At 39.2% G+C, this 71,888-nt stretch overlaps 2 protein-coding genes across 4 annotated transcripts; one reads left to right on the top strand and one right to left on the bottom strand.

Moving 5' to 3' along the window:
* The first annotated feature begins 5,066 nt into the window (after positions 1 to 5,066).
* On the top strand, positions 5,067 to 7,635 carry LOC103715322 (leucine-rich repeat protein 1-like). Its single transcript, XM_008802907.4, has 7 exons — positions 5,067 to 5,199; positions 5,994 to 6,126; positions 6,231 to 6,302; positions 6,401 to 6,544; positions 6,871 to 6,951; positions 7,210 to 7,262; positions 7,375 to 7,635. The coding sequence occupies exons 1-7, from the start codon at positions 5,085 to 5,087 to the stop codon at positions 7,419 to 7,421; spliced, it is 645 nt and encodes a 214-aa protein (XP_008801129.2). The 5' UTR covers positions 5,067 to 5,084; the 3' UTR covers positions 7,422 to 7,635.
* Positions 7,636 to 31,749: 24,114 nt separating this feature from the next.
* Positions 31,750 to 44,595, bottom strand: LOC103715320. Of its 3 annotated transcripts, XM_026807777.2 has the most exons (8): positions 44,407 to 44,595; positions 42,181 to 43,348; positions 41,561 to 42,102; positions 41,196 to 41,447; positions 38,369 to 38,449; positions 33,028 to 33,163; positions 32,456 to 32,925; positions 31,750 to 31,987 (listed from the first exon to the last, which is right to left on the bottom strand). In XM_026807777.2, the coding sequence occupies exons 2-8, from the start codon at positions 42,842 to 42,844 to the stop codon at positions 31,931 to 31,933; spliced, it is 2,202 nt and encodes a 733-aa protein (XP_026663578.2). In that variant the 5' UTR covers positions 42,845 to 43,348; positions 44,407 to 44,595; the 3' UTR covers positions 31,750 to 31,930. The 3 variants fall into 3 exon arrangements, with proteins under 3 accessions (XP_026663578.2, XP_008801127.2, XP_026663577.2); XM_008802905.4 differs by having other exon boundaries at positions 41,561 to 43,348; XM_026807776.2 differs by having other exon boundaries at positions 41,561 to 43,348; positions 44,472 to 44,494.
* Between the last annotated feature and the right edge of the window lie 27,293 nt (positions 44,596 to 71,888).

Here is a 71,888-nt window from a genome sequence, read left to right on the forward strand (position 1 = left end):
TTTTTACTTGATTTATAGTTTTCCACTTCTGGCCTAGACAAACCATTCATAGATGATGATACATGATGGAAAATGGTATAATGCATAGTCTAAAACATGTGGATATTTGATCATTTATAGCATCAAGTACCAAACCGAATTGGCCCGTGCATCAACATGCTACTCCCTGGCATATGAGCTAGGCATATATGATTGCTGATAATGAGACCGTGGTAGTATCTATTGAGGTAGCTGCCTCCCCGCCCTTGAAACAGGGGCAAGCTACACCATAAATAGGTTGAACCACTATCCTTCATCCATTGCCACTGGAGAACATTCGATTCTAATAGAAGGAACCTATGTTGGAATGACTCCACCGACATTCCTGCTTAGAGTGATCTACCGATCAGAGTGGCTAAAGCCCATCCCGGGCTTAGATACTGGCCTAATATTGACTGAAGCATCATTGATGGCCTATTTGATCTTATGCACTCCTATATTTGCCTGCAAGGTCCCTTCCTCATGATCTCAATTTGTAGATTTGGGGGACTACATGGAGAAAATTTCGGCCTCATCCTTTGGGTGGGTTGAAAAATGAAATTAAGTTTCTTGAGGATCTCAACATCCTCGTACCATGAAACTTGATAAGCTACTTCACTCAATAAAGTTGTGGGATCAACTAATTTCACCATGGTATACACTGAAATATGTTTTAGTGCACAATATTAGCTTTCGATAGCGAAAGCAAGTCTATTGACCTATTCTAATATCAAAGCCAAAGATGCCATATATTGTTCTAATAGCGGCCCTAGAATAGCAGCCACTTTCTCTACAAATGTTGCTTTGATCTTCTTCCACAAGATTTAATGATAGCTACGTAGTTGTCCCACTAAAACCAGTGTAATGATGGCTACACAAGTTCCCATCATAAGCAATGTGATCATGACTATGCATTGTCTCACAGGAAGCAATATGATGATGATTATGTGGTGTCTGACCAGGCGTGTCACAAAAGAATTGTTGCCTCCTTTTTTGTCCTATCTGGGTGTGCACCAAGAAACTCGGGATATCATAGAACTCGGTTAGCAAAGAAAGATGTTGATTCTTAACGGCAATTTGGTTAGAGTGTATGGGCATGCCACTGATACTGGATCAGCTAGCAAAATGATGGTAGGAATCGAATGGAGGATAGAAAGTAGTGTGGGTCCATATTTCTTAACCTTCAAGGACTTTCGCCATTGTCATACCTCCATCGGAATGTGGATGGATTGGATAGGAATGTTTCACTAGGCAATGGTAGAAGGATGTAGTGTTGGGCTGCGCTAGAGATATGGTTCTGGGCTACAATAAAAATCTAAGTTATGCCTATTTATAGGATAAAAACTACTAGTAGAATAAAACTAATATAAGATAAAAAAATATGTTAGATTAATTGTCAAATGGTCATGATACAGAATATAGTTCTAATACTTATACTAAAACAAAATAACTGCAACATAACTGTTGGTTCTTGCAACTGCCCATGTTGTCACGATCCTCAATGGTTTAGCGGTTTGATCTCATGATCCCATGTGTAATGTAACTGCAAACTAGATCACAATCTATGTCCTTCGGCATGCAGCTCGTACCAGTGTATCACAATTAATCATGGCTGAACTTCAATTCTTCAGCCTATCTATCCATATTATGGCCGAAATTTATCTCTTCGACCTATATTTCCATACTTAGCCAAACTCTGCCCAATCCAGCAAGGGTCAAATGACTTCTATTTGCTCTATTTTCATTAAACCTAATCCACATAGTGCTTATTTTCGATTGCTAGCTAGATTATTGATATGGGTGTAAACAAACTGTAATAAATTTTATCAAGTGAGGAGGTATAAGACAAAGGAGGAGGATTTGGTCATAGTATTGATAAGCAAGCCAAAGGCTTAGGAGTTGTTCGTGATCAACCACAATAAATAGAAATAGATTGAGCGACTAAAATGGTCTTAGAGACATTCCCAAGTGCAAAAATTCTATTACAGGCCAAAATTAAAGAGATGATTAATATAAGTTATGACCAATAAATATGATTCTTGGTCTGATAATTGGTGCAGAGCAACCATGAAGATGAATGTGCATAGTTGAGGATAACTGGTGTCAATTTTCAAAACCATCAAGAGTGGAGGCCAAATGTGGTGGTAATCATCCGAATGTCCAGTTTAATATCTATTAACATGAATAAGTAGAAATGGTACTTTTTATAGATCTTTGGACAATTAGATCAATATATTTTATCTTACCTTAGTTTATCATAGTTCTATCTTAAAAATAAATACAACTTAACCTATCACTACTATATAGCTCATCGCTACATCTCTATCCCTATCTAAATCCATCTTCTTCGAACAGTCGTATAATGGTAGTGAAAGTCCTTAAGGTCAATGCACCTAAATCCATATTGATATATATCCTCCCTTCAATCACCATTAGCTTTCTAGCTGATCTGATGCTGGTGGGATATATATGCATAACTACCCTCGTCATTTAATTTGTTGCCCCTATCTTTTAGCACACTCGGATGGGACTTTGCCAACGAGTCCCATGGCACGTCTGGATGGGACAGAAAGAGTGCCAACAAAAATAAAATTAATATTAGATCAATTATGACTATTATTATTATGATAATAAAAAATACTGATTTTAAGAGGAGTCTATTATATGAGATACTAGGATTATTAAAATTGAAAAATTATGAAAAGATTCACCACAAATACCAATCTCTCTCTAAGTATGAAGTATAAGGGTGTATAAGCTTGGATCATGTTAGGATGGGTCCAGTAAAGCACACATTTAGTTAGAGTGATATATAGATGTAAATAATTTTGTTAATAAAATTTTATTTATATTTTATTATTTTGGAGAAGAACAATTCATTTGCATTTTAAATAGGGTGGTATTATTTTGAATATTATACTAAAAGAGTAAGGTGCAGTAGGTTAATTTATCGTACTGTGAACATTGTAGTGGTTACAAAAGTCAACCATTTCGTTATACTAGTTATAATGTACACGCTGATGTACATGATTTCTAGGTAACTTAATTACAATGTTAATCCTTAAGAACCTGAAAATAATTAGTATTTTTTAAATATTTTTATTAAATTGGATTTCTCTCAAAGTCCATCAACATTAGGAAAGCCCTTTTTAGAGGTTTAGTATTTCTTTTCAAGACCTTTAAAAGAAATCTAATTATGGCTAGGGATTGTGACACGCTAATCCTTTTTGTTATTAGGACAAATTACTACTAGAAATCTAAGAATACATATAGCACCTGGATTTTTGGTTATCAGGATAGAATAGTCCTTATAACTCAACTAATGATTGATTTGGTGTGCTTTTCATCTATTTAGCGATGATTATACTCTCTGATTTTTTATTACTAAAATATACACTATTTAAAGAAACGAAGAGAGGTGAACAGATCGTCCATCTAAATAATGTTGATCCAATAATAGGAAAAACTAAAGCGTGATCATTGTTACTTTAATAGTTGCAATCAATCAAATCAATAATTAGTTAAATGACAGGGACTATTTTATCCTAATAATCAAAAAATAGGTGCATCATTAATTTTTACATAAGAAGGGGACCATTTTGAGATTGGGTTGAAGAAAGAGGACTAACATGTCAAAATCTCATATGGTTGGCATATGAATCCTCTTTTTCCAACCCAATCTCAAAAGTTAAATATTTAATTTAGAAATTTTTAATTTCAAGAGATATTTGATAAGAGTTATTTTCGAAATTGAAAATTAAGAAATTAAGCTACTTTCATATAATTAAGGTAAGGATAGTAAGCTTTCTTATAACCAAGGCTATTTAGCTGTTATCTTATCATTCTTTTGATATTTCCATCATTTCTTATCATATATTTATAGGAACTAGTATTTTAAAATTTACTTTTTTTGATAGATGGTAAAGAATAATTTGTTATTGAACAAACAATGGCATGATCACATAGCATCACTATTTTCCGGTATTGGCCAATATCTTTTCTATTTAATAGCAAAAAATGAGTATTCCAATAGAAGAATAACCCATGCATGATGAATTTTTTTATGACGCTTGTCAATTAATCTAAGTTAGCTCATGAAAATATGTTCTAAGACACACCCATTCAGCACAGTCTATTCTTGGTAGATTGTTGGGCTTAGCTACAAGAACTGAAGAACCAATTTCCCGTGGTAGATGAGTCATTATTCAAGACAAAGGCTGGACCAATATAATCTTCCACTTCTTCCAAATTGGTTCTTCCAGAAGTCATGTTGGTTTTGTTTGGTGGAATTCGATATCACCAAGGAATTCTCTGTCTTACTTGTCTCTACCTTAAGGCTATAATCTTTGACCAAATCAATAAATGTTATAAAATGTTCATAAGAGATTAGTATAATGATCTAGTGTTGACAAGAAGCATCTTGACACATGCAAGCCTAGAGCTGCGCACACAATCAAGGCAGCAGAAAATCTGGTTATATACTACAGTTGTAGATTAGAATGTTATGGTCGTTCAAGCCGTAAGAAGCAAGCTGTGGTCCCTATTCCATGCACTGCCAGGCACATGGACTTGGGTATGGAAGGGAGCTAACTACACTTACACTCAATCACATAATTAAGGAAGGGATTGGGAATGCTCAAGCCCAAAACCTCCTCTCCAAGCCAAATCAGCCCTGCGCGATAAAGCTATCTTTGGTAGAATTTTGAATCGAAGGCCTGGGTTAAGCATTCCTGGATTGAATTTCACCTACCACCGGAAATACCCCTCGATGACTTCTTCAATTGTGATGCACTGGAATGATTTTCAGAGGGCATTTCAAGAATTGTGGTTTATGGTTTGTGGCTAGTCAAGTCTCTAAATCATAGGAGTTTTCTATATTTTTTGGTCTTAGCACTTCCTTCTACTTTATCTTTCCAATTCAGCATTCGACTAGTCTACCCAAGACCACAAACTTTGACTGGTCAATAATTTACGGCTTTGATTCAGTCAGCGCACTTCAGGCTGAGTATAAATCCTTGCTTCTCTGCATCAACTATGCATACGTGCAGAGAAATAGAGTGAGAGAGATGGAGAGGGGGGCTTCTCTCTTCTCTGTAACTTCGAAGCCAATGGGAAACCAGGCCATGGTCTATCTTCTTCTAGGGCTTGCTATTCTAGCAGTAGCAGATTGCAATTTAGAAGGTACTTTATATTTTAATGTTCAACGCTTTCTTTTTCAAGCTACCGTACTCTCTAACTTGGAATTCTCCAAAGCCAAACTTGTTTCATAGTTGAAAACTAATCACCTCTGTTTAATCCTTGTTCTAGTTAAGGGATATTTTTGGAAATTTTGTCAGATTTTATATTGCACCAGCAAGCCATAGATTTAATGATCTGTTCGAGTCTATGCATACAAATCATTGACCCAAAACCATCAGATAGAACTGAAATAGTTATAATCATCCATCCTCAAAAATGTTGCTAGGATTTTGTGGCATATGTAACAAATCATTGAATCCTTTACTGATAAACATTGGACGATGACATACGCATGAAATTGGTGATGGATTCAACTTCAACCATAAAGTTCATGCATGAACTATATAAATCACCAAGTAAATTGGATTGTCAAGTAAGTTGGTAAGTTCTAATCCTGTCAGGTTTGGAGGTAACCCAGACTTCAAATGTGAGCAGAACAATCCAGTTCTGGCTCCAAAGATGGACCAGATTCCCCAACAAAGTTGGATTTCCCCACTTGTATCAAAACCATGTTAGATTTCCCAATTAAACCCTACCTCTTATAGTTCAAACATAAGTTAGCTATAGTCAGAAATTTTCAGAAACAATTTTAGACCTGAGCCTGGTGAAATGGGTACATTCATCTTCAAATTTTTGACTTGAAACTAATCTAGATCACTGTTTTGTCAAACTTGCTCCCCTAGATAACTAATATGGTTAATCTTGTACTTAATCCTCCTCTTCCTCTTATCGTGCAGTTGATATACTCCACAGTCAAAGATTGGCTTGGGATGACCCAAATAATGTTCTTCAGAGCTGGGATCCTACTTTGGTTAATCCATGCACATGGTTCCATGTAACTTGCAACAACGACAACTCGGTCATAAGGGTGTATGTGCCTCAAACCCTAAGCCCAAATGGCAACTTCAATAGTTTTTTAAGTTTTTGAGTTGTTAATTTTGATTTCTTTTTAATTATAAGACAATTTTTAACAGGGATCTGGGGGAGGCAGGGCTGGCTGGGCCTCTTATTCCACAGCTGGGAATGTTGGCAAACCTTCAATACCTGTAAGATTTTTTTTTCCAAAATTTTTTTTCTCATATTGTAATACAATGGCAATTATATCCTTGAAAAAGGAGCTAATAAGAGATGAATGGCTTTGTAGGGAGCTCCATGGAAACAGAATAAATGGATCAATACCAAAGGCGTTGGGAAAACTGAGGAGCCTAGTGAGCTTGGATCTCCAACAGAATTTACTATCTGGTCCCATACCATCTTCTCTTGGCAACATTAAGTCGCTGAGATTTGTGTATGTTTTTGTACTTTTTCTTTCTCTTATCTCCTTCGATATGCAGATGTGATCTAAATTTCATCAGTTAGTAGGATTGCATGATTATGTGAAATATCTTCATTTATATGAAAGTAGTGAAGGTATTCTGAGGCATGCTAAGGCTGCTTTTGGACTGAGGTCTTCTGGAAGCTAAAATATAGACTCGACTGGTTGCTTATAAGAGAAAAAGTACCCATAAAATTGGATCTTATTCCTTCATTTCCTTCATTCCGTGGTTAATTATTTTTTTTTATACTAACTATATTTATAGTTATATTGAAGAGAACTATGAATATTTGTTGCAGGAGATTGAATCGAAACAGGCTTACAGGTGAGATACCAATTGAGATGCTTAATCTTATCCGGACTGGCAACTTGAGCGTCATGTGAGTACCAGAGCCTCCTTTCTCTTCTGGATTCCAGACTGCTGGAGGCTGTGGAGGATTTAACAAAACTAATGATAAAATCTAATAAAACCAAATGACTCAGTAAATCGTTTCTTCTAATTTAAAAAAGAAAAAAGAAAAAAATTCATCTTCCCTGACTGTGTGGAGAGAGCTATATGAGAAGCATGGAAATAATTGCTGGACTGTGTAGTCAAGCAATTCATTTTATTAACAATTCTTCCCTTTTTTATTTTGTAGGAATGTTTCTGATAACTATTTGGATGGCACACTTAGAAGATCCGAGCAGACAGGTATAGAAGGAGTACCCTTTTGGCAAGCCTGTAACTCATTTAGATTCCGAATTGCTCTCAACATCTTCAATTCAGTTCTGTGTTAATCTTGGTGTGTGCTGTTTCCTTGAAGGATTTACAATTACCACGATCATGCAAGACCAGAAGGCATCCAAGTGACTCAACGGCAGCTCCACTGATTGCAGCAGAACGACAAAATTTTCTTATATGTTAGCATTCATGGATGATGAAACTGTACTACTAGCTGAAGGGAAAGCATATGCAATCCCTTGCTCGTTGGCCACCATTATATCTGGACGTTCTGTTCTCCCTCTAAGAGTGCTCTCAACTCCTACTTGTCTTCTGTTAAATGTTCTCTCTTTTAAATGATAGTGTTGATCCTCTGATGGGCCGCTAAGCATAGCCACTCACCCAGTGCAGGGGAGGCTGGTGAGCAAAGGATGGTGATCATTGGCATCTCTGAATTGCCTCGTAACCAAGGATTTCAAATTTCTAAGGAGTTGAGATATCACTAGTCCTAATATAAGAAACAGCAAATATATAGTAGTGCAATTAAAGTGATGCATTCATTACTCGTAATCATGATTCCCATACCGTTGTGTACCATATATACTATACCATACTAGTACTAAACCAATATAGAAAATTAAAAATATACCAAATGTCGATATATCGAATCGGTCCCTGTACTGAATGTACCAATCTAGTAATAAAATGATACCAGTACGAGATAAATGGTTGTTACAAATAATGGTTTGCCTTGTCAGAAGGGACTCCTCCAGACCGCTGGCAAGCTAAGAAAACTACAACATCACACTAGATCTAAAGATTAAAGCCACAACGACGCGCATGCCTGTAGCACATCTGTTACATATTTTGGCCGCATTAAGAAGCAGCCCCAGATGACCATGTGGCAAACATGGTCAAGGAGGAGACTCTCCTAGAGGCCATGGATAGCTAATGTAGGTCAAGGACTAGAGGAAAAACTCTAATGGAGTGGAAATGGCACCGGAAGAAGGAGCTAGGGTTTTTGAAATAAAGAAAACGGTGAACAGGAGACGATTCGGCTAAGTTAAAAAGCCATCGACCCATCCTCGAGACGACTCGAGATTAAGTCGACTCGGGTTTTACTCGAGTTGACTCGAGCCCTGTCTCGCCTAAAGATATTCAATTTTTCTTGGGTCAAATTCAGTTCTAAAAATAGTCTAGATGATATCAAATGAAAAGAATTGTCAAATATAAGCTTAAATCAGTTGAATTTCAAGATAAGAAGAGAAAATTAATAGGAGTTAGGGAATTCTATAGGAAAGGATCCAACACTCCTAAATCTCTTCTAAGCTTACAAAACCTATCCTTACTCAAGGGGTTTGTAAAAATATCAGCTAGTTGTTTATTAGTACAAACATACTCAAGCATTACATCATCATTCAATATATGATCTCTTATGAAATGATGTCTTATCTCAATATGCTTAGTTCTTGAGTGTTGTATAGGATTTTTAGTTAAGTTTATGGCACCATTATTATCACATATTATGAGTATTTCAGATTGCTTAATGCCCTAATCTTCTAGTTGCAGTTTGTCCATAGAATTTGTGCACAGCAACTTCTGGCGGCAATATATTCGGATTCAACCGTAAATAATACAACTAAATTTTGCTTCTTACTAAACCATAAAATTAAGTTTTCTCCTAGAAATTGACATGTACCACTGGTGCTTTTTTAATCTAATTTGCATTCCGCAAAATTAGCATCAGTATATCCTATTAAGTTTATGTTTGAATCTTTTGAGTACCATAAGCCTATAATTTTTGTTCCAACTAAATATTTAAAAATTCTTTTAACAGCAAGTAAATGTGATTCCTTAGGATTAGACAGATACCTAGTACACATGCAGACACTAAATATGATATCAAGTCTACTAGCAGTAAGATAAAGAAGTGATCCAATCATACCTCTATAAAGCTTTTGATCAACATTCTTATCTAATTCGTCTTTATCTAATTTGCATGAGGAGCTCATAGGTGTGGCAATTGATTTGTTGATCTCCAACCCAAACTTCTTAAGCATCTCCTTGATGTACTTTGTTTGGTTAATGAAGATCCCTTCCTTTAGTTGTTTGATTTCAAGTCCAAGAAAGAAGTTTAGTTCATTCATCATACTCTTTTCAAATTCTCCTAGCATTAGCTCAGCAAACCCTTGACAAAGATTATTGTTAGTAACACCAAATATGATGTTATCTACATAGATTTGTACTATTAATAAGTCTTTATCTTTTCTTTTTAGAAATAGTGTTGTATCTACATGTCCTCTAGTAAAATCATTTCCTAAAAAAAATTTACTAAGTCTTTCATACCAAGCCCTTGGGGCTTGCTTTAAACCATAAAGTGCTTTGTTTAATCTGAAGACATAATCAGGATATGTATGACTTTCAAAATCTGGAAGTTGTTCTACATATACCTCCTCAGTTATATATCCATTTAAAAATATACTTTTAACATCCATTTGGTATAATTTGAAATCCATAAAGCATGCAAATACAAGTAATAGTCTAATAGCTTCTAGTCTAGCTACAGGTGCAAAAGTTTTATCAAATCAATTCCTTCTTCTTGGTTATATCCTTTTGCAACAAGCCTAGCCTTGTTTCTTACAACTATTCCATTTTCATCCAATTTATTCCTATATACCCATTTTGTTCCTATTATTGATTTGTTTTTAGGTCTTTCAATTAAGTCCCAAACATTATTTCTTGCAAATTGATTTAATTCCTCTTGCATGGCATTCATCCAATTTACATCGTGTTCAGCTTTTTCTATAGTTTTAGGTTCAACTTGTGAAACAAAAGCTAAGTAATTACTTAAATTTTTAAGAGACACTCTTGTTCTTACTTGTTGAAATGGATCACCAATGCTTAACTCTTTAGGGTGACTATGTGCTTAACTCTTCTATAATTATCTTTTTCAATTCCGTTTTCTAAAATGCTTACTTTATCTTCAGGATCTTTCTTTAGGGTGACTATGTGCTTAACTCTTCTATAGTTATCTTTTCAATTATGTTTTCTAAAATATACTTTTAACATCCATTTGGTATAATTTGAAATTCATAAAGCATGCAAATACAAGTAATAGTCTAATAGCTTCTAGTCTAGCTACAGGTGCAAAAGTTTCATCAAATCAATTCCTTCTTCTTGGTTATATCCTTTTGCAACAAGCCTAGCCTTGTTTCTTACAACTATTTCATTTTCATCCAATTTATTCCTATATACCCATTTTGTTCCTATTATTGATTTGTTTTTAGGTCTTTCAATTAAGTCCCAAATATTATTTCTTGCAAATTGATTTAATTCCTCTTGCATGGCATTCATCCAATTTACATCGTTTTCAGCTTTTTCTATAGTTTTAGGTTCAACTTGTAAAACAAAAGCTAAGTAATTACTTAAATTTCTAAGAGACACTCTTGTTCTTACTTGTTGAAATGGATCACCAATGCTTAACTCTTTAGGGTGACTATGTGTTTAACTCTTCTATAGTTATCTTTTCAATTCCGTTTTCTAAAATGCTTACTTTATCTTCAGGATCTTTCTTTCTTGAGGAATGACTAAAAGTTTCATCAAATACAACATGAATGGATTCTTCAACAACAAGTGTTCTTTTGTTGAAGACCCTAAATGTTTTGCTAGTTAAGGAGTATCCTAAGAAAATTCTTTCATCTGATTTTGCATCAAATTTTTCTAGGTTGTCTTTACCATTATTATGTATGAAACACCTACATCCAAATTCATGAAAATAACTAATATTTGGTTTTCTATCTTTCCAAAATTCATAAGGTGTTTTCTTTAAGATTGATCTCATTGAAACTCTATTTAATTAAAATATAGCATGCTGTGTTTACAGCTTCAGCCCAAAAATATCTTGGGAGATTTTCTTTACATAGCATAGTACAGACCATTTCTTCTAATGTCCTATTCTTTCTTTCTACTACCCCATTTTGTTGAGGTGTCCTAGATACTAAAAAATTATGGTTTATTCCATTTTTATTGCAAAAATTTTCAAAGTGATGATTTTCAAATTTAGTGCCATGATCACTTTTAATTGAGATAATAATTGTATCTTTCTCATTTAAAACTTTCTTATAGAATTTTTGAAGTACTAAAAAAGTTTCATCTTTATGTGCCAAAAATGGTACCCATATGAATTTAGAAAATTCATCTACTATTACAAGACCATATTTCTTTCCTCCTAAACTAATAGTTCTAGTAGGTTCAAAAAGATCCATATGAGGTAATTCTAGTGGCCTAGAAATTGAAACAATGTTTTTAGATTTAAAAGACTTCCTTGTTTGTTTACCTAATTGACATGCCTTACATATTCTATCTTTTTCAAAATTTAAAGTAGGAATTCCTTTAACTAGTTCCTTTTTTATTAACTTAGATATTAGAACAATGCTAGCATGACCTAGTCTTCGATGCCATAGCCAACTAGCTTCATTAACTTTACCATCCGTGGCAACTAGACAATGACTACTCATGGTAAGATCATCTAGATTTATCATGTATATATTGCTATATCTATGTCCCATAAAGATGATGTTATTGTCTAGGGGTTAGTTACAATGCATAGAGATGCTTCAAAGAAATCTTAAATCCTTTATCACACAATTGACTAATACTAATAAGATTGTGCTTTAAACCCTTCATATATAATACATTATCTATAAAGATAGAGGAAGTGATTTGAATTTTACTAATACCGATAATACGACCTTGGCCATTATCACCAAAAGTCACTACTCCTCCTTCCTTTGCTTCAAGGGTGAAGAATTGATCTTTGTCATCCGTCATATGTCTTGAGCAACCATTATCAAGATACCAATTTTTTTTAGTTTTCTTGGCCGCAAGACATACCTATAAACATAGATCATACATTTTTAGGTACCTAAGCCTTCTTGAGTCCTTCATGGTTAGTATAGATGGTTTCTTTTGGAATCCAAACTTTTTTTACTTTGTTATTTTTAGGTATTTTTTTGTGATTGCAAACATATGATTTATGTCCAGGTCTACTACAACAAAAGCATGTTACTTCTTTCAGTTTAGATTCAGTTGCTTTAACAAAAAAAAAAAATTAAGAAGTTTCTTTTTGGCTTATAACCTAAACCGGCTTTGTTAAAAATAGCTCTTTGATTGTTCAAAATCATTTCTAATTTTTTTGAGCTATAGGTGAACTTTTCTATAATAGATTTGTATTTATCTACTTCTTTCTTTAACTTTTGGTTTTCATTCTTCAAGTCTTTGCTAAGGTTAGTTTTTCATATTTTAGCTTTTGAGTTTCATTGATTAAACATTCTTTTTCCTTATCAAGTTTTTTAGAATGATCAACAAGAGTTTGATTTACAGTTCTTTATTTTTCATTCCAAGTTTTCTATAATCATCAATTAGTTCATGGAAAGCATCATGTAATTCTTCAAAAGTAAAGTTCAAGAAGGGTTTAGATGTTACCTCGTTTTCGTGTGCCATAAGACAAAGATTGGCCATTTCTTGAGGTTCATCTTCGGATGATGTCTCATCACTATCACTCCACGTTGCTACAAATACCTTCTTCTTCTTCTTAAATATTTTCTTTAGTAGAGGACATTCATGCTTGAAATGTCCAGGTTTCTTACACTCAACATATCATAGGTTCTTTTTCTTTTTCTGATTCTCCTCTAACCATGGGATTTCTCTTGAAGTGTGGCTTCCTTCTCCTTATGAATTTGTTGAATTTTCTTGCTAGGAGTGCCACATCATCGTCTTCTTCTTCTTCTTCACTGTTGTCCTTATATTCCTTTTGAGCAATGGCCTTCAAGGCTATAGCCTTCTTTCTTTAGGTCTCATCCTTATTGCGTTGCTTCATGGCCAGCTCGTATGTCATTAGAGATCCAAGAAGCTCTTCTAGTGGAAGCATGTTGAGATATTTGGCCTCTTGAATTGCTGTTACCTTGGCTTTCCATGATCTTGAAAGTGATCTAAGAATTTTTCTGACAAGATCGGTGTTAGTATATGTTTTACCTAAACTTTTTAAACCATTAACAATGCCAGTAAATCTAGTAAACATAGCAGTTATGGATTTATTTGGTTCCATTTTAAACAATTCATACTTATGCACCAATATGTTAATCTTGGATTTCTTGACTTGATTGGTACCTTCATGGGTAATCTCAAGTCTATCCCATATTTCTTTGGCTAAAATGCGGTTGAATTTTATTGAATTCATTAGGATCAAATGCACAATATAAAACATTCATTGCTTTGGCATTTAATTGTGCTAACTTTCTATCATTGTCATGCCAATCTCTCTCAGATTTGGGGATGACTATATTATCTATTATGTGTGTGGGGATGTGTGGTTCATTAATAATTATGCTCCAAATGTCATAATCTTGTACTTGAATGAAAATTCTCATTCTTGCTTTTCAATAGGTATAATTTGTTCTATTGAACAAAGGGGGCCTATTTGTAGATTGGCCTTCAGCTAGAGAAGATCCAACGAAGGTTACCATCTAATCTTTTGCTCTTGACGGTTAGGTCAACAAATAAAACTAGAGCACCTGCTCTGATATCACTGGTTGCCCAAAAGACAACCCAAGAGGGGGAAGGGGAATTGGATCTTTAAAAATTAAGCTATTCAATTTATACTTAGTGAAAGCTTTTTTGATTTTAAGCTGAAGCAATAATGGAAATGCAATAAGGAAGGGAAGACAATTAAATCATAACACAAACACTCAAGATTTTTTAGTGGTTCAGAGCTAACTCTTGCTCCTACGTCCACTCTCCAAGTTTCACTTGAAAATTTATTATAATCCTCAAATTACAGCCTGGTTGTTTTGCAAGTTCACAACCCAACTCGTTGTTTTACAGTTGATTTTTTTTGGATCACCAACTTAAAACCAAATCTCAACCAACCTTGGTTGAATACAGTCCAATTCACGGGCTTGGACAAAGCCTTAACCCCTTGATTTAATCCCTTGATTGAATCAAGTTACAAAATAAGAAATAATTATTTTACAATAGTTACAAGCTTCTTTATACAAGCAGATATATCAATTTAAATAAAAGGGTAAAGGAAGAAAGCCTGTAAACAAAGATGCTGCTAGAAGACTTTGGCTTCTTCTTTTCTTGACCCTCTTCTGATTGACACGAGGTTGAGGATCGCTGAGGCAGCTTTGATTGGAGAGAAAGCTTTGAATTCAACTACTTGCTTTTCTTCTTTCTCTTTTCTTTGAATGGCCCTTGAATGCTCTAAATGAGATGTTTGTCTTGAATACTCTTTTTGGATCCCTCAAATACTTGAATAATTAAAAAAACTATAAAACACACATTCATATAGCCTTCTTCCATAAAAATAGTCGTTAGAAGAGGAAAAAGAGCTGTTCTGCCATATTTGAAAATTCTGACAAACTAGCCATTGGAGTCCCAGCAGATTTAGAGTCGACTCGAGCATTCTGGGAGATGGCTCGCCTGAGGTAGGAGACGTCTCATGCTTGTTGGGAGTCAGCTCGCAATCGGGCTCTTAAAAAGTTGCCTTCTGTCATTTTTGTGGAAGACGGCTCGTGACACTCTGGAGTCGGCTCGCGTTCTGCCTGTTTGAAAATGGCCTACTGTCTTTCTTGAGAGAGACAGCTCATGTATGTCGGGAGACGTCTCGCATTCTGCCTTATTAAAATGGTCTTCTATCTTTACTGAGAGAGACAGCTTGCGTATGTCAGGAGACGTCTCGCATTCTGCTTCATAGAAAATAGTCTTCTGTCTTTACTGAGAGAGACGGCTCGCGTATGTCGGAAGACGGCTCGCGTTCTATCCGGAGAAAAGTGCTGTTCTTGGAGACTACTCGTGCTCAGCTGGAGACGTCTCACACACTGGCACATTTGAGATAGTCTTCTATTTTTACTACGGAAGTCGACTCGCCTTAGTCATGAGTCGACTTGATGATGTGTCAGTCCATTTTCTAAGTGCTAGAGACATTTCGTCCATAGTGGGAGACGTCTCGTGGATTGTCCAATTACAACTAAGGTTCATTCTAAGTGTTTAACTCATCTTAATTTCTTTAAACCTTTTTCTAATGAATTCCTCTTAAGTTTTTATGCATTTTCTCTTGAAACACTCACTTAAATTCATTAGTATATTAAGAAATATACTCAAGTATTTTGGGCTCATCAAAATCAAATAGGAGATCAAACACAATTGATCAACAAAAATTTTATTAAATTTGCTTTTGAAAAATCTAATATGACAGAAAGATTTTATGTCCATGTCAAAAATATATAAATTATTCTTCTCTAACTCTAAAAATTATTGAAGAATATTTAGTGTGGAATGATTCTCTAAAAGATTATAATAAATGGGTGTTTTATAGAAAGTCCATATTGTTGTCTCTATATAACTAACCCTCTTATATAAAACACATCTCTAGTTTTGGATCCAGTAACATGAAAAAATATCTTGTAAAAAAATATAATATAAAGGGTTTACTCAGAAATACTCTTGGATATGGTATTGAAAAATTAACAGATTTTCAGTGAAGGATAAGAAGTAGCTACAATCGGTCATAAGAGTACATTTATTGATTCTATGCATGTTGAGGCACTTATACATTCATCTAATGGTGAGACAGCTCGGTATCAAAATTTGGTGAAATATTGTGATCAAGAACTATTCGGATTGTAAGAATTTTTTTTAAAAAAATTCTTGTGCATTTATTCTATTTGAAATATTTGAATGGTTGGTCTAGCAAAAAATAATTGTCTGAATGCATTTATGAAAAGTGTTACTTTGCCATTATCTTCTTATGAAGCCAAAAAACTAGTAAAAAGGCTAGATCTTAAATATGAAAAGATACACAATTGTCTGAATGACTGTATTTATAACATAGTGAAAATGTTAACCAAGAGTCATGTGAAAAATATGGATCTTCACGATGGAAAAAATATAAAGAATACGAGCATGATTTGTTGAATGAAGTGGATGCTAATGGACTAAAAAAAATAGCCAAAGTTTTGCAGTATTTTTCTCTCATACCTAGATTGAAACGGATGTATGCATCATCGAAGATAGCTTCGTCGATGAGAAGGCATGACTAAGGTCGTACAAAGGATGAAATGTTCAGACACCAAATGGATAGTTTAGCATGAAAAATATTTGATGATAGGCATCACAATTTTGCTTTTGATGTTTGCAGCGTTATATTGGATTTAGCTACGAATGGGTTCAATCCATTCTGAACGATAAGTTCTACATACACCACTTGACCTATTGTTTTGATTCTTTATAATTTGCTGCCATGGATGTGTACGAAACAGTCTTTATTTATTTTATCAATAGTTATTCCAAGTGATAAGGGTCCAGATAATGATATTGATATTTTTCTGCAGCCTTTAATAGAGAAATTAAAGTAGTTATAAGAGGGCATCAATGCATTTGATGCTTTCACTGACCAAACACTTGTGTGGACTATCAATAATTTTTCTGCATATGCTAATTTGTCTAATTAGAGCACTAAGGGGCATATTGCAAGTTCTTGTTATGGGAATTCAACCCATTTGTATTGATTAAAATATGGAGAATAGTTCTGTTATATGGGCCATCGTCGATGGGTAGAAGCAAACCATCCATTATGATTTCAAAATAATTTATTTGATGGTACTAAAGAGTTACGATCTGCCCCTATTCCACCAGTTAGAACTAAAGTTCTTAGGAAAATGCATGGCATCAATTATAGTTATGGTAAGGTCTCCAAATGTTCAAAGAAAAGGGGAAGGTAGGATATTGGAAGCTTAATGAATGAAGGGTTAATAGAGGAGATCACTACTAGGAATCTTGATGCAGGAGTTTTTGATGATGTTGATAACTTCTTTAATAAAGATAACGTATATGGATATGAAAATGACGATAACACAATGGTAGCATCTACACATAAATAGTTATAGAAAAAAAATGAGCATTTTTTTTTATTTACCTTATTGGGAGTAAAATTTTCATCGGCATAATCTTGATACGATGCATATAGAGAAAAATGTTTATAATAACTTGATCGGAATATTATAAATCTTGATGGGAAGACCCAAGATAACTTGAAAGTGTATCGTGATTTGAAAAACATGGGCATAAGACAAGAGCTTCATTCGACAAAGATTGTCAGTGATAGAATTTATATAACTTCTGTATGTTATACAATGTCTACTCAAGAAAAAGATCTTTTTCTAACAATTCTGAAAAATATGAAGGTTTCTGATGGTTATGCATTGAATATTTTACGATTCACAAAGCTCAAAGAGCAGAAACTTTCAAATCTTAAAAGTCATGATGGTCATATTTTGATGCAAGATATCTTTTCATTGGCTTTAAGATATCAATGCTGAAAAAAGTTATTGCAATTATTTCTCAATTGTCATCATTTTTTAAGGCATTATGTTCCAAAGTTCTTGATCCTCAAGAGCTTGATCAATTAGAGTCTCGTGTTGCACTTAAACTTTTCCATATCGAAAAGATCTTTTCTCCTGAGATTTTTATCATTATGATTAACCTACTTATTCACTTAGCTTCAAAAGCTAAACTTAGTGGTCTGATTCACTACTGATGGATGTATCCTCTTGAGAGGTGAGTTTGCTAAGCTCTATAGTCAATCTTTAGAAATCTTTAGCTTCAGCAATATCATACCGATGTTGATATTTCAAACAAAAATTTATTTTGAAGGTTTCTTGTGCACTCAAAGAATTATGTATGCAATTGAGCCCATCCTAAGGGCTCAATTGCTAAAGGATATATTATTAAGAAGTGTTTGATATTTTGTTTAAGATATCTTGAAGGTATAGAGACTATTTTCAATCGACCTCACAGGAATTATGACATTGCAAAGAATGTAGAAGTTTACAAATTCTCATCTGGTGGAGAAGTTCTAGGGAAGGTTGAAAGTATTGTTCTTGACCAAAAATTGTTGGCACAAGCACATCGTTATTTCTTACATTATAGTGACATGATATCAGAGTATTGCTAGATTAGTATGGTTATAAGATAATTTAATTTAATGTCATGTAATATATAATATTCTTAACCAAAAATTTTTTGATTGTGTAGAGAATTTTTAGTTGCTTAGCAACGAGTCAACCATAACATTCGTCCTAATCCAAGGATTGAGCAACGATGGTTGGTTGATTATTTTTTGAATGACTTTTCAAATAGGTTAGATGTTTAATATATTATTTTTTTATAATTTTGGTGGACATTAACATCAAATATTAATCATTAGTTCTATCATATTTTTGAGGTACCAGTGATGATGGAGAGAAATTATTTTGATGAATTAATAGTCATTGCTCGAGGTCCGAATAATATTGTCAACAGATATAATGGGTTCATCATAAATGGTTTTAAATTTCATACTAAAGAGCATGAGAAATTTAGAAAAATCCAAAATAGTGGTGTTATGGTTGAGACGGACAGAAAAACTGATTATGGTACGCTTACAAATATTTATGAGTTAGATCATTATGGAAAGTTTAAGATAGTATTATTTCAATGTGATTGGGTGGATATAAACTTACCTGGAGGTTTGAGGCAAGACACAAATGGGTTCATACTTGTAAATTTTTTAAGGTTGATACATACCGATGTATTATTGAAAGATGACATTCATTTTTTCGTCTCAAGATCGACAAGTGTTTTTTGTATAAGACTCAAAAGATAAAGACTGGTTTGTTATCATTAAGACTAAACCTTGGAACTTGTATGATATGGAAAAAGAGTTAGAACAAGAGTATAATGAGACTTATATTCAGTGTATGCTTTATAATGTTATGCTAACTGATGAACTAAATGTTACAATAAGTTTGGTTAGGACGGATGTTAAACAAAAAAAAATAACAATGCTTGATTCTCAATAGTAAGAAAAATTTACAATACATTGTATGAATTATTGTCTTCTCTTATCATGTTCAGTTAATAAATATTGTTTCTTATTAGTAATTTATTTAATACTAATTTTTTTAATTGATATTGATTTTTATTTATGCATACTAAGTAACATCATGCATCGAAGAAAACGATTCAGAGATGTGGAGTTTCAGCTGTCTCAAGCTGGATCATCTTCTGATATCAGTCCCAACAGTCCCAAGAGCTCCAGCAACATGAGCTCCAGTCTCAGCACGAGCTCCAATCCAGCATGAGCTTCCAGCTGATTACCTAGGCAAGAAGGTTATTATGGATGACTTGTTGATCTAGAATAATTTAATGAAAATAGTATATTTTAATTTCTATTACAATCTAAATATTTTAATATATTTGATTTCAATTATATTTTCATAGATGGATAGGGGAGAGTGAGGACAAAACGGAGATCACTCATGAAAGAAATGTGTGGCAACTTCGTGAGGGTGAGAAGATTGTCATCCGATGCAATGAACTAGGGCAGCCCATGAAAAGGGCTGAAAGCATTTTACCAAATTTTCTAGGATCAGTTGCACAGAAAGGTCAATTGTATTTGCTCAACTATACTAAGTGGAATAATATACTTTCTTTGTATAAGATTGAGCTTCTACGAGTTGTACAGATAAAAAATTAAAATTGATATTGTATATTAATTTGCTTACTATCATAATTATAATTTTTGATTTAATATTGTTATAACATTTTTTACCTTGGTGTAGAGTAAGTCTGTGCTCCCTCTAGAGAGTCATAACTGGGTAATAAGTCCCTCAACCGCAAATGGAAAGAATATTTTCTATTTCTATATATATTATATGTGTTATTATATGACTTCTATTACATATATATTTGGTGTATATATTTGTATACAGAATTTTAAAATATTTTTAATTTTTTTAAAAAAATACTTACGATGTTTTAAAGCATCGTTCAAACATATATCAGTGATGCTTATTTGCATCGTTAAATAGAGATACAAATAAGTGTCGCTAATATAAGATGCTTCAGCGTTGACGCTATTTAAAAGCGTCGACGATTAGCGATGCTTATAAGCATTATTTATTATAACTCACGACACGAACCAAAAGCATTGTAAAATTATTTTTCTATGGTAGCATTGCCGACGTTTTTGCGACGCTTTAGAAAGCATTAGGAATCAAACTAGCGGCGCTTTTTCACGTTGGCAAAACTATTAAAAAGCGTCGACAATGCCAGATGTTCCTGTAGTGTGATATCTTAGGATGTAACTTGGGGATAGAACTTCCTATTTCTATGTCCCAGCCACCATGCACCCACCTAAAAGAGAGGGCTTGAATTGTTGGCTTGGAGTCGCCATCGGCTTTTTATAGCTAAAATAATAAGAAAAAAAAAACAAAGGAGAAAGAGAGGACAAGACTTATCTATGGAATTCTAGCCTAAATAAGGCTCGAAGGTATTATTGAAGAAGGATCAAAAACTGAGGCACCCCTTCTAGCCTGAGGCACAAGGACATAGACCTATACTTACATAGAAGGGCCTAGGGTGCATCCACCACATGCCTATTGAATAAATGGATGATGGATGGTGTTTAGAAACTATGGACTCTAACCCACCATATATGTTGAGATGCTACGAATTCGGCTTACATGATGGACAAAGGTTTTTTCTAGAAGGTAAGATCAAGGGGTCCTGAAAATCCGTCCATCTAGATACCCAAGAAGCAAAGAGAAATCGAAGATCTGCAACATAATGAGCAAGCATAAAAAAGATAAGCAAAAATAAGTGTAAGAATAAGAGAGAGAGCCAACATGTCAAGAGTACTTAATCAGTATCTGAAAACCATATAGATCAAGAGTACTTGTGTATAGAATTCTAATGCCAAGAGAAAGAGTCTCGCTTACATAGTGGAGAATGCACTCGACTACTTGGAAATTTCAGTGAGAATGATATGTCTGGACAAGTCTTCCTTAGATATTCTAAAACATTGACAATGCTTCCATATTTTGTAGGATCTGGAAATGAAGGATCATATGGAGATAGTAAATTTGACCTCAATGCGCGCCGCCGTAGGTGCAGAAATTGTCTAAATGGTCATTTGGGCCAGAACCAATATATCTCAAGCATATTTTGGCTTATTAAGAAATTAAACACCACAAAAAGGATAGGACTTCCATTCCAAGAAAATAGAGAAGCGGACCCAAGTCTTTCATGGCAAATTTATGATCAAGATCACCAACAAAGGAATCCAGAAGCATCGGAGGCTATCACCAATTAAGATAATATCATCTACATACAACAATAGAATAATCTTCCCTTGGTTCATTTGACAAATAGGAGTGAAGAATCATCTGAACTGCAAGAAAATCCAGGGCACAAAATAAATGCCCTTTCGAACCACTGCACATGAGTAGGCCGGCTAGGATCAGCAAAGCCAAGGGATTGACTCATAAAAACAGGCTTGTCTAGATATCCATGCAAAATGGTGTTTTTGACATCTAATTATGAATTGGCCACCCTTTAACAGTTGCAGCTGTAAGCATGGTTTTTATGCTTCTTCCTTCTGGTGTATACCTTGGTACCATCATTGACCTTTAACCTAGTCTTATAAACCCATCAATGCCTAATGCATGCATCAATCTCACGATGAACAAGATCCCACGCATCGTTTGCTGCTAATCTTAGATCGTCAAACGCAAAGCTGCATGTTTAAGGTTGAGTGTGTAGATTTATTAGGCTCCGTAGAAATTTCAAAGTATGTATCGACAGCTGGTGCATATGTGGGATCAGGTTTGAATGTGCCTACTTTAGATGAAGTAGTCATACCATGTGTATTCAAATCATCTTCTTGGGATGCAGATGGTGAAGAAGATTCAACAATAGCAGAAGGCTCGCCAATGATGCTAGAGTAATGTATTGAGTACTGTTAGCCCCAGAACAGGTCAAATTTATCAGCAGCATAGTTAGTCCCTAAGGTAGGGAAAACATCCAAAAGAAAACATCCAAAAGCTCACAAACTATACATTATATGGAAAAGCCTCCACCCAATATCACCTAGGCATAGAGGCATGAAATAACATAGCAGGACCAAGCTCCACCCTATGATGATGCTTCCTTTAAATGATGCCAATTTGGTTCTGCTGTGCTATCATTTTAACAAATTTTTGAAATTTGGCATAAAATTCAAAGAAGTTAGATTTCTTTTTCAAAGGATGATGCCAAGTATAACATGAGAAGTCATCCAAAAGATCATATAAGTATTTAAAGGAGACGGTCCCCATAGATCACAACGAATCTTATTATATTTTTTGATTCGATAAATGGAAGTTTTGTAAATGTACTTAATTGACAACTAGAGCGAACATGAGGATTTTTATTCTATTAATTTACTCTGAAGCTTACTTGAAAACGATTTCAGAAGTGTGCCTCGATCCCCTATTTAGAATTCTATAAAGCATAAAGTCCTCCCTTCTTATTCCCGGATGCCGTGACCTTTCTGGTTCTCTGATCCTTCATAACAAAGCCATTGGCTTTGAATTCACAATACCATGGATATTCTGAAGTAAGCTGAAAAACAGATGGAAGGGGTTTTTTTTATGTCAGGTACTCAAAGAACATCATGCAAAGATATAGACCAGATGTTAGCGTCACCAACGTGAGAGATTCAATTCAATTTCTGTCCATTTCCAACTATAACAAAATTAGAACCGTAATACGGGATGAGATTCTGAAGATATTCTCGATCCTGGATCTTTCACATAGTTATAATAGATTCCAGCGCTTGTGGAATATCTTCAGCCTGAAAAAAATGATTAAACCGATACCAGCAACGTAGTGCATCATGACCACGCTTCTTACAAACTTGACATCTCACCACTTGGATATCCGGGCTTGTTCTAAGATTGATGATTACCTTGTCCTTGATTACCTTATTCTTTATTAATCTGCAAAGAAATTTGAGGAAAGCTACGTCCTTCTGAACTAAAACCTTGTCCCCTTTGTTTCGATTCATTGCCTTTCTATAATTCTTTCCTCCCCCATATGATTTTTGACCATTGAAAACCATTGTGTGATTTACGTCATGGCTGTGACATTTGATCCCTTTTTTTTTTTGCTAAAGCGGGCATTTCATACATCACGGGTACGAATACACCCTATAGAATCAGAATACAAAAGGTCCCGAAGTACTCCGGACATCTCTCTCTCCTCAGCCCATAGGGTGCCTCCTGAATGGCTCGCTACATACACTGCCACCTAGTCGGCCGCCCCACTAGCCTCACGATATACATGCATAGCCTGTAATGTGACATCCTCCCTCACCATCATCCAAATGTCGCAAAGCAAGGAATGAGCACCTCCATGACTACTCGGGCCCCTACGGATCCAGCTAATCACCATGGCCGAGTCACCCTCCAGAAAAACCGAGCTTGCCCGGAGCACCCGGCGTGCGTAGGATAGGCCCATCTAGGCCGCTCGCAACTCTGCCCCTGAAACCTTAATATCAAAAATCTGACAGCCTCCTGCTGCCACCGCATCAGAACTCGGGCCCCTAATAACAAATCCGGCCCCTCCCCTCTTGCCACTATCCAAGATAGAACCATCAAAATTGACCTTGAGGAAACTCGGAGGTGGGGGCTCCAAGGTAAAGAATACCCTATGTGGAGCTGCCGAAGCAATGTGGGGGCTCCAGATGTTTCGAGCTATCAAAGGTCTATGAACTGACTCTATATGAATAATCTCTGCATCCTGAGCATGGGCCCGCTCTATCACGAACCGCAAGGACAATCGGCGCTCACCAAACACCCGGGCGATCCTGGCCAACCATATTTGATACGCTGTACAAGACGCCCTAATAGCCAATCTCTGCATCCGGGGAACACCAGGCCAATGCCGAACCACCTTCAGAAAAATATCCCTCCCACTCCAGGTGTCCCCCAGGATCCCAGTCATACTCCAGACACCTCTTGCCCACACACACTGGAATAGTACATGATCCACCGACTCGTCCATCCCACGATCCGGACATAAGGGGGAAAGGCTCATACCTCGTCTACTCAACGCTAAGCATGTCGGCAAACGCTCCCAAGCCACCTTCCAGAGGAAAAGAGTAACCCTCTAGTGTAGCCCAAACCTCCATACCCAACCACAGTCTAGGCCTGGCTGTGAACCCGGCTGAAGAACCCGAAAAACCTCGCCAATCCCAACGCTGGCTCGACAGGTGGTGCTCCAAATCCTGACATCTGGACCTGCGGATCCCAGAAGGGGAATCACCCGAACCCGCTCTACTAGATGCTCTCCAAACAGCTGGCCCAGCCTATCGCCATCCCACTCTGCCTCCCCCAGCCTGAGCAGGTCAGAAACCCGGAGTCCCACCCCCACCTCAGCACTGAGCATCATCGGCCATAGTCTCAAAGAAAATGCATCCACCCATGGGTCCTCCATCACATCAACGCTCCGTCCGTCGCCGATCAGCCACCTCGAATGCGCCAGGGCTATAGCCACATACCTCCTGATCTCTCGCCACATAAAGGATCTCCTCTGGCAAGCTGTCGCCTGCCCCTCGAGTCCTGCTTGGTCGTACTTGGCTATCATGACCTGGCTCCAGTGACCGTGCAGCTCCAAGACAAACTGTACCGCCCTCCATGCCAAGAGAGCCTCGCGTCGCACCAGAAGTGACTGCACCCTCAGCCCACCCTCGCGCAGTGGCAGACACACTCTCTCCCAGGCCACCAAGTATATCCCGTAGCCCCCCCATAGGAGCCCCAAAGAAAGCTCCGCATAAGCTGCTTAATCCCCTCCAGCACAGTCTTCGACACCGCTGTGTGAGCCATCAGATAAATAGGCATGGAATACAGAACTGACCTGATCAACGTCAATCTCTTCATCATAGAAAGTGATGATGCCCTCCATCCCTCTAATCTGCTCCGCACCCTCTCCAATAAAGTAGAGCACTCTGCCATCTGTAACCTCCTCCCTATGATGGGAACCCTAATATAAACCAGGGCCCTCGTCTGCTCCTGCATCCCCAGAATCATCCTGATCTTCCGTCACACCCTCCCCTCAGTGCTAGGACTGAAAAAGATGGCTGACTTTTGTAGATTGACCCTCTGTCCAAACATCACACAATACTCTGTCAGCACGCCTTGGAGAGCTCCAGCATCTGTCGCCCTCGCCTAGCGAGTAAGAGGCAGTTGTCTTCAAATAACAAATAAGAAATAGGACGGGCACCCAGGGCTGGACTATAGGGTACCAGCTCCTGGTTCCCACAAGCAGCATGCAAAGCACGGAAAAGCACATCAGGGCAAATGATAAATAAAAATAGGGATAGAGGACATCCCTGGCGAAGTCCCATAGTAGCACGGAAGAAGGGCGATGGCATGCCGTTAACCAAAATGGAAAAGCTAGGCCCCTACAGACATACTAGAATCCAGTCAATCCAAGTATGGTGGAATCCAAAGCTCTCTAGTGCCCGCCGTAGAAAGTCCCACCAGATCCGGCCATAGGCACGCTCCATGTCTAATTTCACTACCATCAAACATCGCCTCCTCGAGGCTCGCTGCAGATCCCCCATCATCTTCTGAGCCAGCAAGCTATTGTTTGAGATACTCCTCACCCCCACAAAGGCTCCCTGCTCTTGACTGATAATCCTCGGCATCAGGTTCTTCATCCTCCCCACCATGATCCTCGCCACCACCTTGTACAAGGTAGTGCACAAACTAATGGGTCTGTAGTGACTAGGCTCCGAAGCATCCAGACGCTTCGGTATCAATGTGATGAAGGTGGCCTTCTAATCGTCTACCATCCCCGCTCGGCTGAAATAAAGCTATACTGCCTCCATCACTACCCTCCAAATAATGCACCAATATCTACGAAAGAAGAATAGTAGAAAACCATCCGGTCCAGGGGCCTTATCCTCTGCAAGCCTCCATACCGCCTCCTGCACCTCCAACTCTGACACTGACCGAATCAAGGCTATATTCTCTGTCTCATCAACTCTGATCTCTGACCGGGGTAGCTGACCCGTCTCATATATCTCGCCATCCTCCGTCCACCTAGACCTGAAGAACTCAAATAATACCTGTCTAACTGCCGAATCCTCCTCCACTCGGTGGCCCACCCCAACCCTCAAGGAGTGGATCATATTCCTCTACCTTCTGATGACTGTCGATCGGTGAAAGAAACTAGTGTTCCGGTCGCCATCCTTGACCCACTGGATCCTGGACTTCTGTCTCCAAAAGATCTCCTGCTGGCGCAACAAGGAATGGTGGGAGGCTAGTGATCGCCATAGGTCCACCATATCAACCTCCGTAAGCTCCTCTCCTCGATCCTCCCGCCCCTGGGCGTCCAATATCGCAGCCTCCACCTCCTCTAACCTCCGAAAAATATTGCCGACAAATTTTCGGTTCCATCGACGAAGACGACGTTTGGTGAGCTCCAACATGTGTGACACCCTCTGCATAGCATCACCCCGTACTGTCACACTCCACGCCTCCCTGACTACATCCCAAGACTAGGGATATGACAACCACAGCTTCTCGAAGCGGAAGGGGCTATGATGTGCAGATCTCGAGACTGTAGATAACAAGAGAGGACAGTGATGAGAAGCAATCCGAGCTAGATGACTAACCTGGTAGGCTGAGAAGTGCTGAATCCAGTCCGAAGATGCAATGGCCCTGTCAATCCGCTCCCACACTCTAGCTTTTCCAGATTGATAGTTGCACTAAGCGAAACGAGGTTCAGAGAAGCCATGGTCCACCAGTGCATTCCTCCCCAAAAACTTTCGAAACTCCCTCCTATCCACCGAATTAGAGTATGCTCTACCTCCTCTTTTCTCATCTAAGCTTAAGATACAATTAAAGTCACCTACCACCATGGTCGGTACTCCCTGGGTCAACAAACTAGTCAACTCGCCCCAAAGTATTCTCCTTGTTCGGTAGTCGGTGCTAGCATAAACCCCACATAGTACCCACGGAGGTTCATTTGGTTCTAAAATGACCATCACAACCTGCTAAGAGCAATTGCAAAATACATCCACAGAAGCCATTCCCTGCTTCCACAACATCAGGATACCTCCAGATAAGTTCCGAGACTCCACTGCAAAGGATTCCCAATCACATGCCAACTGCCACTGCACACGACGTAATCCATCTCAGGACACCCGCGTTTCACAAAGGAAACAAATTTCAGGACTATGAAGCTGAACTAACGAATAAGTTTGTGTCCTCTCTCCCAGGGCTATCCACTCCTAGTGCCGAATTAATTTTCCCCACTCCTGGGGCCAACTCACCTCCCTGGATTGAAGCTCTCAACAAATCAACCACCCTCCCATATTCCTGAATTGGTGATCCCTGTCTTGAGCCCCCGAACACACCCCTCATCACCACCGCCCCTACTGGCAAGGGCAATCGTGTCACTGTGGTCGAGCTGCCCAGCTCCTCCGCATTTTCACTCCTCCCAGCTGGGTGTGATGCAGTGGCCGACAGAATAGGTGATCCTCTTGCTGAAGCCCCATCAGGGAGCCACGGGACCTCCTTCTCCTTGCCCGGATCCACCGTTGTATCTCCATCCTGCTTCCTTTCCTCAGCTCGAGCCTGCCCGCCTTCTTCAGTCGCTGCCGTCGGTGACATCAACATCCCGCTCGATAGCTCCTTCCCGCTCGACATGGCACCTCCATCGTCCAAGGAATAGGTAGAGAGCACCACCTTGGCTCGAGCCTGCCCACCGTCTTCAGCCGCTGTCGTCGGCACCGACGGCATCCCGCACGACAGCTCCATCCCTCTCGACGTGGCACCGCCATCATCCAGTGAAGAGGTAGGGAGTAGCGCCAGTGAAGACCCCACGACACCACTGACAGCAGCACCGGCCGACCTCTATCGGGTAGGGGCCCTCGTCGGAGGTAGGGAGGTGCTCCAAAAGTGTCTCCTCCCTTCCTCCCTCCGGCGTCTCTCCAGGTCGTCGAAGGAGGAAGAAGACACTGTTCTGGGCAGGCTCTGGGCCGGCCCACGCACGCTTTTCCTCGCCCTTAACATCGGACTGGGCTTTGTTGGGCTTTTAGCCCGCTTCATCAGGCTTGGGCCCTGGGCTCGGGCCGACCCAGAGGCCACTTGGTGGACCGGCCCTTCCAGGCTCGATTTCTGGCCCATCTCCCCAACTGAGTTTGGGGCCAGCCCGGTCACCGCACCGAGTTGGGTGAACTCGCCGTTCGTGGCCACCGAGCCAACCCGCCTCCCCCTTCTCCAACGATCTCCGCCTTGCCAGCTTGGTTGGCTTTCGCCACCCATCAATATCCATGAGCAACTCAGGAGAGCTCGACGCCACACGGGGAGAACTCGGCCCTGACTCAGGTGACGGGTGTGTCTGTGATGCCTCACCCCTTGACTTGGTCATCTTCTTCACCGGCTTGCTCGCCCTCGGCTATCGGATCTTGGATGTCGACAGCCACGGACCAAAAGGAAGCCGCCTCACCACCACATCCCCCTCCTTTGACTCCAGTGTTGAGGCCTGCCGAACACAGTGGTCGCTCGAAGCTCCAGACATCACCGGATCTGGAGGAAAGGGGCAAGCTTCCTCTCCATGACAAAGGCGAGCACACTTATAACAAAAGCCTGGTAGATTTTCATAGCGGAAGATTTGCCAATGCATATCAGAGCCTACCCGGATGAAGGTCCCCAATCAGATCAGCGCCCGCGCATCCAGCTCCACTTTGACTCATGCAAAGCCTAGCATCCAGCCGAGATTTGTGATCTTGTCCAATGCCAGGGGTCAGCCAGCCTTTGCTGCAATGTTCCAAATCCAGTCTTTCGTCCAATACTCCATTAGCAAGTTAGGTAGCCTAAGCCAAACAACAAGCCGGCTGAGTTGCCTATCACCCGGAACAAAGTTCGGTCGCCACCGCTCCATAGCGAGTAGCTAGCCGGCCACCAGCTATGGTCCGGCTTCCATGGCAGCTTCCCGATCACTCTCCGTCCGAAAGCGGAAAGTAAAGGTTTCATTAGACATCAGGAACTCCTCGACGTCATAATCGAGCTTCCCAACCACCCGCAGCTCACGGCGAATCCACTCCATTGGCACCCGGCGGCCCGCACTATGCACAATCACTGCGGTGTCCCTCCACGCTGCTCTAGCTAGCTCCCCCTCCTCCGACGGTATCTCCACCACATCCGTGAACCGCTGTTTCAGGTCCTCCAGTTCCGCTTCCGAGATCTGATGGTTTGTCCAAATCGGCAGCCTCGTCGTTCCCTTCGCCACCTCCGCCCACGTCCGGCCGATTCTAGCCACCTTTAGTTGAGGCCGTGCCGACTTGTCACCCTGGCCCACCACCTCCGTCTTCCTAAATTCAACCGGACCCGATGACGCCATTCGTGTAGCCCAAGTGTTCGATCCAATAAGCCACTAGTTGCACGAAGATTGACGCACTAACCACCCGGCTCACCACGCCAGCCTATACACCCCAGGTGTTTGGAGGAAGTCCCCACCCGCCGCACGAAGGTTGGCACACCTGTGCACGCATTCCAAGTCTTTTCTTCTTCTCCTTCTCGATAGAGAGGTAGATGCGAGTAGGGAGGTAGATTGACCCTCTGCTCGGACATTTAATCCTTAGCTCGTGGCTTTGCAACAAAGGAACGATTTCACTGAAGGCCAGGACAGGGGGACTTCCGCATAGTTGTAGTAAAGGATTCATACTTCGAGCTTAGAGCATGGATCCTCTGCAGTGCAGTTTTGTGCAGTGGAGTTCTGTACGGTGCTCGATAGCTGCCATGTCATCTTATCAAAGAGACGGGACGGCTATCAAATAGGGCATCCTTATGTGTCATACACAGCACATCGCTGAGGATAGCTATCCATCTTCTGGTGGTGGCCATCGAGCACCGTAAAATCCTGGGTCTTGAACCTAAGAAAATACCAGAAAACGTAAAGATTTACATGATATTTTGGGCATTTACCCTGTTAGCACGTTTGCTTTGTTTCCTTATTGCCCGAAGGAAGATATGTTTCATATTCATGTCAAAAACAGAGGAAGAAAATGGATTCCACCCTTCAACAATACGAGACCATGGCCTTTGAAAGAGCTTACGGATACGCATGTGAGACAACGTAGAAATTGTCTCTTCTCTCTCTCACTCACCCACCCATTCTAACTCTCTTGCTATCGAGAAGCTGTCACCAGTGGACTTCGGCTATCATCCTTCCATGGATCCTAAATCCGTGAGGGTCACCGGACCGTCCTTGCACCCAACTGGCTATGAAATGGCGGCCATCGGCCCAACCGGCCATGCGATGCGCGAGGGGTATAATAAAATAATAAATATGAATTTATTGTATAGAAGAATAAAAGAATTCTTAGGAAGAAAGGAATGATATATAAATTTTAAGCATAATGTATTTAATAATTGATTGATAATTTTGGTTCAAACATCTCGTTAACAAAAAATAATTTGTGTTCATAGAAACGATCAATTCAAATTTCTATAGACTGACAGCTAAAAAAAATAAAGCAAATAGAACTCTAATTTAAAAAATTATTTTATAAAAGTAATATAGCAATCAATTCTATTTAAGAACAAATAATATTTAAATCAAGATAAGATAGAAATTGAGGAAAATTCATTTGGAAGGATGTGGTTCATATAAAAGGTTGGACTCCTTTTTAAAAATAAAATAAAAAGGACAATTCCATGAATTCTAAAATCATGAGATTGCCTTACAGAATTTCCTTTGTTGCTATCAATTTTCTCATCTCATATTAGCAATTTTTTTAATTAAAAAACTAATTACCCATGCTGCTTCTTCAATATTTTTATTAGTGGCTTCCTCTTTCTTCCCGTATTTAGCAATATGATATGAGAATTTATCAGACATTCTCGTCTCGGTTTGATATTCAAGCACCTTCGGATCCGATATATGAAAAACCTAGCCCTACTTTCTCGACCAATATAAACAAATAAAATCTGAAATACCGGTGGGTACAATATGAAATATTGACCAATATTTTTTTTATTACTTCTTCACACTTTTTTACTTCTTTAAATGAATTTTTAATAAACAAAACTTTGAAAGCAAGTTTAGATATAGTTTTTAATTTCAGTTTCCCCAAAGAAAACCAGCTAAGATCTTGGAAAATTTCAATTGCCTCTATGTTTTTCCACTTACCCTATCAGCTATAAAGATATCGGCCGAGAAAAACCATGGTCTTGGTTCATCTCAGTCAGTTCACCTCGGTCGCCACCATTTACCAAGACGGATAAAGCCTTTCTCTTGATGCCTTGTACAAGATCAAGGGCAGTCATTTGCTCCTTGATTCAGCTAATTGTTAACTCCCTCCAGAGTCAAAAACTCAAAACTATGGGGCTATCTTGGCAATTTTTCTTTTTTAAAAATGTGCTCTCTATTTTCCATCACCAACCATGTTTGAATCTAAAATCTCTCATTTGGAGAGGTAGGTAGGTGGCAACCAACAGAGCCAGCAACTGTTGTCCTCAGCAAAACTCTCAAGTTATGTAGCATCCTGCTTAGGATTAAAAATCAGTCCTAAACTAACATTCAAATTCCTCATACCCAGCTCTGAAAGAGAATAAAATTCAAGCAAATGGAAAGAATACTGAGATGCGGAGATAACCGATCACTAAAGAACGAAAATCCTTTACAGATTGATGGAGAAATGGTAAACAACAAGATGACTGAGGTAGTCAGAGGCATGTACAGTTGACCATGGCCAAGGCAGCCATGAAGGTCATCGAACCCTGTCAGTTGCTTATGCCGAAGTACTTCGGATCAGCTGGAAAATGGTGCTCCACCCGTAGCTACCCAACAACAAAAGCTTATATTAGGCAACCAGATCAAAAGAAAGAATAGCAACTCGAGAGCATGAAATCATGATTCCCATACTTGCATGTTATTAGCCAATTCAAAAATGCATGCTCATCCATTACTTAGGAAATGCAAGATTCACAAACAAAGCACATCATTTAACAAGAATTTACAAAGTTGACATTCAGACTGAACAAAAGCAGCAACAAGAAGCAATGTTTTTGGTCAATATAGATCCATTATAAACATCAGCTCCCATGATAGTAAAATGACAAATGACAGTGTCAAAGAAGCTTCAAAGTTCATATGGTTAAAAAATCTAAAAGTATGTAATAAATTACAATTATGCATGTCTAGTAGTCTTGCTGCAACTGGCCATATTGACCGAAATGCAAAGCATACCAGCTGTAATATGTGCACGCCATAAGAAGTTACACTACCAAAAAACCACATATTCATACCTTGCCCTCCTCTGCATCTGAATGACGTTGTGGAAACACAACTCTAAGATCATTGTACAAATAAAAGCGTCGCTCCTCGATGTCCATGTTTTTTGTTTGTGGTACTGAAGAAGGATCAGATTTGCATCTCTGCATCAACTTTAAGGATTTCTTAGGAGGAGGACATAAGAAACGAAGATGCAGAGCATAACGGAGAGCACCAGCACCAGTTGTATTATCATTGACCTTTGAAGAGCTATTAACAGACTTCCTATTAGCTAAATGACGCATATCCAATTGACTAAAGCTACCCTTATCAATTTTTTGAGACCCGCTGTTGTTGAATTTAGTACTAGTTTTTGCATTCATGACACAGTCAAATCCATTTGATTCTCCAAGACAGTCTCTGGATGAGAAAAATGTTGAGCTTATCTTTCCTATGCTTTTATTGGCCATGTCATGATGATGACTGTCACCATTATGTACAGAACCTGCAAAACCAGAGAATGCATTTTTAACGATAAGAATTATATCCCTGCATATCATGCTATGTTTGATGTAAAATATTATACGTTCAGAAGGTTTGTCATTACTCTTGCTATGTACACTTCCATCAGAAACTGGTATAGCTTTACATCCAACATTGATGTCATGATCCTTAGCTTCTTCTTTCCCCGGATTTGGAGGAGCCACAGGAGACACTAAAGCAGCCTTCTGACGCATGAATGTCTGCTTTATATTACAAGAAGCAGAAAAATGGGTCATCTATATAACACCTCTAAAATTAATACCAGGTCACTAAAAACTGTTGTCATTATTGTTTTGTCTGAAAATTCAAATTCCAAAATATGGCGAAAGCTAACTGATTTTTCTGAAGGATGGAACTACAGTCATGACAGAAAGGTGCTCCTAAGCCAAGGTCCAAAAGAGAACTGAACCTTGACTCTTACACTAGAGTTCATAGTTTTCCACTTTAAAAGTGCGATACTAGTGGCCTTATATAAACACTAGAATCAAGGTTCGTAGGACTGTCCCGAACCACCCTGTTTGGGACATACCTTACAAACCGGTGGAGAAACAGAACAACTTGGCATTTTGAAAAAATATAGAAGGCAAACTGGATTGAACAGGTCAAAATCAGGCTGAACAGGCCAGTTCTGCCCAATTTTGAACAGTACTGGCCCAGTTCGCCACGCTAAACGACCTGGTCTCTTATAAATCCTCTCCCCTCTTTCCCTTGATCCCAAATCCTAAACCCCTCAAGCCCCCCTCCTATCTCTCCCCACCCCCCCAAATCTCTCCACCTCACCATCCTCCTGAGGCTCACCCTATCCAATGACAACAACAGACTGCATCATCGATGGACAATAATGCCTGGTGCCACTCAATCCCCCCTCTGATCTCTCTGCCTCGTCCTCCATGAGTTCAATAGCCCAATGCCCCACTTCAGCCACTCACTCGCCACCATGGCAGCCACCAAGACCCACGGCCCAGCAGAGCCCTTGTGCCTCCCTCCATCACCCTCTCTCTTAGTCTCTCTAAATTTAATCTAAAATGGTTGTATCGACACTGAACACCATACCATGTGTCAATACGGTATGGCGCCGTACCATACCGATTGAGTACCTGGCCGGTATGGATCATGGTACCGATTCCGCGAACTATCTAGAATAATTGATAAAAAGATCAAATCTAAAATCTGCTATTATTTATTCCCAACTTGCATCTAAATTTAGATTTTTAATGCAAAAAATTATTTTTTAATAATTGGGCATATGATGCAATTTTGAGCATCGCTCCTCAGGCACCCTGTTAGCCATTTATTTTTGCATCTTTTATGTCATAAATATCTTCTTCTGTTCGAGAAGTGTCAATTCCTATTAATTAAAATACCAAAAAGAGGCACCTCAACTATCTAAAGACCGGCCATAAGATCTTGTTCCTTGTATATTATAATAATGATGGAACATACAAATTAATAGGGCATTATTCTATGCTCTCCATCATATTATCCCATTTAGTCAAGCTGAGTAAGCTGAATTGTTTTGCAGACTTGCTCCCTGTACCAACCTACAGCTGCACCAACCTACAGATCCAGTGATCATGCAGAAGAATGACCAGAAAACTGTGAAAAAGTTATACTTGGGCTCCATTTTAGTTCCTCAGAAAGTGGAAGATAGTTTATTTAAGTAGAATTTTCTTTCCTTTGGTTGGCGATGAGAAAAACATCAAATAGATAAAATTGAGAAGAAAAAGTTGGGCCAAAATTTTCATATAGAAGCTTAAAATTTTTCTGTAAAGACACTGATTTTGACAGAAAATAACAAAAATGAAGCGGATAAAAAAAAATAACTTTTCTTTCATTCCCTCTCCTTATTTATTTTCCTATTTTCATTTTCTCAATGACCAAATGGGGTCATAGTATTTTGTGGGGCATGTTAAGGCATATAATTCTGGTTGGGTTTTTTTGCATGAATACCCTTCTAAAAATTCATGAATACCCTCTTAAAATTTAATTATTTCTGTACCCTTATAACACTATTTTTGCACAAATACCGCTAATATAACGGTTCTTCTAACATTGTTAAAAAAAACCATATTTATTTTAATTAAAAATAAAATAAAATTTTGAAATTACTTTTTTGTCCCCTATTGCGATCGCCTTATAAATATTTCTTTTTGTACATCTACCCAGTATATTTTATTCATTTTAATTTGAAACCGGTAATTTTTTAACGGCGTTAGAAGGCGTGGGTACATATGCAAAAAAAATGATAAAAAAAAAGATAGAATAGCAAAATAAATATTTTATAAGGGTATACATGCAAATATTAATTTTAAAAGAGTATTCATGCAAAATTCGATATTTATGAGGGTATTCATGCAAAAAAATCTACTTTTGTTTCACAAAGAAAAGCAACACCGTTGTCTCCTTCGACAGAGAATAATACCACCCTTTATCAATAATGAGATTTCTTAATCTAAAAGCCAAAAAATATAAAATATGAAAATCTAAAATATTATTGATGAGTTATGATTAATTATTTTCTCCATTACAACAATGCTGGTACTGATTACATGGCCATAAACTTTACCATGATTCACAACCCAAAGCACTATGTTACTATAGAATCACTAAGTTATCAATATTAGTAAATGACTATGAAATTAATTCAATCTAATAAGCCAATATTTACCAACTTAAATTAAGACTCCAATATTTACCAACTTAAATTAAGACTCCATATAAGACTAGGCTTAAATTAAGACTCCAATATTTACCAACTTAAATTAAGACTCCATATAAGACTAAGCTTAAATTAAGACTTCATATAAGACTAGGGCTATGCAGTGCTTGAAGCAACCGCAGAACCTACAACGAAAGAATGGTAACACTGAACTCAATATAGATCTTCCACTCTCATAACATCCCTCTTACAAGCTTTGCCGACCTAGTAATGATAGCTAAAAACTCATTTAACCTATCTACTTTGCCTTTCTATAACACAGTGCCAGCACAAAATTTTGGACACATAAAGCAGCAAGTAGGGCTACAAACAAGTCAAGTCGGGGCATGCCTAACCCTGGCCCGACCCAATTTCATATTCGGGTCATGATTTTGGATCTGCACCCAAATCATTAGCTGCTTGGGTTGGGTAGGGTCAGGTTCATGGAAGGATTTTAGACCGAATAGGTGATTTAGGTTGAGTCAGGTTCAAGTATTATCCGAACCAAACCTGAAATGTGCCGGTTCAGGTCGGATTGGATTTGTAATTTGACTCAAGCATCTAGCAATTTTTTTATAGCTAAAATATGATTATTGATAATTAAGTATAAATCACTAAAAAATTTAATTAAAACTACAAAGAGCCAAATTAAACTTGAATTTTCATTCAAAAAATTTTAATTTCATCGAAATAATTGAACATTCTTAAGTTTACAAATATATTTTGATATACTTGAGGGATATAAATAAGAATTCAGCAAAACAAACAATAAAATATGAACTTTCGAATATAAATGAAGAGGAGATGTACTTGTTGATATGAAAAAGAGGAATTAGTTTAAAGGAAAGCAAGGTTAATCAAACCGGTACCGAGACCCATGCCGGTTGGCTATCGGTTTGGTGTGGGGTAAACATGGCAGTTTACCCCAGTTCAATGCCTTGTTTACCCCGATTCAATAGACCATAATTCAAGTCTTTTAAAGAAGTGGGCGAAAAACCGGCTCAAACCTGTGCCAACTGAGTGGTGTGCACCTGTTCCGCTTCGAGCCGCCAAATTCGGGGTTGTTAGGGGGGTGGGATTTCGAAATTTAGGGCCAAACCAACCCAGTTTTCTACCGGTTCGGTACAATACAAGTTGAAATGAGCAGTTCGGCATAGCTTGAATGAGAGTTTATACAATGAGTTGGAAAAAATATTTAGCGTGAAAAGAAAAAGTTTTATATTTTTTTGGGTTTGGGTCCAATAGGGCCTATTTTTATTGACCCAAATTAGACCAAGATGATATACAAGAGAGTCAAATTGGATCAGGTTGAAAAATACAAAACCCAAACCAGATATAACCTAAAATTTAGATCGGTTCAAAATATTGAACTCAACCTAACCCATTGGTCTTCAAATATGGATCAAGTCAAGTCTAATCCAGTAGGGACCAAGTTGGTCACAAGTTGACCCGACCCATTTGCAGCCCTAGCAGCAACTCTTTACACTCCAAAACTATTGTGGACTAGACGTGCTAGCATTTTGCAAAGGTTTTTAAAATATGTAGTTCGAAGACACATGGAAGTGAGGGCACTTTGAGTTTCAATTATTACAACTGCTAAAACATGCAAGTCTATAGTGTCTAGAATCTAGATACTTCTACTTAAGTACCGCAATTTTTTTAAGCTAACATGATATGGCATGAACAAAAATTTCCTTTAAAAAAAATGGGTAACCAACATAATCTACTTAACGCTGTAACCAATATATATATATATATATATATATATATATATATATATATATATATATATTGCTTTTACAAATTTATATTACAGGAAGGTGCCTCCTTATCAGGTTTTAGGATGTTAACATTTTTGATGATTTGAGACGTCTGAACACCAACACCCACAGCTAGTGTCTTCTTAGCACTATTCTTAAACCTAAACAAGTATAAATCTGTAGCAGTCCTGATGTCAAGTTTCTAATGCAACCATAAAAGAACTCTTAACATAGACCGGCTAGTCAGGTCTACACCAACATATGATAATAGTCATTCAGAATCATGTTAAGAATTTTATAGCCAGACAACTAAAATCCAAACCATCTCTGTGGTTAAACTTGTCAGCTTGACTTCTAACCCTACGACTACCTATAGATCTGTTTGCAAATTGTTATGAACTTTCCATCATTCTGGAGTCAATCCTTTGGATCCTGCATTGGCATGATTCTGATCCTCAAAGGCCATCCAAACTAGAAAGTTCTTCATACAACTTTTAAGGATTTATCATGCTGAAATTATCGATCTAGCAACAGCAATCAAGTATTGTAGTACAAATGCCATTATGCTGATTCTGGCTATTCATGGGCTTAGGCTATTGCAGATTTCTATGTGAAAGAAGATTCATCTAAAATTGCCCATTGACTCAATGGATTTTAGGGACCTGTTAAAGGACGCTCCATTGATCTAAGCATTCCTTCCAGGTTAGACGTATTTGCTGCTCAAGCAGAATTTCAGATCCTTCAATCTCATATTCTTGTTAGAGATGTTTAATTAGCTATTAGTTGGCTAGCCTTTTGTCTTATAATTGAGCAGAAAATATTTCACAAAACTTATAGGTAGTTTATGTTCTGAGGTGAAAATGGTACGCATATTTTAGAGATTACCAGTCTTCCGAACAACTAGGAAACAAAAGTACAAGCTCTGACACACGTACTAAAGGAGATACCTTTGTTCCAGCAGGCATATCACTCAAATCATAGTTGCAAAAGAATGTGTGCAGAGGAGTCATTTCCGGGTTGCTTAGAACCTGTTAAAACCAACATAGCAAGATATGAAACCTCAAACAGACATTATATCTTCTTCACTACATTAGAATCTATAAATTAATAAATTCAGCCACAAACAGCTCATGGTGAGAAATCAACCAACTCAGAAGCCACGAATTCAGTATTACTGTCAGGCATCAATGAGAAACAACACAGAGGACAAAACCACCCTATTAAGAAAACAAGTATGCAGTATAATTCCAACTTCAATTGGAGACATAACATGCAAAATATTACTTAAAATTTTGTCTAACAACAACTTAAGCATACCATGTCTTGAAAGAATGGTTTATCAAAAATCTGTACATCTTTGCAAACATATCAAACAAGCATAATAGGTCACTCCTTCCTACCTTTAAAGCCTCAATAGAAGTTCTTTTTTTTTTCTTTTTTTCTTCTTTTGTTTTTTGCATTGGGGTGGGGGGGCTGGGCATCTTCCTTACTTGGATGAGGAAATAGTTTCCATATAGTCATATGAACCTTCCTTTAACTCAGAACAGAAAAATCTTTGCGAATTTAAAACCACTAAACACATCACTGGTGATAATTGTGAGTCCTAAGAATACATGCCAAATTTTTGCTTCCAAGCCCAAGGTTTTACTTGCTGGTGTCAGTAACCAACTGCTACATCCCATAGGCCTGTACAAAGTGGTGGTACAGTACGTCCCTTGGTACTGACACTTAGTATGAGGGGTGTACTGGGAACTGGTTCCCTACCAGTACAGTATGGGGCATATACCAGCCAGTATGGAAACCTTGTCAGAAACTACTAAAAACAAAGATGGCAAGTTTAAGCCACAGCAAAATATAATATATTGCTTCTTCCCTCTCTTTTGCAGTCTTCACTTTTCACCTCTTCCATCTTCTATTTCTCAGATTCGTCAACATACTGCTTCTTGTCCCCCCCCCCCCCCACCACCCTCTCCTTTCTCTGCTATTGATCTCTTTAGCGGACTCATTATGGGAGCTAATTTCTGCTGGTTGCACACAAATGTCAGATTGAACTACTTGTAAAGGTATCACAGAACAGGACCTATTCTACTAACATTGCACAAAACCTTGAGTTGCTGCATGGTATCAAAGCAAAGAATCGATAAACTTTGTTTTTTGTCTTTCCCATCTTTTTGTCTCCTTTTCAACCACAAAATCAATCAACTATCTTTATTTATTTCTGATCTTTTTATCTTTGTTTCACACCCTGAAATGGATCTGATCTGAGAACCAAAAAGTTATTCCACCTTTCTTCACTGTTCATGACTAAAAACTACATGAATACCATGTTGAATTTCATAGTTATCAAGACCCTAGATTCAGTGCACACAAGATTGCCATGGATAAAAGTGTTGATTAAGTTCCAAGATAGTTCATGAGCACGTATGCCAAAATGACTTAAAGAACTAATGCTAGTGTTCATCAATCCCTCTAAATGTTGAGAGGACTGCATTCTCTTTAACCATGAAAAAAGGTCCCACTAAAATGGTCTCCCCATCAAAATCATGAACTGATACTTGCATAAACTATTACTAATAATGATCTGTCTCCGAAAATCATAAGCTGATGCTTACAAAGTAATATTTACAAAAATTGATCTTTCTATGAAAATTGTGAAGTGCTACTTTTATAAAGAAAGCATATCTAGTTTCTGGCTCATCCCCCTTTCGAATAATGAATACTCAGTTGTTTGTAGATATAATTTGTGCATGATATATTGAATGTTCAAACTAGTGTGAAGGCCTCAGAGAATGGTTTCAGAAACCGCCGGAATGGGATGGTACAACCGATGCAGTTCCATTAAAACACGAAACTGGCACCAGTACGGGTGTTGAGATAGCTATACCAGCACATACCGGCCATACTGATCTATACCAGTGCATACCAACAGTACCATACAGGCTGTACTAGTCAATACCGATGACTTGTCAATTTTTGGAATATTTTGGTTTTGATACATACCATCGATACTGGTATCATACCGTTCCGATAGAAGAATGGTACAGGATCCGATACTAGTATTTAAAACCTTGCCTCAGAGCATAAGTGTTTTATAGAACAAAAGAGGAAAACACATTTCTGTTCTCATTTTAGTGTCTAGTCATGCAAACAAGATTGGTCAAAACCTAGTTACAAAATGGAAGTAATGCATTCATTGTTGGTAAGCTGCCAACCAGCACAATGGAAGGCCTTGTCCTTGCAATTGCAATGATCCTAAGCAAATCCTGGTCAAACGGAACCGTAAAGATTGCTATTATCATCATGACAGGAAAGCCAAAAGGGAACTCATTCTGACAGCATGAATTGCTGATGGGCAACATAAAGCTAGAAGTTTCATCAGAGCATGGAATTGAAAAAAACTTCCATGCAAAAGATGAAATTGACTCCTACATTGCAAGATAAGTGCAGGAGAGAGCAACAGGAATTCGAGATATTGCAATAATAGGAAAGCAGAAGTTGGAACCGCAGTTGATTCACCCTAAATGAAAAACAAAGAGTTATGGAGTCCTGCACTAATTTTTAAAGCTACTAAGAAGCAGATTGCTTCCAGTACTACATAAGTCCTGATTGTTGCACTCTATCAACATCGTGTAATCAGCTAGATTACCAACTCCAACTGTTACACATTAAATTTTGAATCTACAGAAGTGTTTATGGTACTAATAAGCATGCATAATAAGTTGGCCTAACTTACTTGATCATGAATCAATTTTTGAAGGCTAAGAAACCTAGTACCAGTTGTATGCGTCCTTTCATAGGAATGCGCAAGCGACTGTTGACTGCTCGAGAATCATCACTGCTCAGGCTTCTTCTCAATTTTGGGCCTTTACACTTGTTTGATGATGAACTTCCAGCAAGATCAATCGACGCATAGTATAGCAAAGAGCTATCACCATCAATGCTTGTGACAGCAAAAGGAAGTTTCTGAGATGGTGGCGAAAAGTTTCCTCCAGTGACATTAAGCACTGCCAGAAAACCATCAATTCTCTGCAGAAATGAAAAAATAACAAATGACACGGATGGTCATCTAATTTGGCATCAGAGAATTGATCTTAATCACCAAACATTATTGTAGAAACAAAATAGGCCTTATCACAAACCTGACTAACTTTCCCAGATGAGAACCGACCAGATAAGAGAGACTCTTCAAACGAACCAACCAATGATCTCCTGACCGGAAGCATGCTCAAACTTTGAATTTGACTCATGCAATGAGACGTGGGTGCAGACTCAGGACCCCAGTTCTGGCCTATATCTGAGATTCTTTGAGGGGTAAATGTATCTAATTCATCATGCAGCATGCCAGTCTCTTGTAATGTATCTCTCGTTCTAAAATTAGCTTCTGATGATATAAGCATTCTAGTTCCATTCCCACCATTTGATCCTTTACTATCCTTTAAAACTGAAAAATCACTTTCAATGTCTTTTGCAATGTCCCTGTGAACTCCTGCAATTTTCATTCTTTCAGCCCATTTAGGACCAAGAGGAGACAAGGAGAGTGGTGGCGAGTGTACCTTTTTCGGTGATATGGCTATTCCCCTAGTAAAGGGTCTTAACTTACTTTTTCCTTTGCTAGGATCAACTCCCCAGGAAGATAATTGATGATAGGAAAAGGGCTCCTTGTTCTCAAGCAAAGGACCATCTGTGAGCACATCACAAGTCATACTACCATGATCTAATAACATGTTACTCCAATTTGAACATCTAGAGACAGACCAACCTGGAGCTTCAGAGCAATCAGCATTTCCAAAATTGGCTTTCTTAAAATCATGTGATGAAAAAATACTATGTTTCCTAAATGAGCCAGAGGAATCAATTCTAGCATCAGCACAAGCAATGTCTAACAGGTCACCATGGAATGGCTTATGAAGCATGCTATTCAGAGGAGACAGCAAGCGTTTCCTCACTTGTGGGCCATGAGAATCAGTTGACGGATCATATCCACCAATAGCTATGGAGGGATGAATTCCATCTACTGCATTCCTCTCAAAACCATTAACAGAGGACCCTGGTTGATTTGATTCAAAACCCACAACCCTCACAACAGGCTGCTGAACACTCTGTCCCATTTTCGGAAGTAACCAGCCATTTGTATCCCTAGAATCAATTTTCAGCCCTTGAAAGCTTGGAGCACCATCAATGGCATTTCTACATTTAAACGGCCCATCTGCTCCTTTTGAGAGTTCCAACGAGGTTTTCCTCTGAAAATCACTGATGGAGGAGCATGGAAAATCCACGGCAATCCTGTTATTTGCACTTCCTCCATGCAGCCCATCCAAATCACAGCTGCTTACACCACCAAACCGAGGTGGGGTTGAAACAAGTGTGCTCCGAGTTGTTGTCACTTCATCAGTTCCTTTGGGAGAAACTTGAGGCAAGCCCATTGCACAAATTTTTAATGCTGATGGTTTAGTGTTCACTTAAACTTGTTTTCTCGTTCTTCCTTTTCCCTTTTGTTCCTATAACCATTAATCACTAGATCTACCCTAGCTCCCTAGAATAGCTGGGATTCCTCATTCCATTTTTAACACCATTTCTCTTTGATGGATAGAAGTAGAAAAGAACCCCACATGATCTTCTCAAATGATCAAATCCAGAATGACCAATCCAATCAAAGCTAAAGAAAGTGGACTAGAAATGAATTTTGATATAATTCACCAATGTATAAATTGGATTGAGATAAATTATGTGAGCCTGATGCCTATAAACCTGTAAGTTACCACCATTCATAAACAAGGCCCTTCTTTTCACCAATTACTGTCATTCAGCCCCACCTGAAGCTAGGACTTGAAATCCACAAAGTATGACAAGCGCAGAGCTTCCAACCCCATAGCAGCCATGAAGGAGATGTCATTCATTGATAGCAGCTCAAGAAACCAATCAAAATCCTGGAAGACCAAAAGAAAGACAAATCAAAAAGCAGAGACAGATGGTGGATTTGGAAGAAGAAATTCTGAGAAAACTATAGGTTTCATCAAGAAATTAAAGTAACTGAATTAGGCTAGACAAAGATCCTCTTTCTGACAGTTACCAGAAAGACTTCCACTGCACTTCAAAGAATGAAGCACAAACAATAAGTCCTAGAATCCAGTTCAAGGTAAAACAATAAAAAGGCAGCAATATATCACAAGAACTGGAAAAAAAACTAACTGAGATTCTTCAATCTAGCTCATAAAATCCAAATTTCAAGAGGACAAATTGTTTTCCCAAATCAATACTTGTGAAACCGACCTTGACTACATCCCATCAAACAAGAAAAAGTATATAATTATTTGTTGTCTCATTTACACACTTAAAAAAGGGGACAGCATTGGGAAAGCATGAACTCTACCAACTCCTTAGTGATCGATCAACATGTGTAACCCAAGGGGGGAATATAACAAAAAATCAAAAAAAAAAAAAACTCTTTTCTCAATTTGTCTGCTCATAATTGCAGAAATGCAAAAAAAAAAAAATCATTAAAAATCAACAGTAAACAACAAAAAATTTAAAAAAAAAAAAAGACATCATTAACTTTCTCATCTCAGTTGTGAGAAGGCGCACATCAAGTTAAGTAGTTTTAACAACCAAAGCAAATGCATCAGATAACCACCCTTCTTCCACCGATCATCACGCCAAATAAACTAAAATAAAAAAAGAAATGATTAGATAAAACACCTTACACTCAAGTAAAAAAAACGATTAGATAAAACACCAGCATCTAAAATTCCAATCACCCACTTCTACCCAAAGAAAATCAAACATGACGAGAAATAGAGAGAAAACTAGGAAACCAATTCCATCGAGGAACTCAGGAGTGCCGTACACGGCACATAATCCTCCGCCAAGCTCCCACCTTTCCCCCCTTATCCGCCACCAAACCGAGAAATTACTCCTAAAAACACAATAAATTGGAGAAATAAACACGAAAACAGATCAAACTCCGAGATCGGGCGGCTCCACTAACCTGCTCCCAACGGCCATTTCCTACGTTAATTTCCAATCAAATCGAAGGAAAAACAAAGAACCCACCTCCCCTCACCGCAAAGCGCTCTCTCTCTCTCTCTCTATCTCTTTCTCTTCCCCTTCCTCCCCTTTCCCTTCTCCGAAACCCATTTATATAACTCCCCTCTCTCTCTCTCTTTCTTTCTTGTTTCTCTCTCTTTCTACTTTCTTCTCTCTCTTCCATGTTTATATATATTTTGCGTCATTGGTTAAAACCAGTACTTTTTTTCTGGTATTATTTTAGGAGAAAAACTGTGGCCCGCTTTCGGTGCGTCGCCAGAACTCCGTAAGTTAACACGAGGTCCAATCAAAATCAAACAACCGGTTTGATGGCACTGGCTCTCGCTGGTTGGTTGAACCGGTTCAGCTGAACCGTTCACAAAACACTATCAAATTAAGGTTCGGTATTGGTAACGTATCCTGTATTTTTGGTGGCAATGAAAAACTTCGAGATATTTTTGAGGAGACTTCGGATATTCACATAGGATAGCTACTGAAACTTTTTATGGCATGTGAAAAATGATGTAGATTTATGTAAATTGATCATTATAATATGATGAGATTTTGAATGTTTTCCAAATCACAAACAAATTGAGGGATCTTCGAAAAAAAAACTCCAGAGATTTGTTACTATGATTCGGATCCTAAAGAGGATCAAATCAGTTGATTTGTTTCTTATTTCTATAAAAGATTTTTAAAATTCGGATAATATTTCCTTATAAAAAATTAAATTTTATTTTAGAGATATGAATTAAGAATAGAAAATGCGTGCACTTCTCAATACAACAAATTTAGCTTACGCAAAGTGGATGTGGCTGCAAAATTATACTTTTTTTCATTGTATTTCATAGGAGGAAAGGCATAATTCACATCTAGAGAAAGAAAGTATTAAAAATCACTTCATGATCCTCATCTACTACCCAATAATTACTTACACTATTTAAATCCTTTCCCTTTTCAAAATTTACAATTCTACACTCTCTTGGAAGCAATGAATCATTCTCTTCATCAATTAGGAGTCATGGTTTTAAGCGCACCAATAAATATTATTCTTAGATATATGCATTAGGAAGAAAAGACATGTACACTTTTCAAATTTAAAAAATTAGATCAGTGTATAGTTATACATTTTACTGGAGGAAAGGCATAATTTATACATAGGAAAAAAGGTATTAATAGTCAATCAATGTTTCTCATTGTTATCCAATAATTATCTACATTATTTAAATCCTTTCCTTTCTCAAGAGTAATAATTCTCTGCTCTCTTGAAAACAATTAGTCATACTTTTCACCAATTAGAAGTCTTGAGTGTCATTAATATTGCTCATGTTTGTAATAATTTTATCAACAAAAATTAGTTTTAAAAATCAATATAGAAGGATATGATATTTAATTTCTCTTTTAAAGAAGAAAAAGTAGAAATCCATAATTGATTCATTAAAGTCATAGCTTAACATGGTTGCATTGATGAAAGCAAGTAAGGACCTAAAGCTATACAAGGACATGTACCTAAATCTAGACTTTTTGCTTATGAAAACTTTCTTTTTTTCATATATCACAAAATATTTGAACCATTTTCACCAATAATATCATGATGTGACATGCTCTATAAAGTTGGTGATGCATTGTAAAAAATCTGTTTGATTATAATCATCACTAACAAAAACTTACAAGTTGCAATAAACAGACATCTTGTTTGTACTTTGAGGTATTTATACGATGTTATCAAAAATGAGGGATGCTAGTATTGTTCAAAATCAAGTAGCGAAGCCCTAGACGATAGAGGTGATGAATACTAATGTTGGGAAGTTATATTTCAAAATATTAAGGCAATAGTTTTTACTCAAACAATTATTGGTTTCCTATTAATTGTTTCGAGTGATTGCGCTCAACAAGTTGATTCTGTCTTATATAAAATTGTAAAATGATAAATGTATATAAAATCACTACATAGATCATAGTTTTCAAAACTAGCTAAGTTTCCATCAAACAAGCCGTCCATGACCCACCAAGGTGCTTCTAAATATATGTCATGATGGTTAGTGTTACCAAATGGATCATATGAACCTTGTCTTATTTTCATATGCAAGACATCCTGGCCTACCACATAAAAGATACAATGTATTAAGCAAATCCATAGGATCCAACCCAGCTTTTGCTTAAATGGTACGCTCCTTCTTGCCCAAAAGAACCAGCTGCCGAGCAGTGTATGCATCGATAGATTCCAAAATTAGGCTTCACCTAGTCATTCAAAATCTCTAAGCAAAACCAGCCGGACGCTGGGGTCACATGGACCGGTAGGGTTCAGCTATTGGGAACCATTTAACAAAACCGAGATCAGGAGGAACAACTAGTCCTCCACACGGAAGAAGCTTGGTCGCGTCCCTCCCTGGCTCGCCGTCCTTCACATGAGCCATCGGGCAATAAAAAGACATTTATACCCTTATCCTTCGTCAAATTGACCGACATAGCCCGCCTTCTGATCCACTACGCTTGTGGGGAGAGGCAAACTTGCGCTAGAGGACAAAATCGTCATTAGGACAATCGGTTCCACGGGACGTGACGACGACGGTCCACGATGACGGCCGAGGCCGCGTCGAGACCGTCTGATCGGTAGTCCTCAATCGATGGACCCCGGCTCTCTCTCTCTCTTCTCAGCCACACGAAACGAAGCAAGTGGGTCACACGTGTCGAGCGACTGGAGCGAGCGGCCGAACGTGTCGAGAGATGGGATGGAGTTGGGCCGTCCCTCCGTACATCCCTTTCATTATTTACTTCCGACCGTTGGAGATGACGCTGGGGAGTTGCGGCCATTTGCTGTGGGTAGCATGATGACTTCAATGCAGTCCTCCAAGTATGGCAACTCGGCCGACACCCAAATCTGCACCCTCTCCCCAGAAGGGGCCCACTCCGTCCCAAATGGGTCCCACATGTTTCGTGGGAATTGGTGTGGATGGAGGTCGGTGCCGGAGTTGGATTGAGATTTTGGGAATTGGGAGAGATTTTTTCCACTTTCTAAGGCCGTGGTGAGCGCCACAAGACATGGTGGGATGAGGTTTGTGGACCAAGATGTGCTGGGGACCAGGTCCATTACAATTGTTGAGCTCATCTCATGTTACTTGAGGGATGGAGAATTCTTCAAACAGGATTGCTGAGATTCTTGGTCTGATGGGCTCTTGGGTTACTGGCTTAAAGATGGTAGTCCTTTTATTTTAAAATTTATCCAATGAAGATATTGTATTGAGTATTTTATACTGACCCTTTCTCGAGATTTGAGATAATTATAGATTTCCCACCTAATATTTCAGAACTATACATTCCACTATTTAACTTTTGTTATGTACCTAACACATAACCCCTTACCATTATCTTTCGGTTAAATAATCTAATGATTTTGCTGATGTCATCACTCTTTAACTTATTTGAATCTTAAAATATTTTATATTTTTATTATTTTCTTTTTATTTCTTTTGCTATATGAATTTTTTTTCTAAACTTCAACTTTTTATGTTTGGCCATATTATTCCCAAAAAATTGATCTTTTGATGATGCTTAAAACTTGGCCAAAGAAATATAGTTATTAAAATTCAAGATATTTGTATATAATTTATGAGTTTTAGGCTTTGAGAGCCTAATTATGTTATGTGGCTATTCATGGCTACTGGAATCTACGACTAGAAGTAGGTATGGCCCATTTCAAACCCCAAATCTAATATAAATTATATATAAATATTTTGAATTTTAAGAAGCATACTCTTTTGGTTGAGCTCTAATCATCATCACAAGTTCAATATTTAGAAATAATTGGGCCAAACATAAAAATTTCATATTTGAAAATTCAAATGATAAAAGGAATTAAAAGAAAATAATAAAAATAAAAAATATAAGATATTTAAGACTCAAATAAGTTAGAGAGTAATGATGCCAGCAAGATCCATTGGCCTATTTTAAAAAAAAAAGATAGCAGTAGGGAGTTAGTTATGTGTATATTTCCGAAACGTTGGTGGAAGTTTGTAATTTTCCCAAACCTCGAGGAGGGTCAGAATAATTTACGTTATTGTATTTAACGGTTTTCTAGTTTAACTTAGCTGCCATGGATGGTGCTTAATGTATATATATTTGGGATACCATGTAAGATATAAACGTTCCTCTCTATGCATATATAAAAAAAAGTTAGAAACTAAGCCTTATTGCACAAGTTCATTGAAGAAAGAAGATTCTACCTTTCAATTTTTCTAATAATGACCGCTTGCTTAAATAGTATCTTCTCTTTCTGCTTGAGCAAGATTCCAACTAAAAATAGGATGGTTATATGTAAAAATATAGGAATGAATCCCTCATGATCTTAGAAAAATTGAGCATATGTAATCTTTGATTAATTCTAAAGATAGTCATAGAGGTTGATAACCTAGCAATCCCTCACTTGTAAGATGAGATTTGGAGCTTGTTTAGGGCCGGAAACGAGTCGAATTATGTCTGACCGTATCCATTTCTATATCTGATTCGGGTTAGATTTGAATACTGTTTTTTTGGTCTAATTAGATCCAGATACGAATCTAGATAGTCAATTTAAAAAATCTTCTACATATGGATCTGGATAATTCAAAAATCTTTCGAATATGGATACGAATGCAGATACATCTGATTTTCTCGAATTTGGATTTGGATCCGGATATTCATATACAAAAGTAAGTGAAAGAAGAAGTTTAAGTTAAGTTAAATCAGAAAATCAATTAAGTGATTAACTAAACCTAAACTAAAGGAAATCCAGATATTGGATGACCGTCACTTAAGACAGTAACTCGAATACAGAATACCCAATTCGAATAAAATTCTTCGAATCACCTTGCACGTCTGAAAGGTTCAAACCTCTCATTCGTCAGTTTTGTCTTTCTTTTCTTTTCGTCGTCTTCAAGCAACTACAGTTTCGGAGGTCCATTTATTTCCTAATTTTCACTCGGCAATTGCAATCGGCAATAGCTATGAGACATCTTGGAAGCATTATAGATCCTGTCTACTTTGGTGATGAGCAACCTTGAGCGGTATATCCTTTATGAAATTATTAGTTTTTATTATTAATAAATACTTATTAAAATTATATATTTTTTTAATTGAATTTTTTCTTTATGATCATGTCTTTATTGCTAGTTTTTATCATTGAATTTTGTTCAAATTTAATTAATATCCGAAAAAATATCTAATTTATATCTGTATTGGGATAAGAAAATATGGATATATTTAATATCCAATTTGTATCCGTATTTATTTATAGTAAATATGAATATGCTCAATATCCGATTCGTATCTATATCTGCTTCGAAAAAATATATATATTAATTTTAATATCCGTTTAATATTCATATTCGTTAAAAAATATGGATACAAATATGGACATATTAATATCCAATCTATATCCGATCTTTTTTCAGCCCTAAGCTTGTTACATTGTTGACAGTGATTTGATCTTTGGATGCATACTCAATTGTAGGTTGTAAGCTCATCTAGGGTCAGGTCGGGCTTGGGTTTGCAGCTTATTATTGAATAAAAAAGAAGAAAGAAAAATTATTCAGCCAAAAAATGAAGGAAACAAAAAAGAAAAAAGCTAAAACGAAAGAGGACTTAGAGCGGTCAACGTTGGAGTCCGGAGTTTAGTTATCATACTTAGAGAACTTTTTATGTTGGTGTGTACCAAAACAAAAGAAAAAAACTTTATGTTGGTCATAGGCTTTAGTTAGATCTTGGATGTGGTGAAGTCTGGTCCATCTTAATGTCTCATAGTTACATCTCCCAGCTCAAAGGCATTTCCATTTTTTATGTGATTCCTGTCACGCCCCGGACCCGGATCCATGACACGGCCGTGCTATTGCCGACTACCGCCCACAATAGCACGCAGCCTCATACCTGGGTAACAGGGTAGTTAAACCAACCGAATCTTTTCATATGAAAGCATTCTTAGTACATCATGCTGGTCAGTACCCAAATACAGAGCTTCTATGTAGTTTATGTACACAAAAGTATACTTGCTTTACCCCAAAAGAAAGAAGCCCTGATACCAAATTAACGTGTCTCTGGCAGCTATCAGTGGCGAGGATCTGAAAGAAAAAGTAAATGAACGGATATGAGCTACACGGCTCAGTAAGTAATCCTGCATAATCCTACCGGATCAACCAGTAGGCTAAACATGTAAATCAGGGTTTGAGAAGTTGACATGCGTATTATCTAATAATCATCATGGCATAATATGTATGCAATTTAAACAAGCAGTAGTGCAAATCACAAAATTTTCATAATATAAGCATATGAAACCGTGCCCCCGGCATGCCGTGGTCCTTTTTCTCTCGGATGCTACCGCGAAGTCAGACTCGACCACTGGCGGGGCCAGCTCAGTTACTATTCAGCCACTGGCGGGGCAGGCTCAGTTACTATTCAGCCACTGGCGGGGCAAGCTCAGTTACTATTCAGCCACTGGCGGGGCAGGCCCAATTCCAATTCAGCCACTGGCGGGGCAGGCTCAGTTACTATTCAGCCACTGGCGGGGCAGCTCAGTTACTATTCAGCCACTGGCGGGGCAGCTCAGTTACTATTCAGCCACTGGCGGCTCAGTCATTCTCAGTAGCATCTTTGAGCCCATTATAGTGCCTCTGGGCTAGCTAAGACTTTATTAACTTACATGCATGATTAAAATATCAGTATCATCATGTTGCATACATAGCCATAGCTTCTGGGATCATGCAAGTTACTTATGCATTGTAACATATCATGCATGAAACATATATTCTTAAAATAAATGCTTAGGAAACATTAATAACATGACATGATCCATAACAGGATTAGGACAGGTTACTTACTTTCTTCACAAATCATGTATACAATTCAAATTGTATGAAAAACACTGGTTCATCTTATAAAACGTAATACCAGATCTACGATAAGATTAAGACAGATTACTTACTTCAATTCGCTTTCCAAATTGCTCAAGTCCAGGTGACAAATCCTTAATCACCTAAAACAACATCATAGGGTTTACATTATTCCCCATTTATTTATTACAAAATCTCTTAGTTCATCATACTATGAACTTACTTGCTTGGGTCCTATCCAAAGATTTAGCCCAAGTCCAATTTGAAGCCTTTGGGGTTCGATTTAAAACCAAATTGGGTCCACATGGGTTGATTGGGTTTTTAATTAAAGGATTGGGCCTCGTTTATAATTGGGTCCAACCTTTTCTAGCCAATTGGATCCTCTGATTTGGTCAATGTGGCTCATTTGGGCCTGAGTCAGGATTAGCCCAAGGTCAATTCGACCTTCTGTCAGTTGAATTGGGCTTGAATTGGGCCTGATTTACAATCAATTAGGTCTGCTGAGACCAACTCAGCTTAATTGGATTCGGACCCAATTTAATTTGGGCTTAATTCGGTTCAGATTTGACCCAATTTGCAGTTTGGGCTCGTCCAGACTTAGCCCAATCTAATTGAGCTCGGATTTAGACTTAGCCCAGTCTAATTGGGCTTGGGTTAGTCAAATTTGGCTAAACCTATTTCATTTTTTTTTTCTTCTCTTTTCCTTCTTTTTCTTTTCTTTTTCTTTTCCTTTCCCCTTTTTTTTTCTTTCCTTTTCTTCTCTTCTCCTTTTTCTTTTCTTCTCCTTCCCGAAGCTTCTTCTCCTCCCTTCTTCTCTTTCATCCCAATCTCCCCCTTCCTCTCTTTTCCGACGAAGGCAGGACGGCGAGCGGAGGGGGCCGGGCCACGACCGGCGGCGTCCGCGGCCAGGCCCCGTGGCGTCCCCGGCCGAGCCTACGGCGCTCTCGGCCGCGCCTGCGGTCGACGCTCGTGTCGACGGTGCTCGCAGCCGAAGCCGGCGGCCACCGCACACGACGCCGAGCTGATGAGTCCCCTCTCCCTCTTTTCTTCTTTCTTTCCTTCTTTCCTTCTTTCTTTTCTTCCCGTTTTCTTTTCTTCTCTGTTTCCCCTCTCTTCTTTCGTGACCATAGAGGGGGGGCGACCCCATGCCGGGGCTCGGAGGGCCGGATTGAGGTCGGTCGGCGGCTTCCGTGGCGCCTGCAGCAGCCGCGGCCCGTGGTCGCCGACCCTCTCTCCTTCCCGTGGAGAAGAGAGACCTCGAGGGAGGAACAGTCCGCGGCGGGGACCAACGGCGCTGACGACGCTCGCGGCCGCACACGGGAGTCCCCTCTTCCCTCTCTCCTTTTTCTTCTTTCTCCTCCCTTCTTCTCTTCACCGAGACCCCCCTATCCCACTCTAATCTCCTCCCCTTCCCATCTCAAGGAAGAAGAGGAGGCGGCTTGGGAGAGGCCGAGCTTGGGGTCACGCCACGGCCGGCGGCGCCCGCGGCTGACTCCTGCGGCCGTGTCCGTGGCCGTGCTCGCAGCCGGTCCGCGGCCTGTGCCTGCGGCCGAGCCGAGGCCGGCAACGTTCACGCCGTCGGCGACGTCCCTGGCTGCGCATGGTTAACCCCCTCCCCCTTCATCTTCTTTTCTTTTAATTCATACGCTGAACAATTGAAAGGAGGTAGCCGAGAGGGATTTACCTTGATTCCGAAGGAGATTGCAGTATCCCGTGCTCCGGTGCCTCCATTCCAACACCTCCTCTGCCGGTTCACAGGTTCTTGAGATTTTTGAAGGGAGAACTAGTAGGTTTTTAAGTGGTTTAGGGGGGGGGGTGCGAGGTGTCACGCCCAGCTTCCTCCTCATGAAAGGCTTAACAGCTGGGTCTTCCACAGCTTCCCAGCTGGCCCTACCCTAGTCACATCCATCCTCAGGCTATGAGATAGCAGCCATCAAATGGCTGCCAACAATGGGCCCAAATGCTCAAGTACGGGCCCAAAAAGGTTTTGGGCTCAAATTGGGCCCGGATATTACATCCTACCTCCCTTAAAATAAATTTCGTCCTCGAAATTAAACATACCTCAGGTGGACCGATGTAGTGAGGACTCATTTTGCCGTATTGCCCGAATCGGGCAACACTCCTCGAAAGGGACATTTTTAGGTAGACAAAGTTTCCCTCCAAAAATTTCAGTTCTCATAGCTTAACAAGAATCGCCCGGTAGGGGGCCTTGAAGATGGGTCCCTCTCCTAAGATCGATGGTGAATTCGATTTCTCAACCAGGGGTAATTCCGGTAATTCATCAGGGTAAATGTTTGAGTATTCCCTATTTCTTATAGCTACCTAGCAGTCAAGAGTTTAGGGTGAAACTGAAATAAATTGCTTTCTTCGACTAAGGTATTATGACAATCTTAACATATTATGATACTCCCAACTACCCATTACCCCAAATTTTTTTTACGGTTATAGTCTTGTTAAACCTAGAGCTCTGATACCACTAGATGTTACGCCCCGGACCCGGATCCGTGACACGGCCGTGCTATTGCCGACTACCGCCCACAATAGCACGCAGCCTCATACCTGGGTAACAGGGTAGTTAAACCAACCGAATCTTTTCATATGAAAGCATTCTTAGTACATCATGCTGGTCAGTACCCAAATACAGAGCTTCTATGTAGTTTATGTACACAAAAGTATACTTGCTTTACCCCAAAAGAAAGAAGCCCTGATACCAAATTAACGTGTCTCTGGCAGCTATCAGTGGCGAGGATCTGAAAGAAAAAGTAAATGAACGGATATGAGCTACACGGCTCAGTAAGTAATCCTGCATAATCCTACCGGATCAACCAGTAGGCTAAACATGTAAATCAGGGTTTGAGAAGTTGACATGCGTATTATCTAATAATCATCATGGCATAATATGTATGCAATTTAAACAAGCAGTAGTGCAAATCACAAAATTTTCATTATATAAGCATATGAAACCGTGCCCCCGGCATGCCGTGGTCCTTTTTCTCTCGGATGCTACTGCGAAGTCAGACTCGACCACTGGCGGGGCCAGCTCAGTTACTATTCAGCCACTGGCGGGGCAGGCTCAGTTACTATTCAGCCACTGGCGGGGCAAGCTCAGTTACTATTTAGCCACTGGCGGGGCAGGCCCAATTCCAATTCAGCCACTGGCGGGGCAGGCTCAGTTACTATTCAGCCACTGGCGGGGCAGCTCAGTTACTATTCAGCCACTGGCGGGGCAGCTCAGTTACTATTCAGCCACTGGCGGCTCAGTCATTCTCAGTAGCATCTTTGAGCCCATTATAGTGCCTCTGGGCTAGCTAAGACTTTATTAACTTACATGCATGATTAAAATATCAGTATCATCATGTTGCATACATAGCCATAGCTTCTGGGATCATGCAAGTTACTTATGCATTGTAACATATCATGCATGAAACATATATTCTTAAAATAAATGCTTAGGAAACATTAATAACATGACATGATCCATAACAGGATTAGGACAGGTTACTTACTTTCTTCACAAATCATGTATACAATTCAAATTGTATGAAAAACACTGGTTCATCTTATAAAACGTAATACCAGATCTACGATAAGATTAAGACAGATTACTTACTTCAATTCGCTTTCCAAATTGCTCAAGTCCAGGTGACAAATCCTTAATCACCTAAAACAACATCATAGGGTTTACATTATTCCCCATTTATTTATTACAAAATCTCTTAGTTCATCATACTATGAACTTACTTGCTTGGGTCCTATCCAAAGATTTAGCCCAAGTCCAATTTGAAGCCTTTGGGGTTCGATTTAAAACCAAATTGGGTCCACATGGGTTGATTGGGTTTTTAATTAAAGGATTGGGCCTCGTTTATAATTGGGTCCAACCTTTTCTAGCCAATTGGATCCTCTGATTTGGTCAATGTGGCTCATTTGGGCCTGAGTCAGGATTAGCCCAAGGTCAATTCGACCTTCTGTCAGTTGAATTGGGCTTGAATTGGGCCTGATTTACAATCAATTAGGTCTGCTGAGACCAACTCAGCTTAATTGGATTCGGACCCAATTTAATTTGGGCTTAATTCGGTTCAGATTTGACCCAATTTGCAGTTTGGGCTCGTCCAGACTTAGCCCAATCTAATTGAGCTTGGATTTAGACTTAGCCCAGTCTAATTGGGCTTGGGTTAGTCAAATTTGGCTAAACCTATTTCATTTTTTTTTTTCTTCTCTTTTCCTTCTTTTTCTTTTCTTTTTCTTTTCCTTTCCCCTTTTTTTTTCTTTCCTTTTCTTCTCTTCTCCTTTTTCTTTTCTTCTCCTTCCCGAAGCTTCTTCTCCTCCCTTCTTCTCTTTCATCCCAATCTCCCCCTTCCTCTCTTTTCCGACGAAGGCAGGACGGCGAGCGGAGGGGGCCGGGCCACGACCGGCGGCGTCCGCGGCCAGGCCCCGCGGCGTCCCCGGCCGAGCCTACGACGCTCTCGGCCGCGCCTGCGGTCGACGCTCGTGTCGACGGTGCTCGCAGCCGAAGCCGGCGGCCACCGCACACGACGCCGAGCTGATGAGTCCCCTCTCCCTCTTTTCTTCTTTCTTTCCTTCTTTCCTTCTTTCTTTTCTTCCCGTTTTCTTTTCTTCTCTGTTTCCCCTCTCTTCTTTCGTGACCATAGAGGGGGGGCGACCCCATGCCGGGGCTCGGAGGGCCGGATTGAGGTCGGTCGGCGGCTTCCGTGGCGCCTGCAGCAGCCGCGGCCTGTGGTCGCCGACCCTCTCTCCTTCCCGTGGAGAAGAGAGACCTCGAGGGAGGAACAGTCCGCGGCGGGGACCAACGGCGCTGACGACGCTCGCGGCCGCACACGGGAGTCCCCTCTTCCCTCTCTCCTTTTTCTTCTTTCTCCTCCCTTCTTCTCTTCACCGAGACCCCCCTATCCCACTCTAATCTCCTCCCCTTCCCATCTCAAGGAAGAAGAGGAGGCGGCTTGGGAGAGGCCGAGCTTGGGGTCACGCCACGGCCGGCGGCGCCCGCGGCTGACTCCTGCGGCCATGTCCGTGGCCGTGCTCGCAGCCGGTCCGCGGCCTGTGCCTGCGGCCGAGCCGAGGCCGGCAACGTTCACGCCGTCGGCGACGTCCCTGGCTGCGCATGGTTAACCCCCTCCCCCTTCATCTTCTTTTCTTTTAATTCATACGCTGAACAATTGAAAGGAGGTAGCCGGGAGGGATTTACCTTGATTCCGAAGGAGATTGCAGTATCCCGTGCTCCGGTGCCTCCATTCCAACACCTCCTCTGCCGGTTCACAGGTTCTTGAGATTTTTGAAGGGAGAACTAGTAGGTTTTTAAGTGGTTTAGGGGGGGAGGTGCGAGGTGTCACGCCTAGCTTCCTCCTCATGAAAGGCTTAACAGCTGGGTCTTCCACAGCTTCCCAGCTGGCCCTACCCTAGTCACATCCATCCTCAGGCTATGAGATAGCAGCCATCAAATGGCTGCCAACAATGGGCCCAAATGCTCAAGTACGGGCCCAAAAAGGTTTTGGGCTCAAATTGGGCCCGGATATTACAATTCCCATCAAAAATTTGTTTCCTGCTAAAACATCAACTCATTCTGATATGCCTATACGACTTGAGACTCCAATTTGATATCGTATAAAGCTTGTAATGGTATATTTCCTCCAATTTCAGGTGCATCTGCTGGGTTTCCTTCAAATTAAGAGCCTAAGAACGTGTTTAGTTTGCAATCGGAATTGGAATGGCCATATCTCTGATATATTTAATTTATGATTAAAATTTGAATTAGAATCTATATGGAATTTGAATATTAGAAGAGAATAGAGATTGAATTTTGGGAAATCGAGACATTTCTATTTTCCTCTAGAGTTAGAATGGAAATCGGACTCTCCTTCTATCCAGATGGTTGAAATAGTAGTTATTTATTTCTATTCTCATTTTGGAGCGGAACTTTCTACAACCAAATATGCTCTAAATCTTTTTTGAAAGTTAACATTCTAAAGGCTAGTTAAGGTTAAAAAAGTGGAGGACCAAATGTCTTTGATTCACTTGTATGCTTTTTTTCTTTTGAATTTCTTGGGTCAGAAAAGTTGTGAGAATCTGGGTGACTGTTTTGGACAGTTCGATGGGAAGAGATTCAGCCATCATAGGTGGAAAAATGCTCATTTTGTTGCTTTTCTAACTTATTCTTCGGACCATTAAATATGGGAAGCTAAGCAGCCTTAATTGTTTAGTATGGTGGTTCTTCTTTTCTTATACTACTTTTGTTGTTTATTTTGATTATTTCTTGGTTTGTTTGATATGGTGATTAGATTGGAAGATAAGGCAAACCTTTATTAGGTTCTGTGCCGAATATATAATAATATGATATAACTCAAAACCATGGGCTAGCTTGTTAATACCCCAGTTCAATGGGCTATAGAAATAGAATAGCGCCCATCATATTCTGGTTATCTCCATCTTGTTTGGCTTGTGTCAAAAGAAAAGATAACACGTTCCACTTACCATCCAAGGGTTTGAGCACATTGCATCATGATTCGTTCATTGCCCGCTTTTGTTTTCACTACTTAACAACCAAATAAGCCTTGACATGCGAGATATACCATAATAGATGAGCCAATACAATACACCCACTTGCAAGTGCATGATATCCAACACTCATTCATAATTGTTTGTTACACGCACAAATTGTTTGATTGTGACCCAAATTTAATAATTTCCTTGATCTCTCTAATCTTTACTGACAGAAACATTTAATGTGACGCTTAACTACAATATGTTAGCCTTCATGCAACATTAGCCTAGCTTGATTCGGCTGGGTGTGCAGGTTGTAAGCATTATGTGTCATTTTTGAGACCAAGTTTATCGACACAAACCTTGGCCATATGAGATTTTGGTATCTGCAATTGGTCAACTCCAATACAACTAAATCCTTAGGATGAACTAAATTGGTCATTGTTAAAAGATTAGTCAACTCAGGTCTACCATGATTAATGGATCATGGTCATTGTTTAGAAATTAGTGAATCATGGTCATTAATCTATAAATCAGTCATGCCAATTCCCATGACAAGGTATACAATTAATATGGCCTTCCTAAGAACAAGCATGAATCATATTTGATACGCCTTGGAACCGACCACAGCCACGTGGCACACCAACCAATCAGAGCTCGCCACGAAGCCTCCAATCAACCAATCAAAGCCCGTAAAATGGCCAACCTGGAGGTGGGCAGAGAGTCCTTTGAATTTCACATTCTCTTCCCAACTAGAAACACCTCGACAACAATCAGGAGCGGTTTCCATACTTGTGTGAGGGAGATGCGTGTTAGAAAAAAAATTAAATGCGCACGCGGCCCGAAATTTGGCCGCGTGCGCGTTTGAAAAAAGGTAACGCCCAGCGGGCGTTACGCATTTGAAAACGGACGCTTTTGAAAACGCGTCCGCAAAAGACCAAATTGCCCCTGTAAAAATCCCTATTTAAACCCCTTGATTTCATCTCTTTGGCAGCACGGAAAAATTTCAGAAAAATAGTGGAAAAATTCTGAAAAAATTCTTCTCCCTCTTAGCCACTTCCAAATTTTATTTTTACATTTTTATTCAGTTTATTTAGTTCTTTTCATTCCGTTCTTTGCTGGATCTGCAAGTCCGATCGGGTTCGCTTTGACTTCTTCCGAGACGTGCCGAAGAAGAAGTTGTAGGGTCGTCGTATCTCCGAGAAGGATTGCCGGGTGACCCGTACGTGGGGGCAAATACTTCTTTGGGACAGCGTCTACGCGCTTCGACCTACCTTCAATCAGGCTACTTTCTTCTACTTTTATTTTTAATTTAATATTAGTAGATTTGTAGGATTTGAATTTCTATAATATAAATTTATTAAATACATTAAAATAGAATTATTTTGTGCTAGAATAGATTTATTTTGCATTAAAATAGAATTATTTGGATGCCGAATAATATGCATGTATATTATTCCCTTTAAGATTTTCCATTAATTGAATTAATAGATTTATTGTTTATTTATATGATATATTGCTAACAATCCAAAGAAGTATTTGCTTTTATTTTTTGTTAGTAATATATAATTCATTAAATTCTTTATTACAATTGTGGCATATTAGATTTTAATTGCAATAATTGTCTTTGCTAGAACATCATTAATAATAAATTATTCTAAAGAGGTAATAATTTGGTTAACCTCCAAGAGGTTTATTATACCTCCATTTGGACTCCTCAAGGAGTAATTTTCAGATCCTATTCAAACGGAAAATTCGGAAATTGGTTGATACATAATAATAAATCTATTGAATTGACTTATTAGATCTCAATCAATTAGTCTAATAAAGAAATAGATCTTTTAATTCATTGAATTGACATCTTAATTACAATAATTGATTTGCTACAAAATTAGTAATTAATTATTCTAATAAGTAAATAAATCAATTATAATATATATAATTCATTGAATTGATAAATTAGATTTTAATTACAATAATTGTTTGCTAGAATTAAATTTAGTAATCAATTGTTACTAATTCGGAAAGGTCAAACGAAAAATTCAAAAATTAGTTAATTCGTTTAAATTTGCATTTAGGTTATTCTAAATATTGAATTTGTGTGATTTCTAGTGATTATATCCACTAACTAATAGTGTCTAAGAAAAGCTTGTCAAAAAGGCATACGTGCCTAGGAAAGGCTGGTACTTAAGTGAGCCTAGTGCTCCACCACCGATCTGGAGCTGATCTGGCTATTAGTTTTTTTGGATATATCAATTAGACATCCAAAGTTCAATATAAATATTAGTGCAATCTTTTGACATAGATTTTTTGCCTTCAATCAGGTTTCTGTCTCTATTCTGTAACCCTGATCCTATGGCCTCAAACACTAGTGACCACCTTAGTGCCAAATCTGAAAAATTTGATGGCCATAACTTTAGGAGGTGGCAGAACCAAATGCGGTTCTGGCTCACGACATTAGGGTTAATCTCAGCCATAGGTGAAAGTACTACCGAAGTTGATAATGAGTCCAACCCAACTACCTCTTCCAACACTGAACATTCTGCCTCCACTGGCACACCCTCTAGAAAACCTGATGAGATAGATTATCATTGTATCCATAGAATCCTAGGTGCTCTTTCTGAGAGGCTGTATGATATCTATTACACAGCCAAGAGTGTCAAAGAACTCTGGGACACCCTAGATAGCAAATATGGTCTTGATGATGGTGGGGTAAAGAGGTTCAAGGCCTCCGATTTCAATAAGTTTAGGATGGTGGACTCAAAGCCTATGAATGACCAAATTCATGAATTTGAAACCCTGATCCACCAGCTTAGGGCTAATGGAACCAATTTGGATGAATCATTCCAGGTAGCCTGTCTGATAGATAAACTACCTACTTCCTGGTTTGATTTTGCCAAGACCCTGAGCCATACCCAAGGAGTTCTCACCCTAACCCAAGTCTTAAACTCCATTAGGATTGAAGAGCAGCATAGGCTCAGAAATAATACTTCTACTGGACCCAAAAATAATGCATATAATGTAGAGGCTTCTCCTAAGAAAAATCAGAACCGACCCTTTCGTAAGAATTTCAAGAAGAAACCCTACAACCCTAGAAACCCTAACCACCACTACAATGGGAAGCCTATTCAATCCCAGGAGCAGAAGAAGAAGAAAGAGGAAGGTGGTGCTCGTTTCTGTTATGTGTGTGGTCGGACCAACCATTTGTCTCCCCAGTGCTTCTATAAGAAAACTGCACCTCTTCAATCTAAGAAGAAGGGTCCACACACATCCAGTGCTCAAGTCAACATGGTGACTTCCGGCGCTGGCTCCTCTGAGACAGCTTTCAAGTCTGTTTTCTTCACTCCTGAAGTTAACATGACTTTACAAGCACTTGATTGGTGGATTGATACCGGAGCTGGTATTCATATTTGTTCGGATCGCTCCTGGTTTTCTTCTTACCAGATCTCAAGTGGAGGAGCTGTGATCATGGCAAACAGCTCGGAGGCGCGTGTGTTAGGAGTAGGACGTGTGGACTTAAAGCTTACATCTGGAAAAGTCCTGTCCCTGCACGGCGTCCAACATGTTCAAGTTGTTAGGAGAAATCTCATTAGTGGTTCCTTGCTTGTCCAGCAAGGCTTTCGTCTTGTTTTTGAGTCCAATAAGGTTGTAATTTCTCATGGTGTAATGTTTATTGGAAAAGGATTCCTTAGTGAAGGATTGTTCAAGTTGAATGTAATAGCTCCTTTAATAAATGAAAATCATTTGATTATGAATATAGAACCCCCTTCTATTTGGCATGGTAGATTAGGTCATGTAAATTATAATTCAATTAAGCAACTTATGAACCTAAATCTAATACCAAAAAGTGATCTTAAGAACCATGAGAAATGTCAAATTTGTGTAGAAGCTAAACTCCCTAGGAAGCCTTTTAAATCCGTTAATAGGGATTCAGATCTATTAGAGTTGATCCATAGTGATGTTTGTGACTCTGGTAGAACTTCTAGAGGAGGTAACAAATATTTTGTGACCTTCATAGATGATCTATCCAAATTCTGTTATATCTATCTAATTAAAACCAAGGATGAGGTGCTCAGCAAATTTAAAATATTTAAGATTGAAGCTGAGAACCAACAAGAAAAGAAAATTAAAATTCTGAGATCAGATCGGGGAGATGAATATACATCCAATGATATAACTCAATTTTGTGAAGATCATGGAATCATTCATGAAGTGATTGCACCCTATTCTCCCCAATCAAATGGATCTTTAAGAAGAAACTTAGGCCTGATGGCTCTGTAGATAAATTTAAGGCTAGATTAGTTGCCAAGGGTTTTACTCAGAGACCTGGTGTAGATTTCTTTGATGTTTATGCACCTGTAGCTAGGATTACTACTATTAGGATCCTTATAGCATTAGCCTCCATTTATAAATTAGTGATTCATCAGATGGATGTTAAGACAGTTTTTCTAAATGGAGACTTAAATGAAGAAATTTATATGAACCAGCTAGAGGGATTTAAAATCCCAGGCCAAGAAAATAAAGTTTGCAGACTAGTCAGATCTCTTTATGGTCTTAAACAAGCACCCAAGCAATGGCACTTAAAATTTGATGAAACCATACTGACATTTGGATTTGAAATCAATAGTACGGACGAATGAGTATACCACAAGAGAGTTGGACACAAATTTGTGATCTTGTGCCTCTATGTAGATGATATACTGATCTTTGGGACAGATCTTCAGATAATTGATGAAGTAAAACAATTTTTAAGTCATAAGTTTGATATGAAAGACTTGGGACAAGCTGACTTAATTTTAAATACCAAAATAATTAGAAGTGCAAATAGTATTGAGTTATCCCAAAGTCATTATGTTGATAAGATACTCAATAAATTTAATTATTCCGATTGTCAGTCTGTCTCTACTCCATTTGATCCATCTACTCATCTTAAGAAGAACTTAGAAACTCCTGTCCTTTAAAGCCTATATGCTTAAATCATTGGCTCACTAGGATTCCTAACAAACTACACCAGGCCAGACATAGCATATGCTGTAAATAGACTTAGTAGATATACTATTAATCCAAATAGAGATCACTGGACAGCATTAGAGAGAATTCTTAGGTATCTTAAGGGTACCAAGTCCTATAGTTTGCACTTTAGTGGGTTTCCTGCTGTTCTAGAAGGCTATAGTGATGCCAACTGGATCAGCGATACCTTAGATGTTAAATGCACCACAGGATACGTCTTTCTCCTAGGAGGTGCTGCTGTGTCTTAGAAATCCACCAAACAAACCTTAATATCTAGGAGTACCATGGAGTCTGAACTGATAGCTTTAGACACTACTAGCACTGAGGCTGAGTGGCTCAGAGATCTACTAATAGACCTTCCTGTAGATGAGTCACCTTTACCACCTGTCTCCTTACATTGTGACTGTAAATCTGCAATAGATAAGTGCAACCAAGAAAATGCCAATGTAAAAATGAACAGGCACTTAAAAGTGCGTCATAAATCATTAAGATATAAATTGAAAAATAATGTTATTGCCTTAAATTTTGTTAAATCAGAAAATAACTTGGCTGATCAGCTTACTAAAGGCTTGTCTAGAACAGTAGTTCTAGAGTCATCGAGGGGGATGGGGTTTAGCCCATAAAGATAGATCACCACGGTGGGAACCCAACCTTAAAAGGTTCAATGGGTAGAAACAAACCGGAGTGTGACTAAGAGGAGCACTATTTCATGTTTCCTCATCCCTATGGCGCTAGTGCTCATAAAAGCAAACGGTAGGATGAGTTCGTTTGTATAACTCTTAATGAGTCCGAGACCCAAGAGGCAGGAGCTTCCTTGCTAGCTTCCTTATTAGGACTCACCTATATATGCAGTCGTGAGGCCGCGATTATGGAAAATGGGCGATTCCCTAAAAAGCACATGATAGATATCTGCGCATGGCCATAACAGCGCAACCCGCTTAGAACCCAGATCGGGCTATATTATGTGTGCTGTTGATTTAATCTGAGCTATGGACCGAGGTTCAAGGTTAAGACCACCTTGGCTCCACAGATGTAATCAATTGTCACTAAGTGAAGGTTCAAACCGAAAGGTACCTACACCTATTACATAATATAAGATATCCAGCATTTTATTTTGATTTTAAAATTATTTAAATTTTTGTGGGGGATTGTTAGAAAAAAATTTAAATGCGCACGCGGCCCGAAATTTGGCCGCATGCGCGTTTGAGAAAAAGGTAACGCCCAGCGGGCGTTACGCATTTGAAAACGGACGCTTTTGAAAACGCGTCCGCAAAAGACCAAATTGCCCCTGTAAAAATCCCTATTTAAACCCCTTGATTTCATCTCTTTGGCAGCACGAAAAAATTTCAGAAAAATAGTGGAAAAATTCTGGAAAAATTCTTCTCCCTCTTAGCCACTTCCAAATTTTATTTTTATATTTTTATTCAGTTTATTTAGTTCTTTTCATTCCGTTCTTTGCTGAATCTGCAAGTCCGATCAGGTTCGCTTTGACTTCTTCCGAGACGTGCCGAAGAAGAAGTTGTAGGGTCGTCGTATCTCCGAGAAGGATTGCCGGGTGACCCGTACGTGGGGGCAAATACTTCTTTGGGACAGCGTCTACGCGCTTCGACCTACCTTCAATCAGGCTACTTTCTTCTACTTTTATTTTTAATTTAATATTAGTAGATTTGTAGGATTTGAATTTCTATAATATAAATTTATTAAATGCATAGATTTATTTTGTGCTAGAATAGATTTATTTTGCATTAAAATAGAATTATTTGGATGCCGAATAATATGCATGTATATTATTCCCTTTAAGATTTTCCATTAATTGAATTAATAGATTTATTGTTTATTTATATGATATATTGCTAACAATGCGCAGGTGAAAGCCCCGCACATGATCTTCAGGACGTGGGATGAGCTGCCAAAAATGGGCAATCCTCATGTCCAAATTCCTCGATAACAGATGTCGATCCTCGCCTACATTAATTATTCCCACAAGACTCTCTAAGTAAGTGCTCTTGAGCTCTCTTATACCCTTATGCTACCGCTCTTGTAATACCTCCGTTGTTCCTGAGAGTTCTCTAACTTCGGCATTGGAGGGTCTCCCATTAGACATTTTTCGGCAAGAGAACTTCTTCATCTTTGATGTTTTCAAGTTGGATTCAGTGTTGGAGCGAAGGTCCAAGCATGGTTCCCTCTTCCAGCACCACCTCGAGAGCGACTAGTATTGGAACCATCTCTACCCGAGCACTATGACCACCACCTCGCAACCTTAGAGGCATATCACAATCTTCAGCCAACCTCTACAATCTGAATGCCCAATCATCCAAGCCCTCCAGCAGCTCAACCGGCTCGGTGTCTTGGTCGGGCCAATTTCCAACGTTAATAGATTAGCGCTAGAAGAATGGTCCATGATCCCACTACCAAAGGTTCCACCAGACAGAAGACGACTTACAGACATAAAGTCTCAAAGAGCATAGGTAACACCCTTGATTGCCTAGCCAAACAAGCCCTGTAGAATCTGATGGCTCTTTATAGAGCTCTTAGAGGGCTCCATCTCCACTGGAGCGGTGGGCAGTTCCAGCGGTTACTCTCGAGTAGTTTCAATTGCTTGTACAACAGGTTCAGGTACTAATTATAGTCATCCAAAACTTGCAGTAGACGACGACCAACCACCACCAGCAGTAACAACAATAGAAGCTTGCAAGCCAGCGACAACAGAGTCCTGGCGTAGCCGAGCCGCCACCCTTCTTCGAAGTTTAGAGCGGGCTCAATGGAGCCATCACTCCCATCCTCAGAGCTTGGGGAGGACCCCACACAGCCACCATTCTCATCTACGAAGTCCAAAATGAGATAGGGGCGTCGATCCCCAAGCTTACCATCTTGGGAGGGATCTATGTCTGGCCATTTCTCACCCCGCCGATTTGAGAGAGCCTCCAGGTGGGAGGCTAAGAGGCCGCAAACTTGGTATTGTGTAGAGCCTTCTTGGTCATGCTTTAGAAGACGGTCCAATTGTGGGACATTGAGCTTCAACCAAACTTCATTCATTCTTTCAACCAGTTTGGTAGGATGTTCGCTGCCCATTTTATGTGAAGTCAGCAACAGAGAAAGTGGTCTCACATCCTTTTTGCCATCAAGAAGCAAGAGGATGAGTCCCTTCAGGACTATATCAGCCGCTTCAATGCGACCACTTTGGAGATCCACAACTTGAATCATTCGGTCGTCATGTTTGCCAAAAGAAGCAAACAAAAGACATCTCAGTTCCTCTTCTCCCTAGAGAAGAGGTTCCTGAGAGATTATGCTAAGCTCTTAGCTCGAGTTGACAAGTACATTAATGTAAAGGAGACCATGGCATCTCGGCAAAGTTCTGCCGGGGTCAAATCCGACAAGAAGAAGAAAAATAAGGCTCTGGGAGGACCTAGAAGAGCCCAACAAGAAGCCGAGGAAGAACAAGGACTCTTATAAAGGTGCCGCAAAGTTCAACAAAGGATCTGCACAAGGCAACGAGCTTGAGGGAATTCTTTGGAACTTCAAAAATAAGCAAGCATGATGCCATCCACACCTTCATGAGGCAAATGGGTGATCCTGAAAAGCCATCCTAGATACACAACTTCGGCCATGTTGAGACCGATAGGCAAGCCACCTCCAAGCCTGCCTCAACTTGTTTGCTGATCTACCTTCTTGGATTGATGACAACTAGCATGTTGGCCTATCCGAGAAGATCTATATTAGCTCATACGCCATGCTATAGTGAAGCTTATGTCGGCTAAGGCGCCGACCAAGTCTAGACAACCAAAATGATGGCAAAAGCTTGAGTTAAGCCTACGGATAGAGATACTCTGAGAAGAACACAATAAAAATCAACAGACGAGAGAAAGATAAAAAAGATAGCTCATTTCATTTTAAAGGAGAAGGTTACAAAAAAAAATAAAAACAATAAAAAACCACAGCTTGCGAATACTGAAGCTGGGAGACTATCCTACTCCTCTCCTTCCTCTTCTTCTTGTCCTTCCTCTTTTCTCCTCCTCATCTTCTTTTCCTTTGTCTCCTTCATCTCCTCCCAAGGAAGCCCCTTCGCTAGAAGATTCTTCTAAAAAGATGATCAAGCTGAGGTGACCTTGGAAAGCAGCCGGTTGATCTTGCTCTAGCAAATGGTAAAGTTCTTCTTGAAGGAGTCCCCAGTGGCTTCCAACATCTCATCGTGGAACTTCTGTGAGTTCTTGTACTCCACAATGGCCCCTAGGGCCTCCTCAACTCGAGAGGCCCTCTCCTCAGTTCAGATGGATTTCTCCTCGGCTTGGGTAGCCTTCTCCTTAGATTGAGCGTCCTTATCTTCTACCAAAGAAAACCTCTCTTCGGCTCGAGAAGCTTTTCCCTCAGCCTTTACCATCAAGCCCTTGAGGCGGGCTATATCTTCCTCATCCTCCTTTCTGACCCAAACTATCTCCTCATCAATCTTCTGCTGGATCCCCTTGAGCTTAGCCACCATCTAGTTGAGCTTGGCCTTGGCAGCATCGACTCTTATCTCAGAAAGATGAACTTGGACCACAACCTCCTCCTTCACCTTCTCAGCTGCCAACCGCTTCTCATTGGCCTAAGCCTTTTCTCGCTCAGCCTTACAGATCTAGTGACCCACACTCTTTAAATTGTGCTGGTAGGAGCGAATGATCTGAACGAGCACCTGTGCAGTGTAGACCCCTTGCGACAAAAAAAAAAGCAATAGTTAGTTCTACCAATCAAAGAAGAACTTTGAAGTACCAAGCTTATACCCTTACCTCGATGGCAATGCAGCATGATGAGGAGATGAGACTCTCGACCAACTGCTTCTGGAGCTCCACCTCATCCTCGAGAAGCGTAAACTTTCGTACCATCTCTTATATCACCCGAGGGTTACCATGGTGGAGCATTAAGTCGATGATCTTGACCAACCAATTTGGCCAGAAAGTCGTTGCCCCGAACCTTTGCAATAAAGGTCGAGATATGGAAGGTGAAGCCTGCAAGACCCCGACAGTAGCAACCGAGGTGCGCATCGACCTAGACAACCATGCTAAGATTGGGACTACCTCCGGAATGGCCGTCGAAGCCTGGGCGGCCTTGGGATCGGCCACTAAAGCTTGGACTACCTCTAGGCAGCCATTGGAGTCTGAGCAATTCCTAAAGCAGCCACATAAATTGAGGCAGCCAAAGAAGCGACTACCGAAACAACCTTAGAGGCCTCGATTGGGACTACTTCTTGGGAAGACTCCAAACTGGGTGGACTAGCAGAAATGACGAGAGGAGCGATCTACCTTGGGTGTTCCCACCTCAGCCCTAGCAGCTCCTATCGCGCCCGACATGATAAAGGGCTTGTCCTCAGGAACTGATGAGCTTGCCATTGCCTTCTTCTTCTTCCTCTTCTCAATGGGCTAGCTTCGCTAGGCCTCTTTTTTGAGGTACCAAATAGTTTGTTGACTTTGAACTTCATCGCTGCAAAGACAAAGGTGAACAAGTCAACCAATAGAGCAATTATACTTGAGAAAGAATAAAATCAAAAAAATTATCTCCGATAAAAGTAGGACTGAGATCGGCGTTCGAGAAGATTATCTTGTAAAGTAGCTCAGCAAAAGCTGGAGCCCTCATTTGATGAATGTCGTCGAACAATCTTTGCACCTTGTCTGACTGGGAAAGATGCTCAATGGATAGAGGATAGAGGAAGGGATGGACTAAAGGATAATGTAACCTTTTTTATTGGAAAGATACTACCATCCTTTGTTTCGAGGGTGCATCTTCACTTGGAAGAAGGCTCAAACAATGCCACAGTCAGGATGATCCCATGGAGCCTCAAAAATAGAAAAACCCAACTATCATTCTCCAAGCATTAGGGGCAAGCTAAGCTAGAATGAGTTAGTGCTAAGCTAGAAGGTCAACAATGATCGAAGAAATTTTTCTTGGAGTTGCTCGATCATTCTGATTGGGTAACATCACCTCGGAAGAATCAGCTCTCCTTCTATGAGAAGAACTTGACTTGGATCCAATCAAGGTCAGATTCTTCCAAGACACTCTTTTCGCATTCGAACCTAAAACGATTTTGAACTGGGTCCCCCCCAAAGCCATGGAAACTTGGTCAAGAGAGCCTTGATGTGCTTTCTCGTTGTCCATGGACCATTCCTCTAGAAACTAATCCATCATGGGAAAACAAAAGAAAAAGAAAAAAGAAGAATGAAAGGTCTCGAGGAGGCTGAAGAAAAGTTTGGAAGGAAAGCTTAAGAAGAACCTATCGGAGACCTACAGAGGCAAAAAAATTCTAATGAGGTATCCTCTCCACCACCAGCATCAGAAGGGAAAATTGGCGGTCGTCCTCCTTGTTTCTGATTCTTCTATAGTTGTAGCAGAAAGATGACACATTCTTATAGACGAAACACTACCATAACACCTTAGATCGCCTCTGAATCCAAATCCTGAGTTTGAATCTAAATCCTGAGTTTGCAGCTGCTCGGTGAAGTCATCAGGAGCCAACGACCGGCCGACCATCGCCATGATCTCCAAGATCAACGCCTTTTCCCAATATTCCAGCAGCAGGAACGGAAGTCGGACCCAAACCACCATTTTCTTCACCTTATCCACTCCGGGGATGAAGTCTGAAATCCACGGTTCCATTGCCTGCAACTGTCTGGCTACCAACCATGGCCCACCGACCAGGACTGCATCCTAATATGTCTCATTCCTAAAGCAGAAAACGCAGTAGTCCTCTGCCAGTGGAAAGGGTTCCACATCATAGTCGAGTTTCCCCCGGATTTTGAGATTCTGGGCAAACCACTCAGCAGGGACTCTCCTCCCCAAGTTCTAAGACATCTCTGCCGTATTCTCCCAAGTCTGCTGGGATGCTTCCAAGTGCTCTATTGGCAACTCCAAAACATTGGTGAAGTATTGTTGAAGATTCTCAATTTCCTCTTCTGAGATCCGGTTAGTTGTCCATCCAGGTTGTTGGGGAAGCCCCTGCACAATGCCCACCCACATTGTGTTGCTCTCCTCTCGCCTCGTCGTATGCTAATCCTTGCCGCCGAAGGATCCCTTCATCGGCCTTGTCTTGTGATCATTATAGCCTAGTGCCCACTAGTCGTTTGACAAAATCCCACAGAGCCTGCACAAAAATTAATGCATTCTACCACCTAACCGCTCAGAGAGCGCAAACCCCTTTTTGTTTCCATAAAATCTTTATTCAATGGATAATTAATTTGGAATTTTAATGGAGAATTTCAGAAGTAAGAAAGATCTTTATTGCAAATGAATAGAACTGCATACGAAGTTAATTCATAACGAGATACATAAAATATTGCATGCAATAGTTATATTATAATATTCACTATTTCTACATGAGTCATTTGATCATAACAATGTGCTTAGATCGATGGGGATCAAACAATAAACAATGTGCTCATATATGCTGAAATTTGAGCTGTAGCTCATGCTTATTAAGTATTATTCCTAATTCTTGGCGCGGCAGGCTTAAAGTTATGATCCACTGATCACTACCATCCAAACTATGGGTTCGTCAAGCATCAGGCGATCCGGAAGGCTTAATTCCTTAGAGGACAACTGGAGGCCTTTTGCTTTCCTCACGTGGCTGCTTTCCAGCTCCAGGCCGAGACAGCCAATCCTTGACTTTGGTCTCACGCCATCGTGTTAGCATTTACTTAGAAGAGACACTCTAGTTCAATTCTTGGAGCATGTTAGCTTAAGATAGGACCCTTAATAAGTACAAACAACGATCCATAGCTTAAGATGGGACCCTTAATAAGTAGACTAGCTTGCCAACCAGGATCATTGGCGTGGGCCTGGGATTCTTGTGGCCATGTACCACAAGAACTTGTCTTACATTAGCCTACCAGGGATGCGAACGATCTATAGCTCGAGCTTGGCTTGATCGAAAGCAAATTAAATTTATTTGATTATAAAACAAGCCCAACTCAAGATTTACTTAAAATGTTGACTCTTATGTGAGCTAAGATTACACACTTTGAGCTTGCAAAAACTAATTGAAGCCCAACCCTAATAGACATGCAAAAGATCCTAAATATTCATGAATAGCTAGAGCTTGGCTTGATAGAAGGCCAATCAAAATTTGCTTAAAGGTTGACTCCTATATGAGTTAAACTCGAATAGTTTGGGCTTGCAAAAGACTACTTAAAACACAACTAGAACTGCTTTTGATTGCTGCTAAGGTGCTCCTTAAAAAAGAACATCGAGAGATGTTTGTGGCCCTACAGGATACCCATCTGCAGATTGAATGGCTCAAGCGAATGTCAAACTTACAGAAGTAGTTGTTGATATATTATTATGGTGATATGTTTTGTAGTTTTAATTATGAACTTCTATTGAGAAATTATGGTGGACTATATGTATTTGTCTTATGTCTTGGATAATGTATCATAGATGCTATTGATTTTATGAATATTATCGATGATATGTGTTGATGTTTTTTAAATAGTTTGTGTTATTTGTATTATATGCTTATATATCATTTATTTTATTGTTATGGATATTTTATTTTTTGCATAATATTTTTTTTACAGGTATGGGTAGCATTGACAATAGTTCTGAGAAGAATGATTCCAGCGAAGATGAGATAGTTGATGATGATAATTTTTATACTATACTAACTGCAATTATCGGTACAGTTACTGAATATTACATAAAATATATTGAGAATAAGCCTTGTAGGACCTCCTATCAAACTGGATATAAGTTTATATCAGAGATTTTACATGGCAATCTAGATAGATGCCAACAATAATTTTTAAAAAAATACATGTATTTATTGATTTGTGCATGGAATTGAAAGTCAGATATAGTTTAAAAGCTTTTTGATATATTCTTGTTGAGGAGCTAGTATCTATGTTTTTGATGATTCTAGGACATGGATTTGGAAATAGGATGGTTTAAGAAAGATTTCAAGTAAAACAGTTAGTAGATATTTCGCCCATGTTTTAAATATTGTTTTAAGAATGACCAAGGATATTATTAGCCTGGTTAATAGAGAGTTCAAGAATATTTCAAGTAAAATCCACGATGATAGTCGTTGGTGGCCTTATTTTAAGGACTGCATTGGAGC

Source organism: Phoenix dactylifera, chromosome 9 (assembly GCF_009389715.1).
Source record: "Phoenix dactylifera cultivar Barhee BC4 chromosome 9, palm_55x_up_171113_PBpolish2nd_filt_p, whole genome shotgun sequence".
Lineage (NCBI taxonomy): Eukaryota > Viridiplantae > Streptophyta > Magnoliopsida > Arecales > Arecaceae > Phoenix > Phoenix dactylifera.

What these genes read in the sequence shown, in the direction of transcription:
- LOC103715322 (XM_008802907.4), top strand. Translation starts at nt 5,085, where the DNA reads ATGGAGAGGGGGGCTTCTCTCTTCTCTGTAACTTCGAAGCCAATGGGA. An exon ending in AGCAGATTGCAATTTAGAAG is followed by an intron (nt 5,200 to 5,993) that starts GTACTTTATATT and finishes CTTATCGTGCAG; the next exon opens with TTGATATACTCCACAGTCAA. An exon ending in GACAACTCGGTCATAAGGGT is followed by an intron (nt 6,127 to 6,230) that starts GTATGTGCCTCA and finishes AATTTTTAACAG; the next exon opens with GGATCTGGGGGAGGCAGGGC.
- LOC103715320 (XM_008802905.4), bottom strand. Translation starts at nt 42,844, where the DNA reads ATGGGCTTGCCTCAAGTTTCTCCCAAAGGAACTGATGAAGTGACAACA. An exon ending in ATATGCCTGCTGGAACAAAG is followed by an intron (nt 33,164 to 38,368) that starts GTATCTCCTTTA and finishes AATATAAAGCAG; the next exon opens with ACATTCATGCGTCAGAAGGC. An exon ending in TGGAAGTGTACATAGCAAGA is followed by an intron (nt 32,926 to 33,027) that starts GTAATGACAAAC and finishes CTGGTTTTGCAG; the next exon opens with GTTCTGTACATAATGGTGAC.